This window comes from Gymnodraco acuticeps, unplaced genomic scaffold (genome assembly GCF_902827175.1).
Source record: "Gymnodraco acuticeps unplaced genomic scaffold, fGymAcu1.1, whole genome shotgun sequence".
Classification (NCBI taxonomy): domain Eukaryota; kingdom Metazoa; phylum Chordata; class Actinopteri; order Perciformes; family Bathydraconidae; genus Gymnodraco; species Gymnodraco acuticeps.
The window spans coordinates 1,806,396-1,867,343 of record NW_022992216.1 but is presented as its reverse complement, the minus strand read 5'-3'; the positions used below and the strand labels follow the sequence as shown (position 1 = coordinate 1,867,343).

The 60,948-nt window shown below is 44.6% G+C and overlaps 1 protein-coding gene across 1 annotated transcript; it reads right to left on the bottom strand.

The window, feature by feature from the left end:
- Positions 1 to 12,442: 12,442 nt before the first annotated feature.
- Positions 12,443 to 18,750, bottom strand: LOC117539658. Its single transcript, XM_034205914.1, has 4 exons — positions 18,738 to 18,750; positions 14,856 to 14,962; positions 13,012 to 14,103; positions 12,443 to 12,571 (listed from the first exon to the last, which is right to left on the bottom strand). The coding sequence occupies exons 1-4, from the start codon at positions 18,748 to 18,750 to the stop codon at positions 12,443 to 12,445; spliced, it is 1,341 nt and encodes a 446-aa protein (XP_034061805.1).
- Positions 18,751 to 60,948: the final 42,198 nt, after the last annotated feature.

Below are 60,948 nucleotides of genomic sequence, written 5' to 3'. Positions count from 1 at the left end.
TTATACTCCACTGTGGGTTTATTCCCAAGCACTTCAAGGCCACACTTCAAGGCCACAGAGCTGATTTGGCTACTAGGTTGAGACTCACACCCAGTCACACAAGAACTTCCCTTTTACCGTTATACTATCTACAGGTGTCTAATAACAATATAACCGTGTGAAGACAGATTTCTGAACTTCCCACTCTTTCTTGTATATAAGCTTTGCTTTCCTATTATATCTGCGCACACTCATGCAGACTATTCTATACTCTGTGAGACCTGTGTCTATTTTATTGTATCTTATGTATTTGAAGCTTCAAATAAATAACCAGAAAGACAACTCTGTCTGATTCACCATTTATTTGATTTTGATCACTCTGACTTGTACTCTCCATAGTGTTGGGTCTCAGATTTCCAAAACACCGCCGACTGGAGCGGCTGTGCAAAAGCACCAGACTCTCAGTTCACACGCAAATGTACTCGGATCACCAGAACGCTCTTTCCAATGCCAATGTCATATTACTCCAACCTCATCAGCACTGGTAACAACAGTGTTATTTTCTCCACAGTCAGTCACCTACTTCAGCCTCCTCAAACCCTCCCTCCAGATATCTCCATTGACCAATGTACTGACTTTCTGCAATTTTTTCACTCCAAAATGAACACCATTCACCTAGAGCTGGCCTCAACATGCACCTTCTCAACTGATCCACCCTGGATGGCTACCACTGGTCCATCACTCATCAGCTCCCTCTCCATCTTCACCCCAGCATCGGAATACACCATCTCAGAGCTCATCCTTAAAGCTAAAACCACCACCTGTCAGCTTGATCCTCTTCCCACCACCCTGGTCAAGGCTTGCCTACCAGACATATCACCCATGATCACTGACATAATTAACTCCTCCCTCACCTCTGGAATTGTACCCACCTCCCTCAAACTGGCTGCAATCACTCCCATCCTCAAAAAACCCGGTACTGACCCAGCCGATCTAAACCACTACAGGCCCATCTCCAACCTACCCTTAATTTCCAAGACCCTTGAGAGGGTGGTTGCCGCACAGCTTCAGTCCCATCTTGACACAAACAACCTCCATGATCCCTTCCAATCTGGTTTCCGCCAAAAACACAGTACTGAAACAGCCCTGGTTAAAATCACCAACGACCTCCTCCGTGCAGCTGACTCCGGACTTCTCACCATCCTCATCCTCCTTGACCTCAGCGCTGCATTCAATACCATCTCTCACCCACTACTCCTGGACCGCCTGGCTGGAATTGGGATCACTGGTGTTGCACTCTCCTGGTTCTCATCATACCTCACTGACAGACAACAGTTTGTACAACTCGGTAATCACAAGTCACAAGAAAGTGCTATTTCACTGGGTGTCACCCAGGGGTCAGTACTGGGTCCACTCCTATTCATCATATATCTCTTCCCCCTGGGCAAAATCCTCCGTCACCATGAGGTTCATTTTCACTGCTACGCCGACGACACACAGGTCTACATTTCCTCCAAACCCACCACTGCCCTGCCCCCAACCCCCCTCACCACCTGCCTTGAGGACATCAGGAGCTGGATGAGCAGGAACCTCCTGAAGCTTAACAGTAGCAAAACTGAGGCCCTGCCCATCGGCTCCAAATCCCCCCTCACCAACAACCCAGCACCAAACATCACCATCTACGGCTTCCCCATACCATTCGCTGCCCAAGTGAAAAGCCTCAGTGTCATTCTGGACGGCTCCCTCTCATTTGCAACACACATAAAAAACATCACCCGTACCGCCTTCTTTCATCTTCGGAACATCTCCAGACTCCGCTCATCTCTGTCCCAACCAGGGCCGCCCCTCCCTACAGGCCAATCACGCAGGCTGCATGGGGCCCCGCCTTGCGCAGGGGGCCCCGCCCAGAGGGCCTCAGCTGCTGTGCACAGTTCTCCGTGCACCCCCCGCGAGAGGGAGAGGTGACAAGGGGAGCACGTCTGTAACCCGACACCGTTGCAATGAATCGACATCTGACCAATCACGGCTTTGATACGGCCACTAGTGCAGGTGAAGAGATGTCGGTGAAAAGACAGTTTCAGTCCGGCACAAGCAAGAGGGAAAAAAACAAAACGAAGAAACTAGAGCATCACTCGAAGGTGGGTTATTGTATGATTCAAATTGCCAATTGCCATATTAAAACATCAGCTGCAATTCAGGACATGAAGAAGGCAGTCTCTGCAGAGCATACAGGCTAATGGAGATGCAGTTATTGCCAGCATTCTTTATTTAACATTCATTCAAGTATGTGATGCCTTTTATCTGCTAATGTACAGGAGGAAGAGTGATACACTGTCTGTCTAGTTGGCTTACATAACAGTTAAAGTCTGCTTTTATTCATTTTTATGTCAATTTGCACATTTCATGGTGACGCTCAGCCTCTCCCCTTAACTCCTAACAGTCATCATCATGGTGATGCTCAGCCTCTCCCCTTAACTCCTAACAGTCATCATCATGGTGATGCTCAGCCTCTCCCCTTAACCCCTAACAGTCATCATCATGGTGACGCTCAGCCTCTCCCCTTAACTCCTAACAGTCATCATCATGGTGACGCTCAGCCTCTCCCCTTAACTCCTAACAGTCATCATCATGGTGATGCTCAGCCTCTCACCTTAACTCCTAACAGTCATCATCATGGTGATGCTCAGCCTCTCCCCTTAACTTCTAACAGTCATCATCATGTCAACCACAACACAGAGAAATACTGATAGAAATGTGTGTGTAGTTGTTGATACATTGCTGACAGAGGGAACTACATTTGAATACAGATTTAAGAAATATCAGGTTTTGAGAATGTCATAAGCATGTTTTGTCTTGACTATATTATAACTATATTATAATAAAATAATATAGTATTTATATTATTGAATTGATTATTATTATTAGTAGAAGTAGTTTATTTGCATTCATTATATTGTAATCTTTTTGAGGCTAGTATTTGGCAGGAAATGCAGACGTACCTGTAAACACATACTGAACGACATACATGCACATTTACAATTTACCTCACTGTATACAAAAGTAACTGTTGACAATAATAATATACAGGAATTATATTTGCAAAGTACTTTGTTTCCAAAAAATGTTGTTCACTCCTGTCGGTTGGGGGGGGGGGGGGGGGGCCCTCATCTCACAATGTCGCTTGGGGCCCCAAGTTGGCCAGGGGCGGCCCTGGTCCTAACCCAGCACTGAAATCCTAGTCCACTCATTCATCACATCCCGGATTGATTACTGCAATGCACTTCTGACTGGCCTTCCCATCAAACTCCTCAATAGACTGCAAATAATCCAGAACTCTGCTGCCCGGATCATCACCCGCACCAACTCATCCGACCACATCACCCCCATTCTCACTCAGCTACACTGGCTTCCTGTACGCTACTGTTACAGCCGCTGCTACCTTGTGCCCTTAACTCTGTTTGTGTGTGTGTGTGTGTGTGTGTGTGTGTGTGTGTGTGTGTGTGTGTGTGTGTGTGTGTGTGTGTATGCAAATGAGCTGTGCAGTTCCTATGCTGTCAGTGGCCGTCTCGACCTCGCAACATCCGCGGGGATTGGACAGACGTCACCCAAGCCCTGCCCGCTTTTGCCACGTCATCCGGGGGAGGAGTATAAAGGCTGGGCACGGATACCTTTCAGGAGGCTCTGTATTGTGTGACAGACGCCTCAAGCCTCTCCTTGTGATACTGCCTTCGTTCTGTGACTTCTGAGACTGTTTAGCCGTGTGTATTCTGTGTTAGCTACACTGACTAGCAGTGTGTTCAGTAGGGTTTCTGTGCGAGCACACTGATTAGCAGTGTGTCGTAGTGTTCTGTGTTTAGTATAGGGTTTGTTTGTGTATATTGCTTAGACCCAGGTGATTAGCGCCTGTAGATCAGCATTGGTGTGTATATTGCTTAGACCCAGGTGATTAGCGCCTGTAGATCAGCATTGGTGTGTGTACTGCTTAGACCCAGGTGATTAGCACCTGTTGACCAGCCACCGCTGTGTTCCCACACCGCCTCATTTTGTTTAGTGTTTTGTTCCACTTTAGAAGTGAGGTACTTTCTTTCTTTTGTATCATATTGTGCAACTCTCTTTTGGAGTTCTCCTTTTGTTAAATCGTAACAGTTTGGTCCGTTGTTGGTCCAGGCTGTTCGTATATATTATTGTGTTCATTGTTTTGGTTACAAATAAACCACCGGTAACACATACCAATTCCAATCTGGTCGTGTCGTGTCCCTTTGGTCCCCCTAGCCCAATAGGGAACGTAACAGCTACCGTATTGACTACAAAAACCTTCTACTCACTTATAAAGCTCTCCATAACCTTGCCCCCATCTACATCACCGACCTCCTTCAGGAGTACACCCCCTCCCACACCCTCCGCTCTTCGTCCGTAGGACTTCTCACCGTCCCAAGCTCTCGCCTCAAAACCATGGGTGCTTGAGCTTTCAGCTGCTCGGCTCCAAGACTCTGGAACTCCCTGCCACTACACATCAAAACCTGATTCCATAACAACATTCAAAACCCAACTCAAAACCCACCTGTTCAAACTGGTATTTTCTTTATAAACTGTACCCTGTGTCCTTTTGTGACCTTCTATTGTCCATTTCCTGTTGTTTGTCTTGTCTTACCCCGGCTGATACTTCACTAAATCCACTGTTTTAATTGTTCCCTATATTGCCCCTATGCCCTGTAAGGTGTCCTTGGGTGTTATGAAAGGCGCCCCCCAAAATAAATGTATTATTATTATTACCAAATATTGTGTTTACTAAGATTTGGATATCAACAGTTTTTTTGGGTTGGGATTTGGGGTACTACTAAGGATTATTGTCATGATAGATTAGTCTGCCGATTTTTTTCTTGATTAATTCATCATTCGTCATTTAAAAAGTTAACACCACATTTTTTAACATGACCTATAACATTTCCCGTCTTCAAATTGCTTCTATGGTCCAACAAACCACCCAAACGAATTGCGGTACTGTTATATTTACAATGATGAAAATGCTGCAAATATTTGAAGGTGAGAAGCTAGAAAAATCAAATGTTGTATTTTGCTTGGTTCAAATGTTTAACGTTTCTCAAATTAGCAGTAGATGATCATACAGATATGGGCCCAGAACAGTCTCATAAATAATACACACATGCACACAGAAGGATTCACACTTGTATTTCATGATCCGCAAAAGGATTCACACTTGTATTTCAGGATCCACACTTGTGTTTTTAAATGCACACACAAATGTGTTCCGTTTCATATTCATGTGAATAAAATCCAAACACAGAAAAAAGTTTTACATATGTATTTTTGATCCACACATATTTGTTTTCCGTTTAAAACCTCTGAACCTGCAAACACAAACCGCTTTCTGTGCATGGATCGCTTTGCATTCGTGTGTTGGTTTTTTGAGACTCCCCTGACGGTCACCCGATTCGTACTTGTAATTTATTGTATCTATAGCCAATCAGATGTCTCCTCCAGTCTAAGCCAATCACATGAGCGCGCCCCCACGAGGGTATGATTTCTTGTGTTCGTGACGTAGCGCTTCATTTACGCATTTTGCGCTGTCCGGAGCTGACAGGTCAGAGGTCAGAGGTCATCTGTAAAATGGCGTCTGGTGGTCGCGCGCCTCCCGCTCCAAGTGTAAGTTATGTTTAAATTATGAAATACTCCTAAAATATGAAGGATTGGTTTTGCTTAGTAGTTTGTTAGTTGTTTAATTCGAGAATTATATAGAACTGTTTTGGTTAGCTTAACTGTGTTGTAGCTCCATAAGCTATCATGAGCTAGCGTTGTCTGTCTAACAATCTAACGAGTTGGTTGGTCTAACGATCCCCCACTCTTATTAGGTTCTTCTGCTACCAAGTAAAATGTTGCGGTGAAGTTAATGTGAGAGAAAATTAATTGACTGTTTGACAGGGTGTACCGCCTCGGGTCGAGGTAGCAGCACGGGCTTTAGTTCAATTAATAGCCAGGGAGCTGTCTGCGACTCCAACTCCACCAGAAGTGAGCATAGCAGAGAGTGCACCGGTCAGCGTAGCACTCAGGGCGGTAGACAGCGTCCAATCCCACAATGATGTTAGGGTGAGGCATGGCGATGAGAAGGTGATTTAATAGCCTTTTTTTTACATTTGGCAGTTCAAGATCAAACTGTGGCTTAATCCCATAGATGTGTAAATATCTGATATTTGATCTCACCCCTCGCATTACTTTTTCCATAGTCTGTATCCTCTATATCCCCATTACTGCTTTTAAAACCTTTAGCAGCCCCTGGTATTGAAGCGTCCCAAACACAATATATTAATGTTTTCAAAACAAATATTTTGGTAAGATAAAGCTAAGTGTCAAGATTGCTTTTGTATCGACAGAACATTAACTATGATTTTGGTTTTTATTCATGCAATTTGTTCAAACTATGTTAACAAAACCATCAACGCAAGCCAAGGATTTGGAAATGATATAACAATCTTAATATACATTTAATAGAATGTCTAGTCTCACAGATTATTTTGTCAAACGTAGTGGCAGCAGAAGCAGAAGATGTGCAGGACGTTACTCATGTCAAGCAGGTGTTGTTCCTCAAGAGAGTGCAGGGTGTTGTAAATGACACCCGTAACACTCATGAACACATCACACCAGAGGCGTTCAATTCTGTGTTAGAAGAAAACACAATTTTTGTTTTATTTAAAAGAAAATCCAAACTGTTCACTATGAACAATTTAAAGTTTCCCAGTCCTAGTCATTGAACCAATGGCAATGTCTTTAACTGAAGATTGTATTTATTTAAAAAAAATCAACTGACTTGACAGGAGAGTAAAAACATAACATTAAGTGAGTTTTCAAAGTTTTCAAATGTTTGCTTGGCTGGTACATTTCTGTGAAAATTGTCATTTTCTTCTTTGTGAAGGAATGGTCTCAACATGTGCTTATGAAGGTTTGTTAAAGGGAATATTAAAGGGGAAAGGAAACACCAATTACAGCTATAATATTACGGTAGTTTATTCATTTTACAATGGATATTGATCGTAATATTTATTGTATATGATATTACTCGCCAAAAGAAAATTAATTATCCGCCGGCCCAACACACTCTCACTCCCTAAGCGTCCAATAACGACGTTTGGTCAGTGTCCGTGGCGTGCAGTTGTGACGCTCCTAGGCTCCTTCAGCGTCATAAAGTGACGCAAATAGCTTTCAACTGATTGCAATGTATTCCCATCTGCGGCGGTATTTGATGCTCAGGGAAGCACGGCATTCGTTTGTGTCGGCTGCCCTTAAAGGCAATGTGAGCGTCCATTCCCATTGGATAACAGAGAATTGTACACCCGGAAGTAAGTATTCCCCTTACTGTCGATTGATTTTACAGTGATATCTGCACTACTCATCGACTAAAAAACACCAGATTATCCTTGTTAATTACACAACATTGATTGGTTTAAATTGTGTGCAATGCTTTTGTATTTTCCCCCTTCGATTCGGAGAAACAAATATTTTTTCTGAGTAAAGGATGGCAGAAAACACTACACTACCCAGAATCCCCAGCTATCGTTTGGACTACACCATGTGCTCTGTTTGACAAACCCCGTGATAGTCCTCAAGCTCTGTGATTGGTGAGTGTGCTCCGAGGGTTACGCCGATTCTCGAACAGCACTTGAAATTGGATGGAACCACGTCAGACTGTCCAAAACTAGATTTGAACGGGTCCACCGCGTCCCCCCCTCCCCCACCCCGTCCCCAGAACTACATATGCTGTCTATTCTGTTTCGCAACATGCTCTCTATCTATGGCACGTCTCTACTGGGAGTTGTAGTTTTAAAAGACGTTTTCGTATTTCCCATAATAAGAAGTTGCCAGTATTAAACTGTGTACATCCCTGGAGGTTTAGGGGATAGGAAACACTCAAATGTAAAACATATAATTAATAAATGGGTGAAAATGGCTTGTGCCCATAATGGGCAACATTAATATATATATACACACATGCCAGCTAAGGTCAGAAGAGCTTTATTTAACAGCTGGTCTTATGTTTTTGACCCCTCCTGTTGTTAATAGATAACATTACATTACATTACATTAATTGATAAGCCTGAAACATGCACTTGTCAAGGTTCAGAGGCAAATTTTGCAAATATGGCAGTAGCCATCGATCAGCTTAAGATAAGATATAATTTATTGATCCCAGGTTGGAAACATTTGCGTTACATCAGCATGTGTTACAGTTGTACATTATGCAGTGGTGTTTATTTGTAAATCATTTAGTATAATCACACAAATTCTGTGTTTTATATTTAACAATTCTGTGTTCTTTATGTATTGATTGTTCAATACCTGACAAGGCCAGAGATGAAATATCTACATACATCTTATAAGAGTATAATACATTATGTATAATATCAGTTAAAATAAGTGCTTCAACATAGTTAACATTACTGGAGGTATGCACAAATATTGATAGATGTCTTGTAATGCGCTATTGAGGAACCTGCGACCCAAGTTTTTCATTCAATGCAGAACAACACCATAGTTGTGTAGGCCTATATGATATGTCAATAAACCTTAGAAAATCTTGAAATCTTGAAAGGGATGTGCAAAATAGTAATTATATACAGTCTTTAGTGAACTATTAGTAGAGAATAACGAGTAATGAATATACTTTATAGGGATCCTATTAATATCTAATAATAAAAATAATGAAATTCAATAACATGCTTTAACCACTAGGTGTCCCTTTATATCAGCTGTGCACCTTTATGGTGTAAATACAGCCTATCTACCAATTGGATCAAATATAAAAGTCAGCCGAATTAGTGTTGATACTGCAAGGAGACGTATTGTGTGAAAAGAAATGTAAGATGTTGTTTAATTGCTGATATATTTATGACCCACGTCACGTTTTCAGTTCCTCATGTTTGTCTAGAAGTCTTCTCATCAGGGCTCTATAAATAGAGAACTACGGCAGATATGTAATATTTAATGCAGCCGAACCGTGTATTACAATGCCATTATGTGATGACTTTCAAAGAGAAAATCAAGCACACTCGGAATAAAGTATTATTATTTTTTTTTAAATGTTTTCGGTCTGTTTCCGGTATTTGTTAATGACGATGTGCTGTGAGATGTGAGACTGGAATTGCACAGGGGAAAATAACGCATCTTTAGATGCGGATTTTGTTAAACTAATATGTTTGCGTTGTGGATCAACACTATACATTGACGGGGAAGGGGGTAGCAATAAAGATAACACCATTAAACAGTTACACAACATAACAGAAATAATATCGATAGCAGCGTCCCTAGCAACCACCTTGGTAACAATGAAAACGTTGCGATTTCCTGAAGTAATCTTCGTAATAATTAGCAAACTAAAGATCATGTACATCCACTGCACACATAATCTGAAATAACAACTCATATTTCTCGCATCAAATGACATCAAAACGCATTTTAATGGCCAAACTAACTTTAAAATAGGCATTTTCCACCGAGAATAAAACGAAGTTCGGCCATGTTTTATTTTTCTGCAGGGAGAAATTTGAAGATCACGTGACATAGACGCCAGCCATTGGAATGAATGGTGAAAAAAAAGGGGTTTGTCAAACAGAGCACATGGTGTAGTCCAAACGATAGCTGGGGATTCTGGGTAGTGTAGTGTCTTCTGCCATCCTTTACTCCGAAAAAATATTTGTTTCTCCGAATCGAAGGGGAAAAATACAAAAGCATTGCACACAATTTAAACCAATCAATGTTGTGTAATTAACAAGGATAATCTGGTGTTTTTTTAGTCGATGAGTAGTGCAGATATCACTGTAAAATCAATCGACAGTAAGGGGAATACTTACTTCCGGGTGTACAATTCTCCGTTATCCAATGGGAATGGACGCTCACATTGCCTTTAAGGGCAGCCCGACACAAACGAATGCCGTGCTTCCATGAGCGTCAAATCCCGCCGCAGATGGGAATACATTGCAATCAGTTGAAAGCTATTTGCGTCACTTTATGACGCTGAAGGAGCCTAGGAGCGTCACAACTGGACGCCACGGACACTGACCAAACGTCGTTATTGGACGCTTAGGGAGTGAGAGTGTGTTGGCCGGCCGGGTGGGGAATTCCGGGACCAGGCCGCCGCCATTAGGGGAGTCCCAAATGGTGACGTCACTGGGTGGGTCTTCGCTCCGGGTATCCATACCGGAAGTCAACACAACGTAGCAGATATGGCAGCAATGGAGGAATTTTGCAATGAGATCGACGTTTTGAACGATGAATTTGACTATACGTCGGGAGATGACATTGATGTGGAAGCATCTACAGTTACCAGGCATCCCATGGCCTATGCTTATGAACCGATTCGGTCGAATACTAGAGTGGCATACGATCCGGAATCCGCCGAAAGTACCGACGGTTCTGAACTCGCAGAGTGGGATACCACCAGTTCCAGTACCGACTCGGTCTCAGAGGAAGAAGATGTTGCTCAAAACCCGGGACGAATGGACAACACAGATTGGTGTACATGTAACAATTGTGTGGTGATGCCATCGGAAAATGAATGTAGATGTTGCAGGGGAATTGGTATCGACCACATGCTCAATTCAGACGGGAATAATCTCCAGTGTATCATGGAACACCGACTGTTCCCTATGGTTTCCATCGAGAATGATATGTTGGCGATCGCAATGGTATCACTACGAGACGTGCATGCAGCAACCCTCGAACGACCAATAAATAGCGAGTAAGTGTAGGCCCTATTTAAAAATATATAATTGTTTTAAATTAAATGATTTGTATTTATATGTGAATCCTATTTATTTCAGCCTCTACAGACTAACAGCTTATCGGCAATTCACCATCTGGACTAGAGGTTTCCTTGGAAAAGGGAACAGAGTGTCGATACCTGCCTGTGTTGTGAATCGGATACGAAGTCACTACCCATTAGTAACCTACAAAGGATTTGAATATTCTGGATGGATGTGATGTGACCAATGATTCCATGCATGGAAGGCAAATCTTTGACAGTGAAATCGTGACATTTAGGCTAGCGAAGAAAATTCTACTTTGATAATGGAACCATTCATACAATGTTTGTGATATATCAGAACAGTATTTACAACTTATATTATCAAGCATATACATGTATCTCACTAGATTCTACAAATGTTTTTCAGTGCTCGATGTTCATAAAGTAATAAAGACCATTTTCCTGAACCGAACTATGTTTTTACCCTTCAAATAATAATATACAAATACTACCAGCATATATTACTTCAGCCATAGACGCCCTTTATTTATTTGCCACAGAGCCCCACAGGTTGACTAAGCTTCATACACCACAGACACATTGAGCCCCACAGGCTGACTTCATATATACGACAGACACATAGAGACCGACATTACTTGTTCACAAATCGACTTAGGTGGTGTGCCACAGCATCCTCCTTCGATGGTTTTACCAGGCCTTTATGCGCACCAAGTGTCCTTTTCTCCTTCTCTGCATCTGTATGACGGTGTTCTGCAAGTTCGGACCTCATGGACGATGCTGATAAACACCTCTCGACTACCCCTACCATGATTTCTCTTCGGAAGTTGTAGCTTTTTGGTGTCTTCATCGCCTTCACCACATATCCTCCAGCAGGCTTCGAGTACTGCAGTTTGAACTGCAGTGCCCCCTTCTTGGTCTGTGCCTGCTCACGGTCGATGTTGTGGTTGTGATCCAATGCAGCGAGGTGAACGCGTGCCTGAAAGCTCTCCTCCGTGAACTTCTTGCGCTTTGGAACGTACTTTGTATACAAAGAATGGATGCTCTCCAGCTCGCCAGTATGGATCCCTTCTGTAACCTGCAATTGAACAGAGTGGGTCATGAATGTCAGCATTATTTAGCATTTTTGTTATTACTTAATTTGTCAGATTGCGAACTATTGGAGTCGAGAGATGCCAGACATGCAATTCTCAAACATCACTATTGAATAATCACCCATGGTTGGTGGATAATTCAAATACTGATATTAATTATGCATGTGTTTGTATTTATTTTTTTTACATATTTTCAATTTCATATTTTACTGTTTGTTCAGGGCTACATCCGTTGAATATATTCTTTTTAGATAAATATACTGCTTTGTGGTGAATTTATAAGGCCAGAATATATAAATGAAGAAGGGCAATTAAGACAATACCTTATCTAGTTTTTTCAACAGTCTCTTGTCCATGACCACTTTCTGTAGAGTGCCAAAGGCCTTGGATGAACGCTCCAACCAAGGTCGGGAACTCCCATCCTCTTCAGAATAAGGCTCGTGTTCACACTTCAGCATCTTCTCTGCCGACAGCCACTCGTGAACATTAATGATATGATGGAGGATGGAAGTCCATTTCTCCTTCAGCAGTAACGCGTCACCATCACATGTACACACACAGTACCAAAGATGGTTGGATACCATGCGCACCCACTCCTTCAGCTCGGTATTCCTGCTCTGCAGCACAAGTCAAACTCATGCTTGATGGTCTTGTGGTCCTCACGTAGCATCTTCTGCACTGCAGGGTGGCAGTCTGTGGCTAGTATGGAAATTGTCACATTGTGATCCTGAAAAGATATTTACCATACATTTAATTTAATAAAGCCAACATCTTCAATTTCTATCACACGTGTCCAAGTCAAACTTAGAGGGCCAGGCAATTTTCTCATGTAAAATCACAATTTGGTCAATTGTAGGATTAATTTTTGCAACATGGAATTTAAGACTTAACAATTTAGGTGGATTTCTATATTTTCATGTGACAATGTTTGTCCGAAATCATGGCCTCTCTAGCATATCATGTAACGCATTTACATACATTATATATCTTTGGCTATCAGCAGAGATCCCATACATACAATGGCACAGGCAGACAGCTAGACATCACAACCTTTCTATTCCAAATTGACAATCGTTATTTAAAATTAGACAAAAGATTATACAATATATTGTAGCAATACTACATGTACTATTGACCTGTGAAATAAACAAACTAACAATAGAATACCTGTAGTTTGGAAATACATCTTTCAAGTCCAACAGGCTCCAACCAGTAGCTATTTTTGACCTCTGTCACCTTCACTGTCTGCTGGGCAATGATGAGCCTTGAGTTGATATCAAGCATGGTGTACGTTCCAAACGTAGCACAATGACCAGGGCTGTCACATCGCCCATCGCCTGACACAGTGACAACCTGATCGCCAGTTGCTGCCATCACTGCCTCATTGTGCAAGTTCCAGACACTGGTAACTTCCGGCAGCACATACACTCTCTGGATGTTATAGCAGTGTCTTGTCGAGAGTGATTCCAGGCCCAGACACTGGCATATCTCAGAAAATGGGCCATAAGCATTTTCAGTCAGGAAAATCGCGGCTGGCACTAACAGGTTGCAGGACATTGTGCCATTTAAGAGGGGTTGAGAAGTCCACACAAACTCATGGCCATCTATGCAGTCAGTTTTCACTGTCAGTCCAAAGCCTTTGGCTGAACAGTACGGCCTGCTGATCACACATTTTCCGCATCCGGCAAAGTTGCATACACAAAACAGCTTCATCAGTTGTGCATGGGATACCAGATATTTTTTGTCTGACACTGGATCTTCTCCGCCATCCACTGAATGTTCTCCATCATCCTCGCTGTCTTCGCTGTCATTCTGTATAATGTCATCTTCAGTAGGGCTGTAGTCCGACGAAGAAGGCTCAGTCCCTGGAATGCTCTCCCCAGAGCTGGAAGCATCTTCTTCAGGCATTGACACATCAGGTGTTGGACTCGGTGGTGCTTTGGCCATTGCATCTGCAGGTGCCAGTGTGGCGGATCCACCAGCAATGTCCCTGCTGACGCAATATGGATGATCATGACTGAGCAACTGACTGTTGTTGATGTCATCGGTCCCAGTCTGCACACTCACCAAAGTCACAGTTTTACACGGGCATGGTTCCAGTGGTTCCGTCTGTGTGGCCACAGTCACTGACTGCCCACGTTTAGTTGTGTGTGCCTCCAGTACCTGGGAATCATCACTTGCATCATCAGCACCTATGCAGGATGTATCTTCTGTCTGACAGGACAACAATCCTGCAGCAGTATGGACAGCTCGTTTGATCTGAAACAAAACAATATAAATATGTTACAGGTTAAGGTGAACTAGAAATATTCAAAATCATGACTGTGATAAGTTGGCCGGAAAAACCCCATCGCCACTATTTACCAATGTGATTATTCCATAATGGTAAAATAAAGAAACTGTTCATAGAAACCTAAGAATTAAAAGAATGTGATCGAGCCACCACAGCCCATCAGAGAGCAAACAATCAGCCTGAGCTCCATGGAGATGCCCTATAATTATTTAGACCTATGTGTATCTCGGCCGTTGGAAAAAAAATAGGAAAATATTTGTTTTTGAAGACTATTTAAGCAAACTCTCAAACTGTTATTATTCAGAGCAAAATATATTATTTATAAAGGATTGTGTTATTATTAAGCACATGTTCAGAAAATACTCAAGCAGGGCTAAGGATGGGCAGTCATTTTGATGAAGTATACTCCAGGCTACCACATGTACCAGTGGTCAGTTGACATATATTTTGTATTATTTTCCAACACCTCATACATCTTGGCAATACCATCCATTGAACACCTAGTCCAGCAATACTAGCCTTTTTAGGGCTGTTTTTGACAGATGAGCGTGTGTATGCCAGTTTAATTAGTTGAGCTATAGAACAACCCCAATTCTCCATTGTACATCATAATAATAGCTACCATTTAGTTTGGACGCGATTGCGTTAATTAATAAGGTCACACTGTGTCAGTAAATACATGTGTGAGCTAGTAATCTGGTAGTGCTGCAATATTTACCTCTCTCTTGGCAGCTGAAGCAACTCGTTTGGTGGCTCGAACTTCATGTTTGTTGACACTGTCATTGTCTTGCGCGGCCGACGTGCTGGGACGGTCGGTGTTCCCGACTGCATACGTTGAGAAATCGAATATTGTGGGAACAGATCCTGGCTTCAAATCCGATGTTTTGTATTGAACCAGGCATCCAGACTCATCAAACCTCATTTTGTGGACATAATCGTCATTTTTAAAGTGTTCGCTGCACACACGTGCGTACTGATTCAGCGGCGGATCGGACTGTTTCATGGAAATAACCCATGCTTTGAGCAGCTTCTCATCCGTTAGTGGCAGCCTATGGAAATGTACTTCTTCCTTCTTCGTATAAAATCCATTTGTGCAGCCTGGGGCAATACAATAAACTCCTGATGACGACCGTTTTCTTTTAATGTAAACTACTGGTGCATTGCACGCCATGTTGTTTGTTATTGAGTTTTGGCCCAGGAAGCCGTACCCACTCAGTGACATCACTGGGAAAGTCCCGGAGCAATGGAAGCGCCCATGGTCATTAGGCACGTATTTCAAAAAATAAATGTGCGTATCTCGATCGTTTACATTGGAAATAGACTAGATCAATACATTTCCTAATGGGAATATTGACGCATGGAAAGCAGTTTGAAAAGTGTTTCCATTTCCCTTTAAGAAGAAGAAATATGCTCATAAGCTTACAAAATTAGGTTTAACTCACCGTTGATTGTGTACGCTTTTCCCTGTAATGAAGCTGTTACTGTCAGTTCCACGAACTGAGAACATTAATTGTGCTACTCCCACATTTTTTCCACCATGATCTCCTCTCACTCTGGAAATTAAATCAAATAATTATGCATAGTTAAAATCTATGTATTTGAAGGTCCAAAAAACGAGGGGTACAATTCCATAATGATCTACATCCATAATGTGATCACAAATGGCTCTCTCTGGACATAAATATTTGAGATATCTGGACAACACCTTAACTGTAACCCTTTCGAGTTCTCTTTCACTTTATTAAACCTCGAGTTATCTTCCACACTTGGATGAGGGATGGCTCACATCAGCTTGTGAATAGATTATATTTTCATATTTTTGTACAGTACATGAATCTCAGCTGAGGGATGGGAAAATCTGACATGTAGCTTATATATTGTCATATGTGAGGGGCTCACATAGAATTAACAATTGATATGGCTGTGTCCGACAGCACTTTTGTGGCCTGGAAAGGTACAGTTTATAATGGCAATTGTTTTAACTTATTGGTCCAAGTACACTGAACAAAAATATAAATGCAACACTTTTGTTTTTGCTCCCATTTTTCATGAGATGAACTCAAAGATCTAAAAAAATTTCTATATACACAAAATAACCATTTCTCTCAAATATTGTTCACAAATCTGAAAAAATCTGTGATAGTGAGCACTTCTCCTTTGCCGAGATAATCCATCCCACCTCACAGGTGTGGCATATCAAGATGCTGATTAGACAGCATGATTATTGCACAGGTGTGCCTTAGAATGGCCACAATAAAAGGCCACTCTGAAACGTGCAGTTTTGCTTTATTGGGGGGGGTCTGGGGGGGGGTCCGAAAACCAGTCAGTATCTGGTGGGACCACCATTTGCCTCATGCAGTGCAACACATCTCCTTCACATAGAGTTGATCAGGTTGTTGATTGTGGCCTGTGGAATGTTGGTCCACTCCTCTTCAATGGCTGTGCGAAGTTGCTGGATATTGGCAGGAACTGGAACACGCTGTCGTATATGCCGATCCAGAGCATCCCAAACATACTCAATGGGTGACATGTCCGGTGAGTATGCTGGCCATGCAAGAACTGGGATGTTTTCAGCCTCCAGGAATTGTGTACAGATCCTTGCAACATGGGGCCGTGCATTATCATGCTGCAACATGAGGTGATGGTCGTGGATGAATGGCACAACAATGGGCCTCAGGATCTCGTCACGGTATCTCTGTGCATTCACAATGCCATCAATAAAATGCACATGTGTTCGTCGTCCATAACATACGCCTGCCCATATCATAACCCCACCACCACCATGGGCCACTCCATTCACAACATTGACATCAGAAAACCGCTCACCCACACAATGCCACACACGCTGTCTGCCATCTGCCCTGAACAGTGAAAACCTGGATTCATCCATGAAGAGAACACCTCTCCAACGTGCCAGACGCCATCGAATGTGAGTATTTGCCCACTCAAGTCGGTTACGATGACGAACCAGAGTCAGGTCGAGACCCCGATGAGGACGACGAGCATGCAGATGAGCTTCCCTGAGACGGTTTCTGACAGTTTGTGAACATGCTGGATGTGGAGGTCCTGGGCTGGTGTGGTTACACGTGGTCTGCGGTTGTGAGGCCGGTTGGATGTACTGCCAAATTCTCTGAAACGCCTTTGGAGACGGCTTATGGTAGAGAAATGAACATTCAATTCACGGGCAACAGCTCTGGTGGACATTCCTGCTGTCAGCATGCCAATTGCACGCTCCCTCAAAAATTGCGACATCTGTGGCATTGTGCTGTGTGATAAAACTGAACATTTTAGAGTGGCCTTTTATTGTGGCCAGCCTAAGGCACACCTGTGCAATAATCATGCTGTCTAATCAGCATCTTGATATGCCACACCTGTGAGGTGGGATGGATTATCTCGGCAAAGGAGAAGTGCTCACTATCACAGATTTTTTCAGATTTGTGAACAATATTTGAGAGAAATGGTTATTTTGTGTATATAGAAAATGTTTTAGATCTTTGAGTTCATCTCATGAAAAATGGGAGCAAAAATAAAAGTGTTGCATTTATATTTTTGTTCAGTGTATATGTTCAGATGGCCTCTTTGAACTAACAGTAAAGCACGACATTATTTGCAATGACTGAGTCCCATCAATAATAAGTAAAGTGGTCGTCACTGATGCAGCCATTGGAGGGGAGCATCTAAATGTGATGGAAAGGTCCGCAATTACACTAATGATTACATATGAAATAATGTGAATACCTCAGAGGAAACCCGTGCTCGTTCACAGCTTCATTGAAGAAACACAAGTGGCTGTCAGCCCGGTTGTTGTCTGCTATCTTCAAGTACATAATCTACACATACAAGTACACATAAAACAACATATTAGTACCTTGATGAATCAGTTTAACTTGAAGCATCTGTCAAATGACAATGTGCAACATTAAGAGAACAACACACAACATAATTATTCAATGTAACCAGTCTGTCAGGTGTGTGAAAACTGGACCAGTATTCCAGGTTCTTAAAGGATGAACCTTTCAACTGCATAAATGTTACAGCCTGGCTCATAGGCTGCAACAAAGATGGGAGACTAGACAAGTTAAGTGTAACAAAAAGCATATTTATTTACAATACCACAAAAACCAAAGGTCTTCAAAGAAACCTAATAAATGTGGAAGTCAGTTATCAGTAATGGTTGCGTGTATGGGTGTGTGAAAATGTGCAGAAACAAAGACGCGGCCGTGTCCAACAGAAGAGTGAGACCGCAGTATGGGTTGGTATTGGCCTTTTATGTAGCCGGCCCAGGTGTGGCTCATCAGGTTGATCACCTGAAACACAAACAAGAGCCAGCAAGCAGAACACAAAGACAGAGACCTCTAGTGGAGTGGAGGGGGTCGTAACGATAAATGAAGTCAAACACCAGAGTGAATGAAGTGAATACTGAAATTTTATAAAGGAAAATATATATATATTGGCACAGGAATAAACAACATTCTTCTAAATAATTCCAATTGTTTTTAAAGCGCTTCACACTTGGGTGCACCCCAAATAAAATTAAAATAAATCCCCAAAAGAAAATAGTTCTTTGTTCAGTTCCTGTAAGGTCCTCTCAAAATCCTACATGAGGATGCCATGTCACTAGCGGCCTCGGCTAACCTCTTCAATGAAGAGGTGGAGGACGAGGCCCCGCTCACTCCCGGGGAGGCTTCCCACTCCTCTGCTCAGGGCTCTCTGCAGGGCGTGGAGGACGCCTCCATTGCGGCCATTATTCGTGCGGCCCTGGCACACTTGCAGCTTCCGGTTCCGCAGTCCGACGCGGCTCAGGCTAGCGCCTTCTTCAGGCATAGCCCTGCCCCTGTCCCCCTCACCGTTCCTCCTTCAGAGGAGTACCGGAAGGAGCTCCATGCATGCTGGAGAGACACCAAAGCCCTCTCCCGCTTTAGCTCGGGGGGCTAGGCCCTGAAGTCCCGGGGCCGGTCGTCGGCTGCTTTTCCCAGCAGCAGCTCAGCTACTGGGCTGCCTGTACCTCCGACCCTTAGGTGGTTTCCACCCTAACCCTATTTAGAGAGAATGGACGTCCATTCTCAGGAGACGTCTGACAGTGGTGCGGTTACCCAAAGTGACACGTCCATTCTCAGGAGACGTCTGACAGTGGTGCAGTTACCCAAAGTGACACGTCCATTCTCAGGAGACGTCTGACAGTGGTACGGTTACCTAAAGTGACACGTCCATTCTCAGGAGACGTCTGACAGTGGTGCGGTTACCCAAAGTGACAGAGCCCCAAACGACGGACTGTAAGCAGGGTCCCACACTCACACAGGCAGAGATCCAGGGTCATGCACATGGCTTTCTTACCCAGCAATAAGTGTGTGAAAGCTCGGTAAAAGTTATGTAAATACAGGGGGAGAGAGGAGCAGCAGCAGCAGCAGCAGCAGGCTGTGACCCAGAGAGCAGCTCCTTCCAGCACCTCGCTCTCCCACCCAGAGGACAGGCTGCTTCACAGCACTATGTAACCCAGGAAAGAAGCTTGAATCCTGGGTATGTCAGTGTTAAAAAGTGCATTAAACTGGTTTAATTACCCAGCAATAAGTGTGTGAAAGCTGGGTAAAAGTGATGTGAACAGAGGGAGAGAGCAGCATTTCACAGGCATTTCACAGGCACATAGGCAGAGATCCAGGGTGATGCACATGGGTCAGAAAAAGTCTAAGTTAACTTTTGGAAGAACCAGAGAAAAAGGTGAAAATGGATAAAATGTATCACAAAATAGTGTCTCTTAAGGCGGATATAGTCCCCTGACAACTCCCGTTACATTCCTCCAGAGTCAGAAAAAGTCTAAGTTAACTTTTGGAAGAACCAGAGAAAAGGGTGAAAATTGATCAAATGTATCACAAAATAGTGTCTCTTAAGGCGGATATAGTCCCCTGACAACTCCCGTTACATTCCTCCAGAGTCAGAAAAAGTCTAAGTTAACTTTTGGAAGAACCAGAGAAAAGGGGTGAAAATGGATCAATTGTACCCCAAAATAGTGTCTCTTAAGGCGGGTAAAAGTTATGTGAATATGGGGTGACGTATATGGACACTTGAGCACCAGGAAGACCCCCACCTCCATAACCTCGAGCACCTTGGGTCCCCGGGTCCCCGAACTTAAGCACTCCCCCACGGACTAAACCCAGATGATCACACCCTCAAGAACCTCGTGCCCCTGGGAATCTTAAAGGGGGGGTGGAGTTTGCGGTGCTTTATTGTCCGCCCATCGGCATCCATATTCGTAATTATTCACAGCAGCACCACCCAACCTTCCTGTGGAGGATGTTCTCATGCCCCTGTTTATACTTAAAGGAGGTGGATTTTGTGGTGCTTTACTGTCCGCACACCAGCATCCATATTCGGCCTTATTCACAGCAGCACCACCCACCATCCTGTGGAGGATGTTCTCATGCCCCTGGTTATACTTAAAGGTGGTGGATTTTGTGGTGCTGTACTGTCCGCACACCAGCATCAATATTCGGCCTTCTTCAAGGCACCACCCCCCCCGTGATGGAGGTTCACACTTGAACTGTTTTGTCATATTTTGTCTTTCCACATGTGGGTGCGCAAGGCAAAGATGTGTACCAAAACTCAAGCACTCTCACTCTGACTAAACACATAAGGACATCCAAGCAGTGGCAGTTCTAGAACATTTTACATGGGGGGGAAAAGGGGGGGCAAGAGGTCATGCCAGGGTGGCATAGGAGGGCGGACAGTACGTGGTATTTTATACTGTATATAACCTATTTATTGTTAATTCATGCCCTAACACAAGTGTTCTTAATGCACAAGAGAAACAAGGTGTTCAGACAAACAATTGGGTGCCCTTTGAGTCCCCCAAGCTTACCTCAACCATTGTAAATGAAAGGAAACTACAAAATGTATTTTAAAACAATGTAAAATTAAATATATATTTTGTTTTTTAAAAAAATGGTTGTCTTAGACAGACATATTTGCATGTCCTCACTAAGCATTATTACATATTAATTTAATATTAAACAAATCAAAATGGCCAATTATCCCAACATGTTGCTGCTAATATAATCATATGCTTGTCAACTTTAACTGATCAGAAATCAATTCTGAAAAAATACTTGAATTATCTATGAAATTGCAATATTGTCCCTCAGTTTGTTTCAACCCCGTCACGCCATACCATTTACCCTCCTATTACAATAATGGATCAGTATATGTGTGATCTGCATTGAGGGAATTACATCACAAAAGTGTCAGTTTCTTCTCTTACCTATATTTCAGTTTTTGTATTTTTAGATTAAGATTGACAAGCTCAACATTTCAACTATGTTGTATGAATTAATAATAGTAAATAATTGTTTATTACAAAAATAAACAATAGTTTTGCAAAATATTGACTTCCATGTGGTGCCATATCTTAGCTAAACAAGGTCTCATGCCTACTTTTTGTCAAAAACTTCAACCCTGTTACATTTTTTCAAGGAAATTCCTAGTAATTATTTATATTTTGTGCCTGAGGTGGGAACATGTAAGTAGTCCACTACCAGATGTTATGACCAAACATTTTGGTTTCATTTTTCAAAGATATAAAGACCCAAAAGGCACCCGATTCAGAGAATACTCAGAATTCTGCATACTGTAAGTACTTAATTATAATTAAGTACACAATTGACATTACCGCCATCTCTTCAGAGAGCTACAGGTGACCTGTGCAGCAACACATTTCAATCAATATTTGTCAATACTAAGAGCTGCTAGATTGAGCTGCTGTAATGGAATATATAAGGAGAATAAGAACATACCATGTGGTCCAGCTGGAGTTTCATCTGCCTCCTGATCCCTGCCTCTGGCCCTCTTTCTGATACTTCATCTTTATTCCTCACATATATTTCTTCTTCTTCACTAATGTATTCATCTCCTCCTCTTCCTCCTGCTCTGACCCTCCTGGTCTCTTCATCTCCTCCTCTTCCTCCTGCTCTGACCCTCCTGGTCTCTTCATCTCTCTTTTCCTTTTCCTCTTTCTGTTCGTCCTGATCACTTCTCATATGTCTTTTTGCTGTTGTTGAATCACTCCTATACTCTGGCCTGCAAGAGTCTACTTGTGAAAAGCACTGGTACAAATGCTTGTATAACTTTACACGTTAGGGCCATGTAGCCTAGCTAATATGTAGCATATCATAAATATAACATCAGAAAGTATTGATCAAGCGCACACAGGCAGCTGTGTTTGGATCCAGTTTTTACGGTAAAGGATGTATCCTGGTTTCATTGATCTGGCCTCATGGCTGTGATGTGTAGTTTACGTGGATTTAATAGGAGGCTACCGCGTAGTTTAACAAAGTGATCGATCTCCCAGCTAACGCTGTCTGCGTAGTATTTTGTAACGTAACGCCCCGAACAGCGCCCGTCTGTTAAACGCTATCGATTCAAACGGCAGCGTTTTATTAATATTTAGTTTCAAGCACTCGTCCTTAGTAAAAACAAAACTAGTGGAAATGGAAATGCTCCCAGGGGAAGCTGATCCATAGGTGCTGGGACAGCTCGCTCCCTCTCTGCAGCGGTGTGAGCCGCGGTCTGTGTGAACGCCGCTCCGCAGTTTAATGCAGGGCCGTAGCTGCGTTTTTAACGGGCCTAAAATGATATTTAAAATGATTCACTTTTAACTAATGTAATGCTTGTTGTGTTGCTTGAGAAGCTTTTGGAAATAGTGTAGGTTTGTTTTAGTACAGTTTTAGGGAAACAAAAATTAGGGGGTCAGCTCTAGGGGCAAGGCTCTACAGTGGGGGGCAGCTGTCCCCCCTTGCCCCCCCGTAGATCCGCCCCTGCATCCAAGTAATACCTTAGTGCCCCTTAGTGCCCCTTAGTGCCCCTGGTACTCCATGTGGTTAAACAGGAGGTCCGTAATGTACAGCACAACATCACATGGGTAAAATGAGCTTCATGTTGCCCTGCAAAATCACATTTGGTGTATTTCCAAAAAGCTGTGAAAATACACCTATATCCGTCATGGTCTGTAAAATAGCATTTTTTATTTATTTCCATCATTCAGGCAAATACACATATATTTGTCTGCTCCAGGAGCTTCAAAGTGCAGACCCCTGAGCCCTGTAAAATATTATTATTCCGACCGCCAAGCACCGGCATGTGGCCCGGGGAGGAGGCCCTCCGATGGCGGGTCAAATGTGCTGATAGCACAGCTGACGGCTGGACACTAGCCGTAGAGGAACACCAGGGCAGGACCAGGCAGTTCCCTCTTTGCAGACAAGCATATATGGTTGTTACGCAGGATCAAACAGGTAGCCTGTGATGAAGTAGGGTCAACCCTATATCATGGTAGCCGTTTCTCAGGCTCCCTCTCCGGAATCGAACCCTGATTCCCCGTTACCCGTGGTCACCATGGTAGGCACAGAAAGTACCATCGAAAGTTGATAGGGCAGACATTCGAATGAGACGTCGCCGCCACGAGGGCCAGCGATCGGCTCGAGGTTATCTAGAGTCACCAAAGCGGCCGGGGTGCCCCGGAGAGCACCCCGCATGGGTTTTGGGTCTGATAAATGCACGCATCCCCGAAGGTCAGCGTTCGTTGGCATGTATTAGCTCTAGAATTGCCACAGTTATCCAAGTAACGTTAGAGCGATCAAAGGAACAATAACTGATTTAATGAGGGTAGCCTGTGATGAAGTAGGGTCGACCCTATATCATGTGAAGCCACCGAACACTGGTCCCCGGGGGAACCGGTGCCCGGAGCGAGGCCAATTGCTGAATGCCGCAGCCGACGAAGGCCGCTATGCAACAGTGGAGGGATCGAGAAACAACAGTGTTTGCCGGGCGCACCGCGGCGGAGGTTCCAGCCCGGAACCTCCGTCCCGCTGCGGGACCCGTGGTGGAACCCCTGAGTCAGACGGTTCGTCTCGGTCACGCTTCATATCGGGCGGCCCGGGAGGGAAGAGACATGCAGGGTTACCCCCACACAGCACACCCTCCCGGCCATTAGAGTCGAACCCGCAGTTCGGAGGAACCGACAGCCAAAGCACCGGCACGTGGACCGGGGAGAAGGCCCTCCGATGGCGGGTCGCGTTTGCCATTCGATCAGTGCGGTCCGAGGAGAATAACCCGCAGTTTGGAGAAACCGACCGCCAGAGCACCGGCACGAGGCCGGGCCGGCGGAGGCCCTCCGATGGCGGGTCACGTTTGCAATTCGATCAGTGAGAAATCAGGAAAAAGTCTGAGTTCACCTTTGGGAGAACCATGAAAACGGGCAAAATGTATCCCAAAATACTGCATCATAATGCAGGTAGAGTCCCCTGACAACTCTCCTTACATTGCTCCAGAGTCAGAAAAAGTCTGAGTTCACCTTTGGGAGAACCATGAATACGGGCAAAATGTATCCCAAAATACTGCATCATAATGCAGGTAGAGTCCCCTGACAACTCTCCTTACATTGCTCCAGAGTCAGAAAAAGTCTGAGTTCATCTTTGGGAGAACCATGAATACGGGCAAAATGTATCCCAAAATACTGCATCATAATGCAGGTAGAGTCCCCTGACAACTCCCCTCACATTCCTCCAGTCAGAAAAAGTCTAAGTTAACTTTTAGAAGAACCATAGAAAATGGGTGAAAATGGATAAAATGTATCCGAAAATAGTGATTCATTTGCGGGTAGAGTCTCCCCAAACTCCCCTCACATTCCTCCAGAGTCAGAAAAAGTCTAAGTTAACTGTCGGAAGAACCAGAGAAAAGGGTGAAAATGGATAAAATGTATCCGAAAATAGTGTCTCATAATTCCGTGACAACTCCCCTGGAATTCCTCCAGAGACCAGTTCAAAAACTTAAAGTTTGGTAAGAACCATGATTGGGCAACTCAAGGCAACAATTGTATCCGATCCAAAGTGCTCATGTAGCGGATGCATTCCTCCATGATTTCCCCATCATGTGAAATAGCCCGTTTTTTTCTAAGTGCTCTCAAAAACCGGGTTTCTGATTTCGTGCGGATGGTAGCTTGGAAAAGATGAATGAATTCTTTCGACGGAGGAAGGGAGGTCTCGATTCCCCTCTCCGTTGTAAAATGCAACGGGGGAGTGGAAATGTCTCCGGGGCTTCCGCCGGAAGCGCCGAAGACTTGAGCTTTTTTGAGCTCAAGTCGAGAAAAATTCTCGAAAAAATGGCTAAGGGGTGAAGACCCCTTAGCCATTTTTTCGAGAATTTTTCAAAACTTCATTTTTGATTATTTTAAGATATAATTGACCGTTTTCTTTACTTTTTTTTGCTTTCCACGGGTGGGAGCGCATGGCAGGCCGCCTATGAGCTCCCAAATTCGGCCTGGAACCTCCGGGAATTGTGGGCTAAGCTCCATAAACTGACAAAGTCATCCAGAAATGTCTTTTTAATAGCCCAAAAATATATAATACAAATACATTTAAATAGTAAAAGGTACAATTGTGCTCCTAATTACCCGGAATTTGATTTATATAGCCCCATGATAGTGAATAAAAATCATTTTCATGGGAAAAAAGTGTTAAAATGCCTGATTAATATGTTTGTAATGCTGGCAACAGGTTCACTGCTGTAATCAGGGTCCCACACTCACAGGCACACAGGCAGAGATCCAGGGTGATGCACATGGCTTTCTTACCCATAAATTAGTGTGTGAAAGCTGGGTAAAAGTGCTGTGAATACAGGAAGAGAGAGCAGCAGCGGGCTGTGACACAGAGGTACACAACGATGTGTACACTGGGTCATTCAGAATGTGCTATTTCTGGATAAATAGCACATTCTGAACATATGTCAAACAGAGATTCCTATTAAAAGTTATCAATTAATAGCAAGATTTGACATGTGCAAACAGGCTATTTCACAGGACACAGGCTATGTCAGACTTCCATGAAAGACACCGGGAAAAGCACCTCTCTGTGGCCGCTCCAAGACCCCCAAAGGACGGACTACAGACCTCCAGCATCGCTCCCTGACATGAGCAAACAGGCTATGTCAGACTTCCATGAAATACACCGGGAAAAGCACCTCTCTGTGGCCGCTCCAAGACCCCCAAATGACGGACTAAGCAGCTCCAGCATCTCTCCCTGACATGCGTACTTCCATAACCTCGCGCACCTTGGGTCCCCGGGCCCCCGAACTTAAGCACTCCCCCACGGACTAAACCCAGATGATCACACCCTCAAGAACCTCGTGCCCCTGGGAACCTTAAAGGGGGGTGGAGTTTGCGGTGCTTTATCGTCCGCCCAACACCATCCATATTCTTCCTTATTCACAGCACCACCCACCCTCCTGTGGAGGATGTTCTCATGGCCCTGGTAACACTTAAAGGTGGTGGATTTTGCGGTGCTTTATCGTCCACCCATCGGCATTCATATTCGTCCTTATTCACAGCACCACCCACCCTCCTGTGGAGGATGTTCTCATGGCCCTGGTAACACTTAAAGGTGGTGGATTTTGCGGTGCTTTATCGTCCACCCATCGGCATTCATATTCGTCCTTATTCACAGCACCACCCACCCTCCTGTGGAGGATGTTCTCATCGCCCTGGTAACCCTTTAAATAGTCTGATACTACCACTGCACTTTACAAGCCAGAAATAATGTTTAAATTGTCGGGGGAAGTGTTTTTAAACGTTTGGAAGAGATCTTTAGCCTGTCATTTTGCAAGATATCATTTAACATTGAAGCTCTCCTGGAGATGGACAGAATATGTCAATTTACAGGAGAGCTTCAATGTTAAATCATATCTTGCAAAATGACAGGCTAAAACCCAGGAAATAAGTGTTTCAAAGGCGGGGGAAAGTTGTTTAAAATAGTTTGATACCTCCAGGGCGCATCACCACATTTTACAAGCCAGGGAAGGTGTCTGAATCCTGGGTAAACTATGTTTAAATAGTATGATACCTCCAGGGCGCATCACCGCATTTTACATGCCAGGGAAGGTGTCTGGATCCTGGGTAAACTTTGTGTAAATAGTCTGATACTACCAGGGCTCATCACTGCACTTTACAAGCCATAAATCATGTTTAAATTGTCAGGGGAAGTGTTTTTAAACGTTTGGAAGAGATTTTTAGCCTGTCATTTTGCAAGATATCATTTAACATTGAAGCTCTCCTGGAGATGGACATAATATGTCAATTTACAGGAGAGCTTCAATGTTAAATCATATCTTGCAAAATGACAGGCTAAAACCCAGGAAATAAGTGTTTCAAAGGCGGGGAAAAGTTGTTTAAAATAGTCTGATACCTCCAGGGTGCATCACCACATTTTACAAGCCAGGGAAGGTGTCTGAATCCCGGGTAAACTTTGTTTAAATAGTCTGATACCTGGCACTGTATCAAACCCTGGGAACCTTAAACGTTATTAAAATGTTTTTTTATTTATTTAATTATCACATTATTTTTACAAAAACAGTATACACAATATGCATAATAAACATAATAATAACATGATTAAAACATGATTAGCAGGGGCCTGGGGGCCATATTAGCCGTCTAACTTGTACGGTGCACCGAGGGAAACAGGCTGAGTCCACGGCCTCTACCCCCACATCAGGAGTATCAACCGGCCCTGAAGAAGAGGTATCGCTGCTATCCGCCTCTGAGTCCTCTTCGGAGGTATCTAACGGCGGTAGAACTCCTTACGATGATGCTGCTGCTGCTGCTGCCGCCGCCCTGAACATGGAGCGGATCTTCAATCCCTCCTTTATTCCAGGCGTATTCGCGTAGAACCGGTCTGCAGTGCTTACGTCGTGACACATAAACCTGGCGAGAATCGACCTGCTTTCTGGATCTTGGTGATGCTTGATATTGTCTGCCAGGGCAGTGCGCAGGATTGTGAAGGTGATGGCTGTTTCTAGCCCAGAATCAGCCCAAGCCCTCTTCAAGTGAGAGTTCAGGTTCCTGGAGGCATGCTTCCCAGTTGTGAAAAGGAATAATTCATTCTGAGGACCCGACAAGCCCTCTTTTATCCCCATCCACCACATGACCCAGCTAAACTCCTTTACTGTAAGCACCAGCTGTGCTTCGCCAAATGTCTTGGCAGTCTTGTGATCCTGCACATGGATGATGTAGCCCTCAGCAGTGCCCCTTATGTCCGCCTCTAACACCTCAGTGTTGGTCATGTTTGCATACACACCCGGACGGTGGCCATACAGTAGGCTCCAATGGAGGGTTAGATAGCCATATAGCAGGTACTGGGTTATTGAGGTTGGGTTGTAAGCCATCAGGTCAAGTAAATCAGGGATGCGCTTCTCAGCGGCCGCCATGGCGGCGAGAAGCTCCGCCTGGCTCGGCAGACGATCCAGCTTGTTCCTCTTCATCTTGAACTGGTGGACAGTGACAGACTTTTTCAAGTCTTTCATGTTGGCTTTCACCTCTCTGATGATGTGGGTCATATCAGACTGGGTGAGCCTGCACCCCCGGAGCTTTGACTCAGACAAGTACCTTAGGAAATGGTTCACATTCTTCAGGAACAACAGCGATGTTGTGACTGCCCGGCACGACTTTACAATATGCTCGCTCCAGCCACGGACCCTCTCCGTGTCTTTTAGGAACAGCCAATCTGACAGCCGGTTAACATCATGGGACATGAATACGAGGAAGTTCTTTATCCGGCTGACATTGGACAGACAATTTTCTTTCCGTTTTACTGTCGGTGCGACACCCTCACAATGATGCCTGTATGTCTGAATGTACGTCTCCATGCTTTGAGGCAACGTGATTTCACGCATGGTATTCCCCCGTCCCTTCCCAGTGGACCAGTGAGGAGAGGGCCAGTCCTCATTACAAGAGACTGCTGGGGACCGCATGACAGTCTTGACCGGGGTCTTGAGAGGGGTCTGATTACCGGAGGCTGCTGGGGACCGCATGACAGTCTTGACCGGGGTCTTGAGAGGGGTCTGACTACCGGAGGCTTCTGGGGACCGCATGACAGTCTTGACCGGGGTCTTGAGAGGGGTCTGACTACCGGAGGCTGCTGGGCACCGCATGACAGTCTTGACCGGGGTCTTGAGAGGGGTCTGACTACCGGAGGCTGCTGGGGACCGCATGACAGTCTTGACCGGGGTCTTGAGAGGGGTCTGACTACCGGAGGCTGCTGGAGACCGCATGACAGTCTTGACCTGGGTCTTGAGAGAGGTCTGACTGCCGGAGGCTGCTGGAGACCGCATGACAGTCTTGACCGGGGTCTTGAGAGGGGTCTGACTACCGGAGGCTGCTGTGTTTATGCCGGAGGTACTTGAGATTGCCAGGCCCTTAAATCGTATACTTTCTTCCTCTTCCTCAAGCACAGCAGCAGTGGCACACTGCTGCCTGGGTTTTAGCCCGTTTTTCAGCCTGGAGCGCAGGGTCTCATCAATGAGGGCATCCTTCTGAGCCCTCAATGCCACATTTTCCAGCATCACCTGCCTGCAGTCCTCTTCGTCACACTCAGTATGTGGGGAGAAGGGTGGAGGGTGCACCGGGTATTCCTCCTCATTGTCTATATCCAATGATGTAGCCATTCCAATGATGGGATTAGTCTGTCTGAGGTCATGGAGCAATTGCAGGGCCACACTATGCTTCAGCCTTGCCAGGACCGGATGTGCTTCATCTCGGGATAACTCAGGGTGGCCATGAGTCACATGACGGTCCAGTTTATTCCCAGCAAACGAACACCCTGTGATGGGACAGGGTTTGGTCCGAACATTTATTCTGCCACTAGCCATTTTAAGAATGATGCCTCTTTCCTCCAAGTTACGCACTGCATGTTTGTGCTTAAGGTGCTTGTTCAAAGCCAGATAGAAGAGTCTGCACACCGGGCATTCGGACGACATCCTTACTGAAACAGAGAATTGTATTTCAATTCTTTCAAAGTCTTTTGTGTTTCTCCGTTTATATGCGTTAGCAATACCGGTGATTGCAACAATGGGTTTGATGATTCAATGCCTGGTACACGGATCAAAGGAGGACTTGGGTTACCACTTGGCTAAATGGTCCCACCTCCGCACCAACGCGGGGCTGGTGATGGCAACATTGGGTCCGATGCATCAATTCATGGTGCCCCGACCATGAGAGGGTTTGGGGCGCCCCGGAACCAGGCAGTACCCCAGCAGGAAACACGTGTTATGGTCAAAGGAGGAAAGAGTGATAGAACAGGGGTAAAGCAAAGAAAGGGTCCGAAAATAGTGACTTGTAACCCGGGTCATCTCTCGGTCCTATCCTCCAGACAACATGGTAACGTGGGGACAACAGTACCTCCGGGCGCTCCATCCCGCTCCGGCATTCGCCGCAGCGGGGGGAGGAGGCATTGAACCCCTCACACCTGCCCCCGGAGGAGGCATGGGAGTCAGGTACCCGGAGGGCGCACGGTGGATGGCCAGGGCGAGGCCGCCACACCGCGCTGGAGTCAGAGTTCCGAGTGTTCGAGCCGGGTCCCGGTGAAACGCAGGACGGAGCACCCGGAAGGAGCCTCCAGCAGACCCCCGCGCGGTTCCCTCGTCCCTCGGAAGAGGCGGAGAGGTGGGTGTTTTTCATCTGCTGGCGGACTGCCGAAGGAGAACTCGCTGCCCGGGAGCCAGGCTCAGAGTGAGTGGCAGTGGGTGCCCGCGCACCTGCCTTTTACAGCGGGAGCACAAGCTGGTCTCGGGGAGGGAGAGAAGAGAGGAGCGGAGGCTGCCGAAACAGCCAGGGCCCTCCCCTCAAACACACCCCTCAATTTTGACAAGACAAACAGCAAGAAGAGTCCCCTTTCGACTCCCCTTGCATTCCTCCAGAGACTAGTTTGGACTTAAAGTTAAGAACCAGGCTGGGGGGGTCTCCAGGCATCAGAGAACCAGAGAAAAGTGGTGAAAATGGAGAAATTGTATCCCAAAATAGTGTCTCTTAATGCAGGTACAGTCCCCTGACAACTGCCCTTACATTCATCCAGAGTCAGGAAATACTCTGTTATATTTTGGGAGAACCAGAGAAAAGGGGTGAAAATGGAGAAATTGTATCCCAAAATAGTGTCTCTTAAGGCGGATAGAGTCCCCTGACAACTCCCGTTACATTCCTCCAGAGTCAGAAAAAGTCTAAGTTAACTTTTGGAAGAACCAGAGGAAGGGGTGAAAATGGTAAAATGTATCCGAAAATAGTGTCTCATTATTCCGTGCCAACTCCCCTTGAATTCATCCAGAGACCAGTTCAAAAACTTAAAGTTTGGTAAGAACCATGATTGGGGGTCCTCCAGGCAACAATTGTATCCGATCCAAAGTGCTCATGTAGCAGATGCATTCCTCCATGATTTCTACATGATGGAAAATAGCCCGTTTTTTTCTTAGTGCTCTCAAAAACCGGGTTTCCGATTTCGTGTAGATGGTAGCTTGGAAAAGATTAATGAATTTTTTCGACGGAGGAAGGGAGGTCTCGATTCCCCTCTCCATTGTAAAATGCATCGGGGGGGTGCAAATGTCTCCGGGGCTTCCTGTGGAGGATGTTCTCATGGCCCTGATAACACTTAAAGGAGGTGGATTTTGTGGTGCTTTACTGTCCGCACAACATCCATATTCTGCCTTATTCACAGCAGCACCTGCCCTGCTGGAGGTTCACACTTTAACTTTTTTTGTTACCCTCCTCTGCCTTACACATCCTCCCACACTTGAGCACTCCTCAGAGAACAGGCTGCTTCACAGCACTTTGCAAGCCAGGAAAAGTGATTGAATCCTGGGTATACATATTTTAAATAGTCTGATACCTCCAGGGCGCATCACCACATTTTACAAGCCAGGGAAGGTGCCCTAATCCTGGGTAAACATTGTTTAACTGTTTAAGTGGTTTTAAATGTGTGAAAACAGTGTTTTGTCACTTTCAAAACTCTCCCGTCATTGCCCGGAGAAATTGGGTCGATGTTGTATTCAATCTGACCGTTAATATTCCAGTGAGACGAAGTATGTACAATCACCGGAGTGATCCCATGTTAGTTTTGTCCCAATACCGGAGCATTCCCTAACCCAGGGATACGAATTGCAGTTCCGACGCCGGCCCCTAGCCTTCGGCCGGGTCAAGATGACAGTTGTCAGGGACCCGGCGAAGGCCTTAGCTCTGGCCCAAGAGCTGTCCATCCTCTTGGCCAAGGGCGCAATCGAGCCAGTAGACCCCCTGCTTCAGTCCGGGGGGTTCTACTCTGCGTACTTTCTGGTGAGCCAGAAAGTCAGCGGATTTCGTCCAGTACTGGACCTCAGAGGAATCAACAGATTCCTGAAGGTGCTGCCCTTCCACATGCTGACCACAGCAGACACTCTCCGTATTGTCACACAGGGGGAGTGGTTCACAACCGTGGACTTGAGGGTCGCCTACTTCCACGTGCCGATTGCGTCCCACCACCGGAAGTTCCTGAGGTTTGCCTTTCAGGACCAGCATTATCAGTTCTGAGTACTTCCCTTCAGTCTCTCCCTCTCTCCAAGGGTGTTTACCAGGGTCGTGGCGGCAGCTCTCGCACCCCTGCAGGCACAGGGCATGAAGGTCCTGCCATACCTAGACGACTGGCTGGTTTGTGCGCCGTCCCGGTCCCAAGTGGCCCAGGATACGGCGCGCCTCTTATGTCACGTAGCCCGGTTACGCCTGAAAGTAAACACCGGGAAGAGCTGCCTGGTCCTGGGGTTCGTCCTAGATTCGGTCGCCATCAACCCCGCCTCAAAACACATCTTTTCAACTCATAAGCCCCCCCCCCCACCCTCTCAATCAACTTCCTCTTGACTGCCTTTTTATTTATTTTTGTATTTTACTATACTTACTGGTTTGCCTCTCCTTGTTTGTCTACTGTTAGAGTTTATTGAAGGATAAATGTGTTTTCATAATGTGTTCTCATAAATATGTTACAAGAGACTTGTAGTCAGAAAAGAGGAACAGAGAATAGTCTGTTCCGTGGACCATACACACACACACCCACCCACATGACTGCGAGTCACAAGACTCCCATTGACAAATAAGGCGTTGGTCATAACCACTTCCTCATGTATGATATGTAACTGTATTGTTGAAATAAAAGGACTGCACTGAGAGAAGGCGAGTAGAGTTGGTTAAGGAGTGGACATTGCATGTCACTCGCCGATTCTCCTTGCAGCAAGTAAACTTGAAACTCGAGTACTGTTATCTCTGTTCACTGGATCTGGTATATTGAACCGAGCTGGGGTTTTACCCTTACAAAGTAATATAGATACCCCACATTAATTGGTCCTTCGAGCCGGAGTTCCAACACATCGTGACGGGAAGGAGGAAGGAGACGACACGCCGTAGTCTGTCGACAGCCGGGATCATCAGCCGACCCAGAGAAAGACCCGGGACGCAGAATTCGTGGCCGGGCCGGTGCTTATATGTCCAACCTCCCTCATCCTAGGCACGATTGACGGAATCCAACCGGACCAGTGACCACAGATAATGGGTAAGACACGGTTACTCCACCATTAAGGAGGTTGATAAAACGTTGATAGAGAAAGGCTATTCTGCCTAGAAGGAGGATCGACGTGCCTTTGGGTACAATTATGAGTGATTGAGTGAAAGCGGTGTGTAAAAGTGTCACCAGTGGAATCAGCGCACAGAGTGGAAACCTAACGGTGATAACTCTGTGGTCAGTTGAAGTACACGTAGTGGTGAATTAGGAATTAGAAAAATTAAGGGGGAAACCAAGTTATATCCTTTTGAAGAATTAAGAGAAGCAGAAAAATCCTTCGACGGAACAGCATATCAGGGTGACGCTTATCCATTAGTACAAGTGGCCAACCCGCACTATGGAGTTGACGAGGACCGAGAAAGAATGTTAAGAGTGTTCCGCCCATGGACAATGGATGAGTGTAAAAAGGCTTGTGAGGGACTGACTCCATACAAACAGGACCCGGCGCAGTTTGTCCTTGACCATACTGCATTAATAGTGTCATATGGTTTAAATGGACATGAAGTTTTAAGAACCCTTATGACAATCTTTGGCCACGAATGGGCCTGGGTAAAGGGAGATTTCACCGGGTCCTGGCCCAATGGAAACCCCCTGGAACCAGGTCAGCAGGACCTCATCAATGCACTCGCTCCCGTAAATATCTCAATCGAGAGGGTTTTTGCACTGAGACGAGACTTTACTAAAGTCTCAGGGTGTAGACAGGGAGAAAAAGAGTCAGTACAAGATTTCAGAATCAGAATGGAAGATTGTTTCCGTATCCATAGCGGAATTCCACCCAACAATGCTGTTGACTCCCCATATGTGCAGCAGCTGAAACAAAGCCTGATGAATGGGTTCCACCCAGGTATTACTGACTTTATCCGCAAGCATAATGTTAACCATAGGGCATGCGACTTACAAGAGTGCCTAAATTATGCAGAACATGCAGCAACCCAGATCAAAGAAAAAAGACATAAGAAAGCGTCAGCATCAGCTTTCTTCATAGGAGAAGAAGGGGAAGAAAATCAGATTTTCTTTGTGGGACCAGGACAGGGGAGAGGCGGGTTTAACAGAGGACGAGGGAATGGTAGAGGAACAGGCAGAGGCAGAGGAGGAGGCAGAAACACAGAAGGCAAATTCCTCTGCTACAGGTGCGGAAAGGAGGGGCACATGGCGAGAGACTGTGAGGAACAGAGACCACAGAACAAAGAAGGGGGACAAAAGGGACAGTACAAAGACGAAAGACATGGCCCCCCCCTTCACATAACCTACATAGTTATGACAACTGACTAGACGTAGAAAAGGAAGAAGAGGACGTCCACACACATCACATTGACCTTTCTGAAGTATTACTGAATCTGTCAGACAACAGTATTAAACCTACCAGGACAATCGAAATCAATGGGGAAAAATTAGAATTCTTATGTGACAGCGGTGCAGACTCATCAGTAGTGAACAAAGAGGTCCAAAGAATGTGGCCACCAACTGGCACTATGTTTGTAAAATCAGCAAATGGACACATAAATCAGAGGTCGATTTCAAAGCCACTTTTTATGGAAGATAGAAGGTCAGGCCTCCAGGCATCCCTCAAATTTGTGTTCATCTCAAACTGCCCTGTCAATTTGCTAGGGAGAGACGGCATGGAAATGTTAAAAATCAGTGTAGTACCAGTCAAAGGGGGAATGCGAGCAGTAGGGCCCGGAGAAAAGGTGGAAGACCAGTTCTTCCTTCAAAAATCCATAAACACCCCCAACTACTACTGGTCACTAGACATGCCACAACCTGACGTGACAAACACAGGTGAACACCTGTTAACACTATTCACCCCACAACATGGCCAAGAAGTAATGAAACCTGACGCATTGCACGTTACACTAAAGTACAAGAACACCCCTGGCCCAGACAAAGACTATGATGTGCTCGTGCATCGACTGACACCACAGAGGGTAGTGTTCCACTCGATGTATGCAAACCAACACGGGGATGTTGTAATTGACGCTAGGGTCCCATCAACCACTGCCTTGATAATGGAACCAGGTTCCACGCCACACATATCAGTAGCTAGGGGCCCAGGGACCTCATGGAGAGACTTAGGTTTATTAGTGGCTAGAGGTAGAGGTGACAAAAACGGTTGGCAAACTGGAGGCGGGTTAAAGCGCAAAACTCTAGGATTTACCCTAGTGATGACACCACGCGCCCACCTAGACGACCCTGAACAACAATGATGTATGCTAAGTGAAGAGGCCTTAGAGGTCCTGAAAACGGTGCCGCCATGCGTATGGTCACAAGGAAAATGTGATGTAGGTCGCATGGTGAACGCAAAACCTGTACACGTTAGACCAAAAACTAACCACAGACCCTGAGGGAACATTCAGAATAAACAACAAGATAGTACTCCCTGTTAGTCTCTACAAAACAGCAGCTCATTTGAGTCATGGGCCGTGCCATGTCTCAACAGGAGGGATGGTGACAATAATAAATGAACACTTCCATACATACAACTACATTACATTTTCTAAAAACTTTTGTAGAGCCTGTGTAGTATGTTGCAGACACAATGATCAATGAGCGACCACAGAGAGGAAAGTTCCCTCCACCAACATACCCGTTTCAACACATGCATATGGACTTCATCGAACTAACACCATGCCAAGGGTTCAAATACTGTTTGGTAATGATATGTCCGTTTTCAAAGTGGGTTGAAATATTCCCAGCAAAACATGCAGACGCTATTACCGTAGCAAAAGCCATATGCAAGACAATAATACCAAACAGAGGTATTCCAGAGAAACTGTACAGTGATAATGGTTCCCATTTTGTAAATCAGGTTATTACCAAACTGTCCGAACATATGGGGATAACATTAAACCATTGTGCATATCATCCACAGAGTGCAGGCTTAGTGGAAAGAACAAACGGAACAGTAAAGTTAAGACTAAGGAAAACAATGGAGAAAACAGGAAGACCATGGGTGGAATGTGTGTCTCTAGTAGAAACATGCATGAGAATCACGCCCACGGCAAAAGGGTTGTCTCCCTTTGAGATCATAACAGGAAGGCAATTCAGACTACCAATCACAGACGAGGTGAGGGAGGAGGATGATGCTGAGGCAGAGACTACATTAACTGAATGGATGAGCAGACTCTTCAGAAGCAATGAGATAGCTCGAACAAATAACTTGCCAGACATTTCTACTCCCTTACAGGATACTCGAGTGCAGACTGGTCACCAGGTCCTCGTGAAGGTGATTAAGAGGAAGCATTGGCACTGTCCACGGTGGGACGGTCCCTACACGGTACTGCTGACAACACCGACTGCACTAAAAATCGACCAAAGAACTACGTGGATACATCAGAGCCACTGCAAAAAAGTAATACCTCTCCAACTTAACGACGGATAAGTGGTGGAAGTCCGGCTACAAAGGGCGGTGTTTCATTAGGAAATACTGGTCTCAACCCCGGTGAAGAAAACAACAGAACCACTATCACAAATAGACTATGTTGGGAAAGGTGTTGTTTGTAGTGACCCTGCTGGGTCTGACGCTAATGACAAAAGACAATTGAGTGAGGAATCCTCAACAAAGGAAGAAGTCCATCGAGAGAAAAAATGGTCACTACTCAACGATGTTGCAACAGACAGATAACGGTGACTATACTGACACAGACCCCTCTCAGAAGGACGAATATACTCACCTAACCTCCAATGTGTAAGACTTAAAGCTAGGTTACTGTCTGTCATATGACGAATGGTTCGAAAATGTCAAAAACAAGTGAATTAATTCTGAAAGTAATAAAGACACTGTAACCAGCTAGTAATTATGAAAAACAGGAGGGAATGTTAGAGTTTATTGAAGGATAAATGTGTTTTCATAATGTGTTCTCATAAATATGTTACAAGAGACTTGTAGTCAGAAAAGAGGAACAGAGAATAGTCTGTTCCGTGGACAATACACACACACACACACCCACATGACTGCGAGTCACAAGACTCCCATTGACAAATAAGGCGTTGGTCATAACCACTTCTTCATGCATGATATGTAACTGTATTGTTGAAATAAAAGGACTGCACTGAGAGAAGGCGAGTAGAGTTGGTTAAGGAGTGGACATTGCATGTCAATCGCCGATTCTCCTTGCAGCAAGTAAACTTGAAACTCGAGTACTGTTATCTCTGTTCACTGGGTTTGGTATATTGAACCGAGCTGGGGTTTTACCCTTACAAAGTAATATAGATACCTCACACTACCCTCCCTCATACTGTAAAGCGTCTTTGAGTTGTGAAAAGCGCTATATAAATAAAATGCATTATTATTATTATTATTATAAGGGCCTATCTGACACCTCGTCGTGTGGACGACATTTCCCACCTTCTCCCCATCTTCAGGCTGGACAAGAGTGTGCCTTACATTCAGTTCCTCCGGCTCTTGGGCAGACTGACGGCTGCCTCTGCCAATGTGCCCTTAGGCCTGCTGTCGCTGCGCCCTTTGCAGATGTGGCTGAACAGCCTTCACTCGGACGCCAAGTGGCACAGGCACAGGAAGGTCAGGGTGTGGCACCAGTGCCTTCACTCTCTGTCACGCTGGAGAAACAGGGCCTATCTTCTGATAGGCGTGCCCATGGGCGCCATCCCATCCCGCAGGGAGACTGTCACTGTAGATGCATGTCTCTCAGGGTGGGGCGTGGAGTGGTAGGGCAGGACTGTTCAGGGTCTGTGGTCCGCCCAGGAAGGTGCATATCACATCAAAGTGCTAGAGCTTCGCGCTGTGCTGCTTGCGCTCAGGCACTTTTTACCCCAACTGACGGACAGGCATGTGCTTGTTTGTTCGGACAACATGTCCGCGGTTTCCCAGATCAACCACCAGGGGGGCACCAGGTCCGCACAGCTGCTCCGGGTTTCACAGAGCCTCTTGTCTTGGGAGTCTCCCCGCTTGGCCAGCCTGCGAGCAGTCTTTCTACCAGGAGACCGAAATCAGGTGGCAGATTTCCTCTCTCGGCACAAACTTCCACCAGGGGAGTGGAGGCTTCACCCAGAAGTGGTGGAGACAATCTGGAGTCTTTTCGGCAGGGCCGAGGTGGACCTCTTTGCCTCGGAAGAGTCGAGGCACTGCCCCCTCTGGTTCTCCTGGACAGAGATGACCAGCCCAATGGGGCAGGACGCTCTGGCACAAGACTGGCCAGACAGTCTCCTATACGCCTTCCCGTCGATAGTTACGTCTGTCACTACGGTTCTATGAGTCCCGGATGACCGCCAGAGTTTCCTGTCACTCAGAATTCTTGTGTGCTCGCGAAAAGATTCTGGGAACAGATCGTCTGATGACACTGGCTGATATAGCCGGTGTCACGTGGGTCACAGGTGACTTTGTTGTTATTGGTACTCGTATGGCACATGCGTGCGATGGACATATCCAGTGCTAAAGCACTGCCTCTGGCGGTCATCCGGGACTCATAGAACCGTAGTTACAGACATAACTATCGATTTCAGTCCAACTGCAATCATGATTGCGTTATGAACCAATGAGCTTTTTTCTTAAAAGTTTACCATTAAACTAAAATATACTATAAAATAACTAAATAATAAATTATTATTAACAAACAAAATACAAGAACCTTGTAACCTTGGTTTATCCAGTGGGTTACAATAACAGAATATCATGATAGCTCAGGCAAGCTTCTTGACATATATTGTGCGGTTACTAGTATAAGTGTTCTAATTATTTCATGAGTTCTTCAAAGTATTTATTTTGAAATTAAATAAACACGTAAATGCATATTGTCTGATCTGAAGCACTTAAAATATAAGGTGACTTTAAAAGTCCAAATCGTCTGTTTGGTAAGAGGCGATATGTAATTAACTATAAATTAGATTGTGTACCTAAAGATCACCACCTGTTGGTACAGAAAATAAACTGAAGCTTAGAAAAGTAAAACCATCACATGATGTTCGGCAACATTTTGCAGTTGTTGGTTCTTGACAATAGAATAGTCTTACCTTCCTTAAATAGCTATCTATTCCCCCAAAGATAACAAAGTTGTACCTGTTTTAAAAAAAAGGAAAAGATAAGAATTAACCCCTGAACACAATTCATAGCAACTGTAGCAGCATAACAAAATCTGTTGATGTTTTGTGAAGTCAATGATAGACAATGATATGATTACATATACAAGATATATACAACTAGAGATAAAAATGAACAGATTACATACAGACAGCATGCAGACAAACCTGATGAGCTTGTGGCTGGTGTCAATGTGCACCATAATAATAATAATAATAATAGATTTAATTTGTTAGCGCTTTTACAGGTGCTCAAAGATATAGTGAAGGGAAAAGAAAAGGAAGGAACAACAAATAAATATATAGTTAAAGTTAAAGTCAAATAATACAAAAACAATCACACATTAAAAGCCAGATTGAAGAGGTGAGTTTTTGTAAGTTTTTTGAAGGTGGTGAGGTCAGTGCAGTCTCTGATGGGTTGGGGGAGTGAGTTCCAGAGGGAGGGGGCAGCGACGGAGAAGGCTCTGTCCCCCCAGGTCCGGTGATTGGTGCGGGTGGGGATGGATAGGAGGTTGGCTTCTGATGAGCGGAGGCAGCGGGAAGGGGCGTGGTGGTGCAGCAGGTCTGTGAGGTAGGGGGGGGCCTGATTGTTAAGGGCTTTGTGAGTAATCAGGAGGACTTTGAAGTTGATTCTTTGACGGACGGGGAGCCAGTGGAGATTCTGGAGGACGGGAGTGATGTGGTCTCGGGAGCGGGTGTGGGTGAGGAGGCGGGCAGCAGAGTTCTGGATATATTGGAGTTTATTGAGGAGGTAGATGTACTTATGGTAAGGGACTGTGTATGTTCTCCTCACCACACATCCCATCCGGGTCATCCTGGCGAGCACACCAACACTGTCCACACGATGCATGGATGCATACACCCGTTCCCATTGCACTCTTTGTCCCTTCGCAAGTAGAGCACCTCTGACTACACTGTAGCCAGCATCTGGCATTGTACTTTTTATTGTGGTCATCAATGAATCCAATTCGTCATCAGTGCAGCCACTATATAAAGCAGATATAGAAATTTCATTTTCGGTCGTCCGCCTAAATAGCGTTGCTCGAGACACACTCAGGAGTCTGGCGATGCAACTCAATGGCAGTCCCAGTTCAACCAGATGTGTCAGAGCCTCTACTGACACATTCAATTGTGGACGCCCACGTCCACAGCATTTTTGCAACTCAAGGGTTACAAATGTCTGTTGATTAACTCTCTCTTGCTGGATAAGGCTATTCATGTTAGGGCTGGGTCAAAAGTTCAGGACCTACAATGGCAGAGACCAGATGGATTCAGTCTTTTAACAAAGTTTAATAAAGGAAAAAAGGAGCAACTAAAAAACAATCCACAAAATGAAGGTGGATCTAGTTCACGCTGGTGGCGGTGGCAGGACTCAAGCTGGCTCGAGCAGACACTGGAAAAACAGAGGAAAAAACAAGGTTACTCTTCAACAAAAACAGCAAGAGAAAATCACACTAAGCTAGGATACTACGACGTTCAGCTCTACCGAGTGAGACGGAATTATCTGGCACTGGAGTGTGAACATGACCAGGGTTTTATGGAGGAGTTGATTAGATGAGTACAGGTGCTCCTCATTGTGAACCAGATGCGCCTCCTAACGATCACCACACTGCACAGGAGAGAGAGAGAGAGAAGACAGAGGGGAGGAGGAGAAAGCAAAACACCTAAACCATAACAGTACTCCCCCCCCCTAACGGACGCCTCCTGGCGGCCTTCCTGGCGGCCTTCCTGACGGCCTTCCTGGCGGCCTTTCTGGCGGCCTTCCTGGCATCCTTCCTGGCGGCCTTCCTGGCTTGTCAGGGAATTCCCTATAGAAATCTTCCAGGATGGAGTGGTCCAGGATAAGGGCTTTTGAGATCCAGGACCGTTCTTCAGGACCATATCCCTCCCAGTCCACAAGGTATTGGAAACCCAGACCACGCCGGTGAATGTCCAGCAGCCGGTGTACTGTAAATGCAGGGTGATCATCAATGATCCGGGGAGGTGGGGGGGGGGGGTCAGCCGGAGGAGAGAGTGGACTAGAGACAAAGGGCTTGAGCAGAGACACGTGGAATGAGGGATGTACCTTGAGAGCAGGAGGAAGGCCAAGGCGGACGACACTGGGATTTATGACACGTTCGATTGTATATGGATCAATATACCTTGGGGCCAACTTGCGCGACTCAGTCTGGAGCGGCAGGTCACGAGCAGATAACCAGACCCTTTGGCCGACCTGGTAGTCTGGAGCATGGGTTCGGTGGCGATTTGCCATCCTCTGGTTACGGGCAGCAGTCCGGGTGAGGGCTGCTCGGGCTTCCCGCCAGACTCGGCGAGCACGACGGAGATGGGCCTGGACTGAGGGAACGGTCACTTCCGTCTCCTGGCTGGGGAACAATGGGGGCTGGAAGCCGTTAGAGACCATAAAAGGGGACATACCTGTGGCGGAACTGACCAGGGAGTTATGGGCGTATTCCACCCATGCCAAGTGCGAAGACCAGGAGGCGGGGAGATGAGCAGCGACACAACGTAAGGCTGCCTCCAGGTTCTGGTTGGCCCGCTCTGCCTGGCCATTAGTCTGTGGATGGTAACCCGAGAAGAGACTTGCCGTGGCCCCCAGTGCCTGACAGAATGCCTTCCAAACCCGGGAAGCAAACTGGGGACCCCGATCTGAGACAATGTCCTGGGGAATGCCGTGAAGCCTAAAAACATGGGACACTAGGAGGTATGTCATCTCCAGAGCAGAGGGCAGCTTGGGCAGGGGGACATAATGGACAGACTTAGAGAAACGATCAACAATGGTGAGGATGGTTGTATTACCTTCTGACGGAGGAAGTCCTGTAACGAAATCCACAGCAATGTGCAACCAAGGGCGGTTAGGTATGGGTAAAGGGCGTAGGAGGCCAGCTGGAGCACGGTGAGAGGATTTACTGCGGGCACAGACAGAGCAGGCAGAGACAAAAGCCCTGGTGTCAGCAGACATGGTCGGCCACCAAAACCTCTGCTGGATTAGGGTCAAAGTTCTGTGAAAACCTGGGTGACAGGCAACTTTAGAAGAGTGCCCCCACTGGAGCACTGGAGATCTCACGGAGGAAGATACGAACAGCCGATCGGGAGGACAGGCAGCTGGGGCTCGATCTCCCACCTGGCCGCTCCAACCACACAGGAGGTAGGGATGATGGTATCAATGGAGCTCTCTTCAACAGGGGGTGAAAACTGGCGGGAGAGAGCATCTGGCTTGGTGTTTTTTAATCCAGGGCGGTAAGTCAGAGTGAAATTGAACCTTCCAAGGAACAGTTTCCACCGAGCCTGACGGGAGTTCAACCTGTGAGCAGAACGTAAATAGGACAGGTTCTTGTGATCGGTCCAAATGATAAACGGACATACAGAACCCTCCAACCAGTGTCGCCACTCCTGCAGGGCTAGCATAATGGCTAGAAGTTCCTGATTCCCCACATCATAGTTCCTCTCTGCAGGTGTGAGGCGTCGAGAGAAGTAGGCGCAGGGGTGGAGTCTATGATCCTGGGACGAGCGCTGGGAAAGGATTGCCCCGACACCTAGATCCGAGGCATCAACCTCCACCGCAAATTGGAGTTCTGGATCTGGGTGAATGAGGACAGGAGCGCTGGAAAACAAATCTTTTAGTTTACCAAAAGAGGACTCGACCGCAGGGGACCAGGCAAAAGGCAGTTTGATAGAGGTTAACTGGGTTAGAGGAGCAGCAATATGACTGTAGTTCTTAATGAAACGTCTAGAGAAATTTGCAAACCCAAGGAACCTCTGCAGCTGCTTCCTGGTTGATGGAACCGGCCAGTCCCGAACTGCTTTCACTTTAGCTGGGTCAGGTTTTAACTGCCCCTTTTCAACGATGAAACCCAGGAATTGATGACACATGCTATTGCTACTTTAAATGATTGTGGAACATAGCCTTATAATAAAGACATATGCATAATATTTAATAAAGAAGTGTTAATTAATGGAAAAACTTCCTTTAACAGCTAAAATACACATTGATGGTTTAGAAGAAAGAATCATTGAATTCAATTGTTCAAGGTTTATGGCTGAAAAGCATTCTAATTTACTATCTAGTAGTGTAATATTAGAACTTGTTTGTTCCGGGAGCTGATAACACTATACTGGTCAAAGGCAAGAGGTCATTAATTTTGTTTCTTAGAGTAACAATTGTATCATTAAAAAAAGCACATAAAATCATTACTACTGCGCGCTATGTAGTAATGAAGGCTCAATAGAGCTGTGGCTCTCTGTCAGCCTGGCTACAGTGCTGAAAATAAATGTTGCATTATTCTTATTCTCATCTATTAAAGGGCCCATGTCATGCTTTTCCGGTTATTACCCGTCCCCTTGTGTGTTATGAAGGTTTTTATGCATGTAAACGGTCTGCAGAGTCAAAAACCCTCAAAGTGCACAAATGCTGCCCCAAAACGCCTCATTGGAGATTTCTCATTTTCCATCGTTTACTTCCTGGGTTCTGTGACGTGTGAATACCCACAGGCCACACCCTCTGACAGTATTTCACGAAACAAAGTTTCCCAAACCTTTCAGCGATTCATGCCGGATATGTACAGCGTAGGGCACTGAAGAACGATGCTGTTCCTACTTTGTTTGGACAAGCGGGAGATTCGGGTACACAACCTGTAAGTATTCATTGTTGTTTGTGTATTTATGATGTTTAAAACAAACAAGGTATCTACCACGACTGTTTACATGGGTAAATGTTTTTCAGGCTGCTAAGTTGGGATCGCGGAGAAATGCTCTCCGCAGACCCATGCTCACAGCGTTATAAACCTTTTTATTACTCAATATCAAGCCACACTTATTGTTTTTACTTCGGCTGTGTGTTTGTGTGTGCTCAGGATGAGTTTCGCTTGTTCTCGCTGTATCTCCGACCCGGAAGCCTGTCCACTCCTCGCAGCAGATCGCAGCAACGAGCCTCGCAACTTCCCGACCAATTAGAGCACACTGGGCTCACAAGGAGGGGGGGGGGCGGAGCTCCAAGAAGCCGTTTAGGACACCGCTCTAAACGCTCCTATCGCATCGCTCTAAACGCTCGAGTTTCACCGCAGCTGCCAGCTGTGTTTACTCGCATCATTCAAACAAGACGCGCTGGCTCGGGAGCTACAACTACAACAAAATGAACATATTTTACCGTGATTAAATTGTAATACACGTTTCTAAATGATGCCGAAGTAACAACATATTGTTACCGGTTAGTAAAAACCATGAATTAATGCTTGACAAGTCTGCAGACAAGACGGCAGGCGAAAAACCTTTTAAAATGCTTGTTTTCTGAATGAAGATCGGGTCGACCAGGCTAAGCTAACGTTGTATATGCTCATTCCACACTCGTAACAACGGCCTACAGACATAAATAAACCAGCGACTGTATTCGCCAGGACACAGACAGTCTGTGGTTTGTACTTGTTTAACTTTTGTCCAGTTTCTGAACAGATATGAGGAGCTGTGAGCTCTGTGTGCTAACTGCTAACAGCTAACGGCTGATGTTTTCTGGTTGAACGTCAGTGACGGCATGCTGAGATCCTCACCGCTGACATGGCTTCCGCGAGAACGCGTCACGTGAATTTGACGCTCGAGTTGAAAAAATTGAACTCTCGCGTTTGACGCGGCACCATTCAATCGCCTCAATCGCGTGATTCGCGCCGCGTCCACCGCTTCATGCTCACCGTCGGAGCGAATTTGCGTCTGTCCGCGTCTCTGCATTGACTTTACATGTAATCGTGCCGCCCCCAAACATCGCATCGCGTCCGGTGTGAATGCACCATAATGGTTTATAATCTAGTAACAGTACTTCAAAAGTTACCAATTTTTTTTCGGATAAAGCATGATTATGCGGTTCGACTAATAGTTGCTCAATTTCAATACCATAAATCAGAACAAGGTTGAGAGTGTGATTTTAACAGTGGGTTGGTTTATTTACACTCTGACGGAAACCAATATAATCTAATATAGAGTTAAATGCAACAGTAAGGCTATTTTTATCGTCGTCAACATGAATATTAAAGTCACCTACGATAATTAGGCTACTTTATCTGTTTTAAGTACCAAAGTTGATAAACAACTGAGAGAATTGTGATAAGAACTATGAATAAGGACCTGGTGCATGGTACACTGTAACAAATAAGATTGGCTGCAAAGTTTTCCAGGTCGGATGCATAAAGGCCGCTACACACCAACCTGAGACCAAAAAACGCGTACCGAAGGCGTCCCAACTTTTACGTCCGCTACATCGCCTGCGTCGGCTACGCCGCCCGCCTACGAACACCACGCAAAGACTTCAGTCGACGAGTGGCAATAACTGTCCTTACCAGCAGGCAACGGTAGTGTGTATTCGTCATTCAAAAGAGGCAACAACCGGAAGACAGACTGCGTTATACACCGAGAGAAGAAGAACAGACTGCGTGATATAAACAAACAACAAATAGCGTCTGGGTTCACAAGCTACCCAGCAGTATATCATGTCATTTAAATCAGCTATATCTCTGCCAGTTCCGGAAGTTTGGGTCAAAATCAAAAATCAGGTTATTGTTTATTTGCAAATACAAGGTGAGTGTGGTGCTGGGAGGGAATAAAGGTGTCTAGAGTCAGGGGTTTGAGCCCACCCTCTGTAGTCAACATGTCGAGGAGTCCTTGGCTTGGGCACTGACACTGGATCCCAAAAATAGCTGAAAAATAGCTTGTTTTAAAGTGGACCTATCATGCTATATTTGAATAATATATTGTAGGGCCATACCTATATAAAACATGTCTTTTTTTTCAAAATACCAAACAGATCATGCATTTTAGCCATGCCTCATTTCGCTCTATTTGCTCTTTTTTAGCCCTGTTTTTGCAAGGGCTGAATCTGTGAGAAGTCTTCTTCGCTGCTTTTGTGGCAGACTACAGCGCCACCTACAGGCCTGGCATATGTACTACAGCGTCTCCAGCGCTATCGAACGGCAATAGCCGTGGCTGTCTCCTCCTGATATAGGTGGAGAGTTGCCCATTTAGGCGTAGCTCCTCGTTTCTGACGTCAGAGATATTTCAAATCTGTATCATTCTGTATCAGATCCGTTGCAGCCCCGTTTTTAGAGATTTGGGTATAGAGGAAAAGAGAGGGTTGTGTTTTCTGACACTTGGTGAGTTCCCTGACACACCGGGGACACATATTCATGTATAAAAGACGTACAAAAGTGCATTTTGCATGATAGGTCCCCTTTAAGTATAAGTCGCTTTGGAAAAATAATAATAATAATAAAAATATCCAGTGGGGGAACAATGGCGGCCTCTGAGTCTTTAACACCTGTGTACCTACTCCTTTAGTCGACTCAGCTTCATGGAGGACTAGATTATTCCTCTATTAGTGATTAAAAGCACTAAATATCCTCCTTATCTTTCTTACAGTGCAGACGCTTTTCTGCTTGCTCTTGCCTCTGCTTACTTTTTATGCTGATTTTCCTATTCTTATTCTCTGAAAACTTCGAGCAGCGGCTCCTGGACATTAACTTATCACTGGGACAGTTCATCTTCGTAAATAGACGGAGGGTTTCAGCCATATTTCAACATTTTTACGACGACGTCAGTCTTACAATAGCGTGGCCTAGCAACAGCTAAAGCCTGGTAGGCTACTGCTATTTAGCTTAAGCTAGTTGGTAGCAAAATGCCTCCGTTCTCTACAGATGACTTCCAGAAACTTATACAGAAGATGGCTGTGTTGGAAATGAAAATGCAACGGTTGGAAGTTAACGTGGAATTGAATGGACTATGTCGTGGGAATGACACGACTTTACCAGTGTTGCAAAGTAATGGAGAAGGGTATGCTAACTCACAGCTAGTTAGCAGCTACAAGGATTCCAAGCAACAGGAGGGCTGTGTACCGGGTAATAAATCTACAAGTGATAGTCCTCCCTGGAACTCTCTGGGTGCAAAGCCTAAGAGTAAATCACTTCCATGGGATTTGGGAGGACGGATAACAGGCAGAGCCCAGAGCTCCGAAATCTGTGATGCGACCGGCTGGCCTGCATTGTTATCACCCAGGAAGAGCGCCTCTTCAACCCCTATTCATACTAGGAAACAGCAGTGGACAGCTGCTAAAGGGAGAATTACAAACAATCCTCCTAAACCACCAAGTGTGCCAATCCAGAACAGATACGCTCCGCTGACCGAGAACCGGAGATCTGATGACCTGGATAACCTGTCCTCTTCACGCAGCAGGGTAAGGACCAATAGCTACTCCAAAAGTAAAAGGCTAGAGGGAAAGCTAACGACTGGGCCTGAAACTCTGATTGTGGGTGACTCTGCTGTAAGAGATGTAAAAGGTCTGTGTAATAAGAACAACACCAAAGTACTCTGTTTTCCCAAGGATGTGGTCTCTGACTTGGCTGAGAAGATCCTGCATATTGGGGCTGAACATCCGATTGTGAAGAATGTGGTACTGCACATTGGAACAAATGATGTTATGAAACAACAGTCAGAAGTGCTGAAAGAAGACTTTAAATGTTTGTTGGAAACTGCCAGCTCTCTAAATGCAGATGTGTTCATCAGTGGCCCTCTACCGCCAGTCAGAAGAGGAGTGGAGAGATTCAGCAGATTGTTTGCACTGAACACCTGGCTTTCAACGGCCTGTACTGACCATTCTGTTCATTTTATTGACAATTTTAACTTTTTCTGGGATCGCAGACATCTTTTCAAGGCAAATGGAGTTTGCCTGAACAAGTCAGGAGTGAAATTGTTTATCTCTAACATATTCAACTGCCTGCGTCATCAATCTGTTCCCTCTGCCAAGGACAAGCGGCAAGAGGAATCAAAACACGAGAAAGACACAACACATCACGCAGAAAACCCTGAAGAATTATCACTGCACCCGCCTGAGGAATGTTCTGATTATGGGAGACATATGAGACACATGGAGGAGTCTCCACTGCCCCCCCCCCCCCCTGTCAACGCCTTTGAGGATACTCCGTTCACCCTTTCACCCTCGCCCACCCTCCTGGAGATCGATGAACACACAAAGGAGATACAGAGGGTTGGCACCGATTCCTTCCTGGAGTTCAAAGACCAAACGAAGGCGATACGCAGGGCTGGCACCATGTCCTTTACCCCCGCTCCTCAACGACGCCCACCAAAATCACCGCGGAGACGCGCACCATCTCCCCCGTCCTCATCACCGCGCCTACGTCAACCACCTCTCCCTCCTGGCAGCATGTCCTCTACCCCCGCACCATCTAGCCCGTCTCCATCACCGTGCCAACGTCGACCACCTCCCCTCCCTTCGAGGGGGCTTCTGCAGTCTCCGAAGCCTGATAAGGATGTGTGTGTACAAAACACAACAAACTCTTACTGATATGTGATGGGTCCAGGCTCAAGGGCGTATGGCACTCTCAACTCTTTCCAGGACATGTCGGGGCCCTGCCTGCCAGTAGCTTTGCCGATATCTGTGTTGATAGGTAATAGATTAAGAGCGGTGAATCATAGAAACAGGAAGCGCTCAAACGTTTGTGAGTGTATCTAATTTAGCAGTGATTCCATGTCAGCCACAGCTTGTTACAAAAAACATTACTGATAGTGTGTTTAACAAACTTAAACTAGCTTTATTAAATGTCAGGTCTTTGGCAGGAAAAACATTTTTAATCAATGATTTAATCACTGAGCACAATCTCGATTTTATGTTTTTAACAGAAACTTGGATTGAACAAAATAACAGTGCAGCTGTTCTTATCGAATCAACCCCTCCCAACTTTAGTTTTATGAGTCAGGAAAGAATGCATAAGAAAGGGGGTGGAGTTGCTATTCTGTTCAATGATTCCCTTCAATGCAGGAAGACATCGTATGGAAACTTTGATTCTTTTGAATATGTGGCCCTTCGGCTGAAATGCTCCTCTCGAGCTCTGTTCCTAAATATCTATAGACCACCCAAATACTGTGCAAGCTTTTTTGATGACTTTACTGAACTGCTGTCTATAGTGTGTATTGACTTTGACCGTCTAGTCATTGTTGGTGATTTTAACATCCATGTTGACAACCCCCAGGACAGAGGGGCTAAAGAACTGTTTTGTGTTCTTGATAGCTATGGACTGACTCAGCATGTGACGGAGCCCACGCACAATAAGGGGCACACTCTGGACTTAATTATCTCAAAGGGTCTGAATATCTCTAAGGTTGTGGTGACTGATGTTGCACTCTCTGACCATTCCTGTGTTTTCTTTGAGAGCTCTATTTCTGTTCACAAAAATGTTCAAAAAGAGGTAACCACAAAGCGATATTTAACTGAAAATACTAGGGAAATGTTTACTCAGAATTTCTCTTCCACACTTGCCCCTGCCAACATCTCAGTAAATGAGCTAGTAGATCATTTTAATTCAAAAATTAAAAATGTTATAGATGCCATTGCTCCAACTAAGGTAAAGGAAGTGTCTGGCAAGAAAATATCTCCATGGAGAAAGGCCATGACCGTGAAAACAGAAAAAAGAGAATGTCGAAAAGCTGAACGCAGGTGGCGAAAAACAAATCTCCAGGTTCACTTTGAAATCTATAAAGAGAGACTTGGCCTTTATAATTTGGAATTGAAAAACGCACGACAATCGTTCTTCTCTGACATCATTACCAAAAACAAAAACAACGCACGTGCCTTGTTTGCTACCGTCGACAGACTAACTAACCCCCCAGTGTCAGTAGCCTCTGAATTTCTATCCACCAGGGCGTGCAATGATTTTGCCTCCTTTTTCACTGACAAAATTCAGAAAATCAGACAAGCAGTCAGTGCCTCTGCATCAGGAACAGCAAATGTGTTGTCTCTGTGTCCACTTAACATCAATTCAGACATCATGACACAATTCCATCAGATTAATGATAAAAACCTAGAGGACATTATTCAACTTCTGAAATCCTCCTCTTGCTGCCTTGATATTATTCCAACAGGATTTTTCAAAGATGTTTTGCCTTGCATGGCCTCAGATCTACTTCATATAGTAAACAAATCTCTTCACTCAGGTATTTTTCCACAGGCCCTGAAAACTGCAGTCATTAAACCGCTCTTAAAAAAGAATAATCTAGATGCTTCAGTAATGAACAATTACAGGCCCATATCAAACCTCCCATTTCTAGGTAAAATCATTGAAAAAGTTGTTTTTCAACAGTTGAGTAATTTCTTGCATTTAAATAACTGTTTTGATGTGTTCCAGTCAGGCTTTCGTCCAAACCACAGCACTGAGACTGCTCTTGTAAAGGTCTTTAATGACATCCACTTAAACACAGACAGTGGCAGAACTTCAGTGTTAGTATTATTAGATCTCAGTGCTGCGTTTGACACTGTTGTAAATACACATCTGAGTTGACAAATATGACATGTGGGGTTCCTCAAGGCTCCATCTTGGGGCCTCTTCTCTTTAACATCTACATGCTACCACTGGCTCAGATAATGAAGAACAACAAAATAAGTTACCATAGCTATGCAGATGACACACAAATTTACGTAACAATTTCACCAGGAGACTATGCTCCAATTCAAACACTGAGTAAGTGCATTGAACAAATCAATGACTGGATGTGTCAGAACTTTCTCCAATTAAACAAAGATAAAACTGAGGTAATGGTTTTTGGAGCCAAGGCAGAACGTATAAAAGTTAGCGCTGAGCTTCAGTGTGCAATGTTCAAAACAACAGATAAAGCCAGAAATCTAGGTGTAGTCATGGACTCTGACCTGAGTTTCAACAGTCACATTAAAACTGTTACTAAATCAGCCTACTATCACCTAAAGAATATATCTAGGATTAAAAGACTAATGTCACAGCAGGATTTGGAAAAACTTGTCCATGCTTTTATCTTCAGTAGACTCGACTACTGCAATGGTGTCTTCACAGGTCTCACTAAAAAATCTATTAGGAAGCTGCAGCTAATTCAGAACGCTGCTGCTCGAGTCCTCACTAACACTAAGAAAGTGGATCACATCACTCCAGTTCTGAAGTCTTTACATTGGCTTCCTGTGTGTCAAAGAATAGATTTCAAAATACTGCTGCTGGTTTATAAAGCACTGAATGGTTTAGGCCCAAAATACATTTCTGACCTCCTGCTAAATTATGAACCATCCAGATCTCTCAGGTCTTCAGGGACTGGTCAGCTTTCTGTCCCCAGAGTCAGAACTAAACATGGAGAAGCAGCGTTCAGTTATTATGCTCCAAATATCTGGAACAAACTCCCAGAAACCTGCAGGTCCGCTGCAACTCTTACTACTTTTAAATCCAGGCTGAAGACTTTTCTTTTTGTCGCTGCTTTTAATTGAACTATTCATATCTTAGACTGCACTGTAACTTTTATCCATGTACTTTTTCTTTTAATGTTTATTTTATTAGCTTTTCTTTTTAATGACTGATTTTAAATGCCATTTTCTTAATCTCTTTCATTTTTTGTAAAGCACTTTGAATTGCCTTGTGTTGGAAAGTGCTATATAAATAAACTTGCCTTGCCTTGCCTTGCCTTGCCTAAAGGGTAATATATTAAAACTAGTACCCGGCCATTAATGGTTATTATTACATCTGTTACCTGTGTATTCGCGGGGTTTCTGGCTGTGGCTATAATCTTGCCTGGTGAGAAACCTCCACTCGCCAGGCTGTGTACTATCTGCAGCCTGAGACCTTGACTGGCTCCTGTCACCAGCACAGATCCACAGTTTTTCAGTTCATGGCACTAGTCATTGCTTACATTACCTGTATAAAACACTGAAATGAATAATACTGTGCCCCACCTGCCCCTAAAGACAAGTCGCCACTGCTCGTGACAAGTATTAGGTTAATCTGCAGTGGTAGTGCAACTCCTCCGGTAGGTGGGGATATGGCTGGGGATATAGAGTCTAGCTTCGATGACAGGTTAGAAACAGTTGGGACATTGAAAGAAAGTTGTTTAAATGACAGTTTCTCAAGATAAATTTGCCAGAACTGAAATTAAACTGTCAAACAGCGTAGCTGAAACACTACATATCAATAGATGTTCATTCTATTTATACTGGTAATGTATTGCTCTAGTCTAGACCAATCGTTTCATATAATCCCCCAACAATTATTTGCGCACAAGATACATTTGATAAACTAAAAACCAAAGGTAAATAATAATAATAATGATAAATGATATTGCTATAGCGCTTTTCTTGAACCCAAATACGCTTAAATACCTGGCTAAACACTTGTTTCACCATACGGCAATTAAAAAAACTAAAACTGTGGACAAATGTCACATCAAAATATTTTAGATTGTGAGTTTTATAAGAACTACCTAAAATAGTGCTTGTAACATTCACAAAACAGTAGATGAGAAACAGCCATTATGGCAGTGGCATAGCTAGCACTGAACCACAGTAAATTAGCTGTTACATTTACCTTTTGTTGCTATTGACATTCAGATTATATATGCTAGATGTAGTCTATCCCATGTGACAATGCCTAATAAAATAGTCAAATCAATAGCTCTTATTTATCATGGTTTGCATAATGTGTGTGATTCATCTTCATCCTTTATTAGATTGCCCAACAAAATGAAAGACGCACTTTCCAAGAAGCAAATATTAACAATATTAAAATAATTAGATTTTCTTAATCCATATACAGTCTGGATTTCATCACATTTTGAGTGGCATCCACTGTATGTGTTTGCATTCAGTTAGTTTTCAAATATTGCAACGAAGACGGAGGTACAGAGATAAGGGTGACAGCACAGCTGATGGAGCTTATGCAGTCAGAGCACACAGATGGTTTCTCTGGCAGCCTCCTAAATCCAGATTTTCTTAAAGCTTCTGGTGTTTGGGAGCAGCAGATATCCCTGGTCTGCTACAGGTCAGTTGATTTGGAATTTGGCTTCTATTCCTCCATTTATAGACACATTACTTTGGCACAGAGCACACATTGCAAATGACGGCTTGGTACAATGTGTGTGCTCCTGAAGCTTGAGGGTGTTAACTGGCTCTCCTAAGCATACACAATAGTGAGGTATTGTCTCAAGGGAAAAATCCACAATAAGTCAATGGCTTATATTGCAGTTGGTCTGTCCAGTAAGCAGTGCAGAGGGACAGGAACAAATATTATATTTCCATGTTCTGCTGCAAAACAGAATGACAAAAGCCATCCCAACAAAATCACAGAATAAGAAGGCTAGATAGTCTACAATCCCTGTCCATCAGAGATAATTTTATACCAGCATTACTTTAACAGCTGCATCAGTGCTATATTGACAACAGTATTCTGTATAAAGTTAGAGCTCCAAAATTAAAAGGCACAGAGGAATTTCTAACATTTAACTATTTAAAAAAAATCTATTATACTTTTTCTTGGTGGTTGTCACATCTTTTAGCTGATTGAACCAAAGTCAAGTGAAATCTGCAGTTTAGAGATGTAACTTATAAAGCATTACACACTCTGTGTAACATTCCACTAAAACTGTAGACCGTTAGGGTCACTCCAGGACGATTTTCGGCAAGTAAAAATGGCAGTATTGATCGTTTTATAGTACTTCCTTCCCCTGCTTCCCTAAAGGATCATCTTTCATATTTTTTCCTGAACCATCCTACCTGGCTTGGTGGTTAGAAAAAAACATTTGGGACTCAAGATGAAAAGATGAAATATGATAATGATAACCCATCATCAATATGTATGCAAACACATGAAAACATAAATAACTTCTGCAACTTCAGTGTTTTAGATTTCAAATACAGTGATCCCAAAATATGACTTGTATAATATGACTTTAAGCCACTGTCGCTTAAGATTTGGTCAATCGTGCTAAGTACATGTTTTATTTGTCAATTATTAGCAACACCATTGATGTTAATGCATTGCATAATGCAGCAGCAAAACACCAGCATAATAGCATGTATTTGCCACACAGGGAAAACAAGAGAAAATGGCTCTATCTGGTGAAAAGAAGGTAAAAGAATAGGCTACAATTTTGAAATTAGGACACCATTTTGTTTGTTGTATTTGATTTCAATAGGGTTTTTTTTAGTCTGAGTTTCTATATTTTGGCTACACCCTTTATTTTAGACTTATTCTAGGAAAAAGAGTTGAACTTTAAAATTTCTTGAAGAAAACCTTGATTCCCTTGAAAAAATGCAAGCCATATCCATGCACAAAGTTAACTGATTAAAATATTCTAAATTAAAGGCAAATATGTATTTATAGACATAAGTGTAAAAGGGTCAGGGTTAGGGTTGCTGTTCTTTACTGACCCCAGGTGGCCGTAATCAGTAGTTGCAGGTTTGCACCACATTTTAACGTGCATATGTGCTGGTATGTGGATATTTAACTATTGAACAGACATATGGGCCTGATGTCTCCCTCTATTTCCAGTTGCCGATTTCAAGCTAAGCTTAGCATCTCCAGGATAAAGTTTAAAAAAAGAAACATTTGAGTTATATCTATCTTTTCGTCAAAATAACTTAACTAAACATATTTCCCAAATATCAAACACATTCCTATTTAAAAGTGAATATTGACACAGCAATAAAACTCACTTTTAGTGAGTCAGTAAGCTCATCAGAGAAATAGACTGTGATGAAGTGAGAAAATCGGCTGGAAGAGATATTTGTCCTAGTGACAGACGTTGTTTGGCCAACCTGCTATTTATAATCATTTGAATCATTCAGACCAAATGCTGCATGATTTTTATTTCACAAATTGTACATGAAGTGTTTCTTTGTTCAGTTGCAGTCAAACCAGCTACAGCATGAATTTTATTTTGTCTTGCAGAGCTGCAGCCAAGAGAGATAACATTGTCATTCAGAAGCAAGACTGTAGAACAGTCAATGTATTTGCCTTCATTAACTTCTATTTGTTTATGAATGTGTGTTCTGCTTCGTTGTATGTTTGTCTGTGTGTGTGCACATAACTGTCATCAGTGTGCGTGTGCCTGGGTGTGTGGGATACACAATAATCTAGGTTAGAACATCCATTTTCAATCACTTATTTAATTCACATGAGCTATATTTAAAGAGATCATAAATAAAATAACAGGGTTCCTTTCATCAATGAATAAATCATGGCCGTTATCCTCTTATATTCATATTCTCTTCTCTCTTTCTCCCCTGCACCCGCTGCCTCAGGTCTTTATCACATTGGTTTATCACAGTGGGCTAGATGTATGATTAAGTGTGTTTACACGTGTAACCATATCCTTTGGGGATTCGGTCGACTCAGCTATTCACTTATTGAGTTTGCTCGCGTAAATACTGTTTACAATAACCCCATCATGTGGACCCCTGAACACGATTCAAGATTCAATACAATTTAATGTTCCAAGAAATATTCAGTCTGCCAGAACGGAAGACAAAATAGTGCAAATCAGAAAAAAGACGTATCAGCAGAAAAATAAAGTACTCTGAAAGAGAATGCCCTCACCAAACTATTTTTTTTAAATCTCTTGTCCAAATGGAGAATTAAAAGATTGTAGGATATTAATACATGCGATTCTGATTTAAAAAACGATTAGGTCTACAAGGATGCATGTGTACTGTTCTTTTCTGAATGTTCAACATCACACAAGGTTGTACAGGAGAGACCAACAGTAATCTCAACTTCACCACAAACAAACCCCATCTGTCGTTGAAGACCCAGACATGCCCTGGGGGAAAAATGTCCTGGGTGTCTTTAGTGTGTTTGGAGTGTCCAACTATTCTATGCAAATTCTAAATATTGTGTGTGATTTTCCATTCCCAATGGCAAAGAGTTAAAGAAAAAAGTTTGCTTGCATTGTTTTCATTACATGTGTTGTCCACTCATCTACATTATTATATCTCTGGTTCTGGCACGTTCGATTGTTAGAGACCAGTTTCTGTTAATACCTGACCACAAGTAGTAAACTGTACCATTCTGTAAAGAAATACCGTGAATTTTCAAAAGTTGGAAAACAGCTGTTGGTCTTAGAATATGTGTCCTTTGGTGTCATGTTGACATCTTACAAAGCTAGACAACCTCTCAAGTCTATATGTTCAAGTGCAGATTAAGTGCCTGTACTTTGAACTCTAAGCTACTTGATTATCTACCGGAATGTGTATATCTTTAATCATTTTTATTTTACTTGAAATACTATGTGCAAGCCTTTTGTTTATATAAAAGTGTTCTATTTTCGTTGTCTATATCTATACTTTGGTGTAAAAACGTAAATGTCCCCCTTAAAGGAATTCTGATTCTGTTATGTCATTTGTGCTAACACAACATTCAAAAGCCTGTTGGTGGCGCTAAAGGGAAAGGCACTGAAAAACTAATGTCATTAGGATTCATCACGGGAACCATTAATGTATGCACCCTATTTCATGGCAATCCATCCAATAACCATTGAGATGCATAAATCTGGTTCAAGGTTGTGGATTGACCGCAGATTATAATGGAATTCTCTATTCTTGATATTATTCTGCTAATATCATTGCTCTTTTGTCAGTATAACATGTTGTACAGTACATCATAAGACAGGAGAGAACATTTATGACAAAAAACCTAAACTTTTCATCAATGAATGTCACTTTACAATGAACTACTTGCTTATTGTGTCAAAATAGCATGTATTAAGATATATATATATATATATATATATATATATATATATAAGCTGTTTTTGTCTAATAAAAGTATGGTATGTCTTTTTGATTAATCATTTTCCATTTTGAGCAGATTTTTTGCTAAAGAACAGAGTTCATCCTGCATCTGTTTGAGATGAGTCTGATTTAAAATGTAAAATGTACTCCCAGATGGTAGCAGAAGGCAGTGCTTAGTATACTGCATTCAGGGATTCAAGATGCTTCTTGCCTTCTGCGGAGCCTTTATTTCAGACGCAATCCTGTGCAGGTCACCACTCATAGTTTATTGTCTTCCTAGAAGGCTGGAGCAAGTGAGAATAATTTATGAGAGATCCGCAGCAGCAAGAGACTATTTTAGGAAGTAAGAGTACATTTTCCTGCTGATGCAGAAGGTACAGAACATGTGGTTTCTTTATTTTTGGATTACTGACACAATACTGTTGGAAATGAGGTCTATCTAGTTTGGCACTGAGGAATTGTTCAATCTCTTAATGACTGTAAATTCAGCGAAAAGTTTAATTAGACGTGTCTTCTTTCTCAAATCTATCAGCAGTCCCCCCCCTTTTTTTAATGACGTACAGTTTGTACAAAATTATTCTCACACCAATGCACCCACTCCCTAAAAGGTCCCATGTCATGCTTTTCCGGTTATTACCCGTCCCCTTGTGTGTTATGAAGGTTTTTATGCATGTAAACGGTGTGCAGAGTCAAAACCCTCAAAGTACACCATGTAGCGAGTAAAACTCTAACACAGAAAATACCTCCCCAAAACGCCTCGTTGGAGATACGTCATTGTCCATTTGATTCTTCCGGGTACGCATGATGTCATCCGTACCCGGAACGAAATGGACCAATCCGTGGAGCCGTTACGTTACGTCCGCGTAGCCGTTACGTTACGTCCACGGAGCCGTTACGTTAAGCCCCCGCTGATTGGTCCAAATTGACCAATCCACGGACTTCCTCACACACTCAGTGCAGACAGCTCTGCTGATTTCTCCTCCCTGGCCAACACACTCTCACTCCATAATCGTCCAGGAGGGACGTTTGGTCAGTGTCCGTGGCGTGCAGTTGTGACGCTCCTAGGCTCCTTCAGCTTCATAAAGGGACGCAAATAGCTTTCAACTGATTGCAATGTATTCCCATCTGCGGCGGGATTTGACGCTCATGGAAGCACGGCATTCGTTTGTGTCGGCTGCCCTTAAAGGCAATGTGAGCGTCCATTCTCATTGGATAACGGAGAATTGTACACCCGGAAGTAAGTATTCCCCTTACTGTCGATTGATTTTACAGTGATATCTGCACTACTCATCGACTAACGAAAACGGCCGATTTCGGCCTGGTGTGTCAAGGCCTTTATAGGTCACCATAGCCAATGGTGGAAGCAATTCAGATATTTTGGAACAGTGAAAGTTATGATACCCAAGGGTAGAAATAAATATTAGCTTAAAAATGTACCAAAGTATTCATAATTCACAATAACTTTAACAATACAGTAACACCCTCACTACAAATGCCAGGGTTTTGCTGCTACAAACTTATTTGGTCCAATATCTTATAGAGGCTAGCCTTAGCAAAACTTTGCTACATTCTCGCTTCACAGACTTTGACTTAAAATAACTATAGTTCTATTTCGGCCCTACTGACCGCCAGAGGCGGTGCTTTTCTGGATATGCACAGTTCGAGTACCTAATAACAACAAAGTCACTCTGTGACCCACGTGACGACGGCTACATAGGCCGGCGTCATTAGCGGATCTGTTCCTTTTCATCTTCTCGCTTCACAGGAGTACCGTGGTTGAATTTTTGCAACCTACAAGCGTTCGTTGGAACGTTAGATCTAAGGATTTCACCGCTTACAGGCGGCTGAGTGCAGTTTCGCGACTATTCCAGTCGCGATTTCTGTCTTGTTTACTATTTGGCTTTAACTTTTTTGGTAACGGCAGCGTTTCCGCTCCCTCTCCCAGGAGTTGCCCTTGCTGTGCTATTTTGTACTTCTGCTGACCGTGGCGTTGTGCCAAGCTATAATTAGCATTTTGAGTTTCCAGCTTTAGCTGTGTTTCCTTGTTTATTAGTTAGCAGTAGCGTGGCTCAGCCTAACTGTGTCCTGTCGCGCAGCCACTTGGTTTACGCTGGATTAAGCCGGGATTATCCGTGCTGTTTTTTCTTTAGAGGCCAGTTCTGGTCTTAGCCTGTGTTGACGTTTAACTTCGTTATTATCCCAACCAGTGAAGGCAGTGTTTTCGCCCCCACTCCTGGTGAGCGTGTTGCCTGATTGTTAGCAGCAACCGCCCGGCTAAACTGTCCTCTTGAGTTTCTTTATTTTATTTTTATTTCAGCTAGGTGAAGGCAGTGCTCTCGCTCCCGTTACTGGTAACGTGGGTGTAGGACATTTACATCCCCTTTTGTGTTCGGCGAGTAGGAGCATTGCTCTACTCTTCCCGTTCAGCAGGTAGCTGGTGAAGGCTGTGTCCTCGCACCCGCATCTGGCCAGCTGCATAATGGCTCATTCATGTAGCTCCTGTATAGCTCCCCTTGAGCCCGTGGACGGCCATGACCGCTGCCCCTCTTGCCTTGGTCTCGAGCATTTGAGGGAGGGTCTCACGCAGAATGCCTGAATGAACTGTATGCCTCGGCTGCTCAGAGTAGCTAGAGTTGCAGAGGTGGGGCGTTTGGCAGCAGCCAACGGACACCGCTCCTCATCACATCTTCCTCCAGAGCAGTTTAGCCGTTCCCGGCTAAACGAGGGAACGATGGCTATGGGGTCATCCCCCAATAGGAGGTCTAGAAACAGGCTGTCCTCTAAGGTGGATCAGTTAGCTGCCGATATGAGCATGATGAAGACGCTCCTCTTGGCCTTTCAGCCAGGGGCCGGTATAGGGGCTACTAGCTTGCCACCCGCCCCTCCCACGATTGCCGCACATCCACATGATGATGTCATGTCACTAGTGGCTTCGGCTAACCTCTTCAACGAAGAGGTGGAGGACGAGGCCCCGCTCACCCCTGAGGGGGCTTCCCACTCCTCTGCTCAGGGTTCTCTGCAGGGCACGGAGGATGCCTCCATGGCGGCCATTATTCGTGCTACCCTGGCACACTTGCAGCTCCCGGTTCTGCAGGCCGACCCGGCTCAGGCTAGCGCCTTCTTCAGGCGTAACCCTGCCACTGTCCCCCTCACTGTTCCTACTTCAGAGGAGTACCTGAGGGAGCTCCATAAATGCTGGAGAGACACCAAGGCCCTCTCCCACTCTGGCTCTGATGCCCGGACCTTGGCTGCCATGCAAGATCCGGCGAGTGTGGGGCTGGGTCGCATGCCACCCATTGAGCCCACCATCGCCTCCCTGATTCTGGCTCCTGATGAGGCTCTAAGGCCTAATGCCAGGAGCCTCAGTGCAGGCTCACAGACGAACTGCTCTATAAGGCCTACGACGCAGCGGCACGCATGGGTCGTATCGGGAGCTCCCTCTCCCATTTAATGCTGGCCGTCTCCACCTCTCTGCGGCAGGCTCCGGCTGAGACTTCTTTGCTGGGCCTCAGTGATGCATCACTGCAGGCCTTTGCTTTAATGACTAGGAAACTGGGGCAAGTTATGTCCTTACTGGTGCAGACTCACCGCCAGGTTTAGCTGGCGCATTCTCCTCTAATGGAGACATGTAGGAGAGTCATCCGTAGCGTGCCAGTTGAGCCAGGGGAGCTGTTTGGGGCAGCTGCCCTGGAGGCACTGGAGCATGCTGCCCAAGCTAGGTAGACCAGGCAGCAGCGCTTGGGTCTTCATAGGCCTGTGCCCACTCCCAGCAGGCCCAGGGGCCCCTCTAGCAGACGCACTCAGCCACCAGCTTACAGCGGTGGTTTGCGGAGGTC

Excerpts from the sequence above, each read along its gene's own strand:
- LOC117539658 (XM_034205914.1), bottom strand. Across the intron at positions 14,104-14,855 it reads CTTCAGCTGCCAAGAGAGAG|ATCAAACGAGCTGTCCATAC; the intron begins GTAAATATTGCA and ends GTTTTGTTTCAG. Across the intron at positions 12,572-13,011 it reads GATGTATTTCCAAACTACAG|GATCACAATGTGACAATTTC; the intron begins GTATTCTATTGT and ends ATATCTTTTCAG.